Source organism: Manacus vitellinus, unplaced genomic scaffold, assembly GCF_001715985.3.
Source record: "Manacus vitellinus isolate BGI_N305 unplaced genomic scaffold, ASM171598v3 scaffold_37_pilon, whole genome shotgun sequence".
Taxonomy (NCBI): Eukaryota; Metazoa; Chordata; class Aves; order Passeriformes; family Pipridae; genus Manacus; species Manacus vitellinus.
The window spans coordinates 4,220,647-4,292,735 of record NW_021940517.1 but is presented as its reverse complement, the minus strand read 5'-3'; the positions used below and the strand labels follow the sequence as shown (position 1 = coordinate 4,292,735).

Sequence of the window (72,089 nt, the reverse complement as noted above, 5' to 3'; positions counted from 1 at the left end):
AAGAAATTACTTAAACAGGAACACAAATGGTAGATTAATGTTGGGATTCGTGTTGTAATATTCATCCTAAACTACAGTGGAAATGAGTGAGAGCCTCATTTCTTATAAGTTTCCAAAAAGCCTTTCCAAGTTCTACCTCTGAGGTGGTAAGCAATCACTGTTCCAAAGCTCAGATGTTCCACTCCTTGTTCCCTTTAGAATTCACAGTCTTTCTGGCCAGTGATAAGCTGCCTCTAGGGTTTCTAATTAATAAGTGCTGAGACCACAGGATGCAAAGTAATAGCCTGGTACGTGTGCATTTTTCTAATTCAAATGAATCAAAAAACTTTCAGACTGTTAACTTTGTCCTTCCAAGTTTAACATTGAATCAATCGTTGCCTGTCTAAATCATTCAAGTTTTATGCCAAAACAAATATCATCTGTCTTCCACAACTGGCACACTGATGGCTTAAAATCATAAAGCTGGCATGCACTCTTCATCCTGTGTCCTGAATACTTGGGCTGAAATTTTGTACCCCGGATTGATTTTTCATTGAATATATATGTCTCAGTGACCTGGCAGTACACAGATCTGATGCGAGTGACTTGAAAGGCACAGATACCTCAGATCTCTGCCTAGCTTTAGGTTCTGTCACTTTACATTCAAAAGATAAACTATAGTTTAATTCATGGAGTTGGATTAACTATATAGGAAGTTTCACATTGACTTCATGGGTTCAGTTTCTCCTACACAAACAAACCCAGTGATTAGTGATAGCTCTCTGATTTTGCTTGAACTCTTAGAAGCATCTGGCCTTTTACAGTTTCCTGACAGAAGGCAGGCATTTTTGCCTTGGTGTGCAGTAATATAAAGTGTTATTGTAATGACTTAATTACCCACAAAGCAAAGTGACGGGCTGACACAATAGCCATAAAACATTTGGAGTCCATTTGGGAAAAAATACGTCTGGGGAACAGATCAAACAGCAGCTTGTTTTCTCTTTCTTTCTTTTCTTGAAAATGCTCATGGTAAATAAGACTGAGAAGACCTTAAGGTATGAGAAATCTTAATCTGCTATTTCAATTACCAGGTATATAAAAAGACTATGGGAGGAGGTTATTATGTCACCAACTGAAACAGAAAAATATAGCAGAACATATTTTGCAATCTGTATGTAAAAGCACAAGGAAATGTGTAATGACATCATTGCTATTAGCTTACAGAATATGAGAACTAAAGTTCAGGCAGTATAAAATGCAATACACTGTATGGTGAAAATGAACACACTTGACCTGGAGGCTTGATAGAGCATACACATTAATGAAAGCAAATGACAAAAGAGTTCAGTCAGATGCCTTTAATCTTCTTTTGTTTTAGCAATTGCCTTTTTTAACATGACTGATTAAAAGCAGCAAAGAATGTATGATGTGGCTTATGCCTTTTAACTTGAAATATTAGAATAGCACTATCAACTTTGGAAGTTATTTTGCATTCACATTATAAATATTGCTTGCATTCCTAGCTGTACTAAATGCAAGGCAGTTTGGCAGTTCTCTTATTAATTTTAGCTGGGCCACTTTCTTCCCTCTTTATACACATAAGGAAACACCAACACACTGAATAGTGTCACAAAGAAAAAGACACATAGGACAAGGGATTTTCTTGGAACTTTTTCTTTTAAGTAAACAGTAGTGACCTACAGGAGTGTGTACTCCTGTACCTGCTCAGAGGTATCAGTCACCATACATTTTTGCATCTGTTGGAATTGTGGTGCTGTATCTGACTGAGCAGATGTACACCTGATGGGAGAATGTATTGTAATACTACAAAGCAGTGGATGAAGGTGAATGGATCAATGTACTGAGCTGTCAAAGCTCTACCTACCTTATACAGCAGCAATTTGTGAGGTTGGAAGTGAGGAAACACCCACTTAGAAGAATTTTCTCCAAGCAAACTCTGCTTTTTGTTGATGGGCAGACATGAAATGTGTTTAGAAATTACACAGATATTTGTTCTTTCCCCTAGGAAATGCTGACTGTCAAGTAAAAGAATCACAGTTAAAACTACACACTTCTAAGTAAAATACAGGGTTTTGACAGTAATTATGATTTTACTGTTAAAGCTGCTTAGCTAAGTGCTTGAGCATATGTTAAATTTCATGCACATGTGTAGTCCTGTTGAAAAGAATAAATCTAGTCAGTTTGTTATTTATTGGCTTATGTGCTTTCCTGAAATAGAACATAAGGTGGGAGAAAAAAAGGGGTAAAAATGGAGATATAGTATAATTAAACTAACAGAAACTCATCACGCAAAGTTACTGTAGTCTATCATGTCACTTAAACACTAATTTTATAGCTAAGAGCATGAAATACTGTTCATATTAGGGCATCTGCCCTCCGTGTATTGCTAGCATGCAACTCTGGGGTGGAGCATTGCAGTCATATGAAGAGTGGTTTAGGAAGTGGAGGGAACAAAAAGAAAGGTCCATTACAAAGCCGAGGGAAGGAGGATGGAGACAGCTGTGCTGCTCCAGAGCTCTGCTCTTGCTTTGAGTAATGAAACTGTGTGTACACCAGGGCACACAGTTCAGCTGGTGTTTCTCCTTTCTGTAATTAAATACTAAAAAATAAAAAGTACTGGAGAAATTTATGAGCAGATCTTCATGAACAGGAAGAAAGAAAAGATCAAACTCTATTTCCTGGGCTCTGTGTTTGTTGCCATGTCTTCCTCTCTGGAAGACAATTGGACTGGAAATGTGTGAGGTCCTGAGGCTTGTCTGTAGGGTATGAAGGATGAGAAAATTTGTGATGTTCAAGCACAATAGCTATTTTGGAAGAGTTACATCAAAAAAAGAACCTTTAACCTGTATGCAGACAGATTTTATAGACAGCATAGAGCTATAGGAATAACAAGATTCATCAAACTCCCATCTGGTTTTATAGGCAGCATAAATCTGTTATTGAGGATGGCAGCATGCTCCCATTTTGCACTTTGTTTAAAAGCAAACTCACAGTGAGGGGGTGAGGAATTTGCTCAATGCAACTTAGAGTAAAAAAATCGAAACAAACCAAACACAAAAACCAACTGGATTTTAAAGCAATTCCACTACTTAGACCTATGTGATTTAGGAAATTGGTTTGCCCTCTGAAGATTCTCAGAGATTAGGTTTCGCTTCCAAACCAAGTACTGACTGCAGGGCAGTTTGCACAGAAGACACATTCCTTCTCTAGGAAAATTCAGAAGATATAATATGCAGCCAGAGCTGGACAAAGCAGAAGCAGGTGCTCTGTGCTAGAGGAACAAAGTGGGGGGACATGATGATTTATGTTTAGAAAGGCTAAATGTTTTTTTCCAGACTTAAGAATGGCCTTTGGTATTATTATTATTATTACTTTTAGTAAAAGGTTTCTGAGAGGAAAAAAACTGTGGTTTCAAGAGGATTTTTCCCCAAGACATATTACAGTTGTGCAAGAAACCTTTTTTTTTCTCTCCAAAATGTAGTTCTCAGAACTGGAAATACTTGTTTTTTATTTCTTCACTTTACACACTTTATGACACCATTTGTGTTCCTGCTATTTCATGTTAGACACATGAGGGAAGCCACAGGCACGGTACTGCTGACTTGACCATTTTAACAATGTGTAGTGGCCCCAACCTATATGAGTATTTGGTCTGTATGGCTATTGCTGTGAAAAGCTGTGTTTAATTACTGTTTTCCCTCAAGCATAAAGACTTTTTTTTTTTACTTTTTATTTTAACAATAAGAAATTCCACAAGTAGGCTTCAATTAGTTTGTATTTATTTTATCTTTTATTCTATATACATGCACACATATACAAAAACTCTATCCCACCCACTCTGCCTCACTTTCAGGCTAGGCTAACATTTTTAAGAAAAATATGTTATAAAAGACTAAGCCCTTTATAAAGACATGCACTTACCCTCTGCATAACTGTCACTCAGTATAATCTAGTGTAGTGTGAGGGACTTTATCCTTTTTAAATGTTTTTATTCCTTTTAAATATTTTTATTAATTCTACTGTGTTGTTTCATTTATTGATCCACATAAAACACAGAAATATTATCAGAAAGAGCTACTAGCCCCTTCTTCCCATTGAAGTTGCTATTTTCTATCCCCTCACAAGCCATTGAAGAAAAGCAGGAAAAAAAGAAACAAATCTCTCTTCCCTCTTCTCCAAAGCCTCAGAAACTGAATCTCTTAATACAACAGAGAAAAAACCCCAAACTAGTAAGTTACTTTGATCTCTGGGGAAATTTAAGTTGGCGTATAATGACCATTTCATTTGCTTGAAAACTCTTCTTGTTCTAGAGGCATTTCCCATTATGACAGTGAAGACTGTGTCTGTCATACCTAGAACTGGAGGACCTCTGTAAGTCCACCTTTTTAAATCTAAGTGGAAAGATTGATCTATACTTCTGTCCTTTCCACTGAAATTTATAGAAAGTGGTACTACCATGTAATTACTAAAATACCAGGCTAAGTTCTTCAACTGGTAGAATGTATCTTTTGTTGCACAGTAATGTCACTAGCACTGTGCTGAGAAACTATGCTGATAACTCCTCAAAATAGGATACAGTTACCTATTTCACTATCTTCCACTGAATCCTTTTCTATATTTTATCACTGTTTAGTATTTGTGGCTTATTTGGATTATACTGCCAGACTGTGGCAAATGGGCCATGAGGAGATTGGCTTCTGTTGAGAGTTGAGTCTGTGAAGTAACATGATTTCAGCTGAATGTTTATCTGGCTGAGAAGGTAAGATACAGGGAGCCTTATTCCATTCAGCAAAAATATGAGTGGAAAGAATGGTTTTTATGATTTCCTTTCCATGTCTACATAAATGAAGTCTTCACTTTCTCACACGGTATTTCTCAAAATATGGAGTTATAGTACATACCGGGTTGACTCAAGTAGAACATCACCACCATCCAAAAGTGATATTGCTTTTCCAGTAGCCCAGAGAAATAATTCTTGAGTAAAGGACAGCAAAAGAAATCTCTCTATAACACTTATTTTATTAATGTTTGGGGTTTTTTCTGCTTCTAGTGGCTTACTTTTTCTCTCCTCTCTGCATTTTTCTATCTCCATCTCCTCAATCTTTCTTTTTCTGCCTAATTTTTTTTTTTTGGTTTCTACTGTAGATCATCACTTCAAGGAAACATCACATGCTCTTCGTGCTGAATTCAATCTGAACAGATGACCTCATGGCTTTTGTGCTGCAAATCTTACAATTATATAAAGGGAGAAGTTTCTGTAACACACCTTCCCTTTCGGTCACCATCATCACTACTGAGGAATGCCAGTCCTAGGCTTTCCGTCTGGCTGGGAAGGAAACTACTAGGTCACAACCAGTTGCATCCCAGGACTGCAGCAACCAGAAGAGCTTCTTCAGGAAACCAGCAGGGAAATTTCTGTTCCTAGTAAAGAATGACCTACACCCTGTACCTTTCTTACATGTACAGTCTTCTCATAACTTGGATCCTTCCTTCTCTCCTGCATATTCCTTTCCCTTTGCAAGCTTCTGAAAACCAATACAATTCTGCATGTTTCTTTGACTCCTGAAACAACAGCCCCAACCCATAATGTTTTGCTTTGTTATGTTTGGAGAAGACAGGATTTAGGTGTAAATCATGTGCAGGGCAATGTGGTAACTACAGATAGAAGAACTAAGAGCAAATGAAGGAAAGAAAATAGAGAAAAGTATAGCAATGGTCTTTTCACTACTGCATAGTCAGAGAAGGTACTTAAGGAGATGCTACTTTCTTAATGTACTTTCAACAGCTCTGTACAGCCTTTAAAAATATTCTATGCACAAAACTTGGACAAACAGCTGGAAATACAGAGGTAACAGTATCCAATATCACAGAAAGCACTACAGTTACTCTAGGCCCTGCACCTACAGCATGCTGGTTCCTGTTCATGTCCCAGAGGGGTCTCAATATTCACTATGAAGTGCATGCCAGCATCATGGATTCAATCTCATTTCAGTGTCTGACCCAGAAAGAAAGCAAAATGAGTTTTGTACACATCTAAACACTCAGTCTTTCAAAAGCCAGGAAACCTTTTGCTAAGTGACCAAACTACCCCTGAATCTGGGCACAGAATGGAGAAAATCTGCCCTCTAAAGACCATGTTTGGGGGCTAACTCTCGAAATGCACTCAGACAGATGTGTAGAATAAATATTTATATCATCCCAAGTGGAATACAGAGATACAATGGTGTCTTAATTGAAACTGTGTAGTGTTTTTTAAGAAAGAAATCTGTACTTTTTCTGTAATGCACATCAGGTTCATTCCTCAGCTGCAATAAACCAACACAGCCTTGACACAGTCACTAGAGAAAAGTCAAATAAAGTTGTACTGAATGTTTTAAATGAGAAGATTCATCTTCTCCTAGCTGTTCGCAAATTCAGTAACTAGAACAAAAAATGCCTGCATGCATTCACAGTATTTTTTTAAAGCAAAATAGCACTTGAACGTGCATATGTCCCATTTGACATGTAAGTTAGTGTAAACAGTCTTAGCTGAGCTCATCCAGAGAACTAACTGTGCTTTTTCGCAACATTCTTCAGGTCATGTAGTAGATGGCAGTCACATATCTTGTACTGGCTGTATCAAGGAGTGCTTTTTCATTTGCTAGATTCAGAGAGCACAGGTGGGGTTTTTTTTTCCTAATGAACGATTTTGTTTTCTTCTTGGAAAGGGTATCCAGGGTTTAAATATAATCAACCCTCCTCAATTGATTTCAAATATTGAGATTCAACATAACATGAATTGAACCACTGAACTGTACCTCACCCACTACAGATTTTCTTTGTAGTCCTATATTTTGTCATCCCCTAAGGCTATGGGACACAGAACTGATGCGATCCTGCATCCTGGCATAGTAGTGTGCACTGAAGTGAAACATGTTTTGTGGGTCATGTAAAGCGGAAGTTCTTATTTCCTTTGGAGACAGTGACATCTGGAAATTCTGCCCCTTATGTTACTGTGAGAAGGATCTCATCTGGGAAGAGCTAAAAAGCTACCATATAGTCATTTTCCCAGCAGGGAATTCCTCTCAGCATCAAACAATTAACTTTTCAGACTCTGACGTGTTTAATGGGAAGTAAAATAAATGCTGCGTTCAGCCATTGAGGTCCAAAAGCATTCTTTTACTTCATGGCAGGCAAACCCCTCTCATTTCAAAAATTTAATTACATCTACCACAATGACAAAGAAGAAAAGACAATCAGGAAGAGAGAAGAAAAGGAATCAGAAGCAATCAAAAACATAGAGCAAGTAAGAAAAAAAGGCAAGGAAATAATACGTAGCCTATGAGGACTCTGTGTTGTTCTGGAAACCACTGAACCAACCTCATATGATTTCTTTTGCTAGGTTTGAGAGCTAGAGAGAAGATTTTCTTATGATAAATCAGGTGCGAGGCAACTTGGCAACTGCAAGGAGCAATTCAAGGAGGGAACAAAAGAACAGAGAAAGTCATTACAGTCATCACTCATGCAGAGAGAGAAAGTGAAGGGAGTTTTATTGTCGTCACATACAGCATCAATCACTGCATGTCAGTAAAGACTTCTTTGTGCCAAATCCAAAAAGCTAGTCAATGAAAAAATTTGCTTGTACTATGCACTTTCTGCTTTGTTGGCCAAAGAACTCCTTGTATACTGTTATATACTATGGAGAATGCTTCACATCTTTAATTCTTTCCCCAGTCAATTTTTTTCAGATATGCTTTTTTTTTTTTTTCTGTAAAGTTGTCAAGATTTTATCCAAGATACCTCACGCAAGCCAGTGAACATCTGACTAGATGAGTTTACTCTTTGCTCAACTTTTTCTCTACCACTTTTTTGGACTGAGGAAATAGTCCTAATGGAATATGTAAAAAAGTAGTTTCATATTTCTTGTCTAAAATATTCCAGAAGGTTTTTTGCAAACCATGATAGAGAAGGGAAATAGCTGATGGAGACATTTTTCAGAGTTGGCTAACCACAATATATAAACATACAGTTATGATAAATATAAATACCATTTTTTCTCAATTAAAATATGCATTACATAACCAGGGAACTGATGTATTCACACTATTTGCAGACTTATAGCTTTTCATGGTTCGTAATTTTTAAATGCCATGGACTTGAAAGAGCTATGGGAGTTCTTCAGTGACTGTCTGGCTGGTTAGAACTCAGAAACAAATGATAAGTTTTTTTGAAATATCTTAGAATATCAAATTTCCTTCAAGACACTTCTAAAAAAGCTTGGAGCAGGTACAGTGTTAAAATTTTATGGCCTTAACTATATTTTAATGAAAATTCTCCGAACTTTGTTATTACAGAGGTTAGGGCACAAAAGCTACTACTCAATGTAATACAAACTTCACACTCTGAAAACAAGGAAATGCGATTAATGTACCCACTCTCCTTCTCTTCTCTTGCACTGTACATCTAAAAAAAATCTAAGAAGAAAATATCTAAGAAGCATCTGGAAGAGTTACGAAGAGTTTATTCTACAGGATCTGTATGATGGATCCCTTGCCCATACTACCTAGTGACTTGTTGTGCCTTGTTTACTTGTCAGGAAGCATGCCAGTATAATCCTAGCTAGGACATCAGCATTAATTTTCTTGGAAAGCATTCTGAAAATGAATCTGGAATTCGTATATAGATCTTCAAACACTTTGAAAAAGTCTTTGGCATCCAAAACCATTGATTTTATGTGTATTGGGTTATAGCTACACTATGACATCTTTGTATGCTCCAAGCTTTCAGGTCTGCATGCACATACCAACTGTATGAATTTTAACAAGGGAAAATGACAGATTCTGCACCTCGGATGGGGCAACCCTGGATGTACATAAAGACTGGGGAATGAGATGCTGGAAAGCAGTGCCACAGAAAGGGCCCTGGGGGGTCCTGGTTGTTGGCAACTTGAACATGAATCAGCAGTGCCCTGGCAGCCAGGAGGGCCAACCTTGTCCTGGGGGGCATCAGGCAAAGCATCGCCAGGCGGTCGAGGGAGGGGGTTGTCCTGCTCTGCTCTGCACTGGTGTGGCCTCATCTTGAATACTGTGTGCAGTTTTGGGTACCACAATGTAAGAAAGATATCAAGCTCTTAGAGAGCATCCAAAGGAGGGCAATAGAGATGGTGAAGGGCCTTGAGGGGAAGCCATATGAGGAGTAGCTGAGGTCACTTGTTCTGTTCAGCCTGGAGAAGAGAAGACAGAGTTGCAGTTTACAACTTCCTCATGAGGGCAAGAGGAGGGGCAGGCACTGATCTCTTCTCTGTGTGACAGAACACGAGGGAATGACTTAAGTTATATCAGGGGAGGTCTACGTTGGATATTAGAGAAAGGTTCTTCACCCAGAGGGTGGTTGAGCACTGGAACAGGTTCCCGAGGGAATTGGCCTTACAGAGTTCAAGAAGCATTTGGACAATGCTCTCAGGCACATGGTGTGACTCTTGGGGTTGTCCTGTGCAGGGCCAGGAGGTGGACTTCAGTGATCCTTGTGGATCCCTTCCAACTCAAAATATTCTATGATTCTACATAATTCATGGCTCAACACAACATCGAGATAAAATCCATGCAAATTCTAGGCCCTTCCTTGTGACCTCCTGTATTCTCTTTTTCTCATTTTCTTGGAAGAGAAATCCAGCTTGCAGGCAGAATATAAACATAGCACATTTCTGTCGTTGCCCACACTGCACGACCCGTGGCTTATGAAACAGAGGTACATGTGTTCTGTACCATCATACATGCCCGTGTGAAACTTCCCAGAAGACACCCATTAGGCAGGTGTCAGGAAACCTGTAGGTCCTCCAGAGGTGCCAAATGTAAAGTTTAGCTTACCATCAGCCTGTCTCTTTGAGCCTCCCAGCCACTGAGATAGTGCATGCATGGAGCTTATTTGCTCCTCAACAGAAACTAAGCCTCAATGTTCCTGTGTTGTTTCTTTCGGCTCATTTTCTCGTCTGGCTTTGGGCTGCTAACTTAAACCGTGAGAAAGTTTTGATACCCCTTTCCACTATCTGTTTGCCTAAAAGGCCATGGCTGTTATGTGCCTGAGACATACCCACAAGGTTTTGGTTCATTTTGAGAAAGGTTGGGCCAAGGTTTGAGCCTTAGTTGTTCATAGAAAATGAAGGATTGAGTGGCTTTGTGTACTGCTCTACAGGTACGGGAGAGGAGAACTTTGAATCAATTGCTTAAATAACCGTGAACCTGGGACGCTAACTATACATTGCAGCCTCAGCAGACCAACGATTTTCCAAAAAGTCAGGGTTATATGTGAGTTGCAGAGTACTTGGAATAGTCATCTTTGAAACAGCAAACCATTGTTAATCCCAACTATAATGCAGTCTTTATTCTGGCACTGTTCCTGTTTCATTCTGTGACATTTTTTGAGTAAAGAATGATTAAAAACTGAGTAGGGACATCAGAATTTGTTCCATATACTATAATTCTGAAGCACTGCACACTGCTATGTCAACTCCAGAAATGCAAGTTTTCCTGGCACGACTTCCCAATTTGATGTATAGTTTAGTGACCTCTTCACACTCCCTGCCAAATGCAGCTGTAATGAGGAGTTACTTATGGCCATCCATTTAAGTTGAGAGGTTGTTTTCATGCCTGTCTCTAGTATGCAATTTAGTAGTTGCCATTTGAGATTTCCAAAGTTTCATGGGTAAAAAAAACCAACAAAAAAAAATCTTATATGTTTGTGGTGCAAGAACAGTCAGACCTTTCCCCTGCAGATTTTACTCTTAGCTGAACATTTTTATGCAAACTGAATACACAGAACTGACATGAAAATATGTCAGGCATACAAAATTTTCATGAAAAATATAAGGGATAAGCTACATTTTGTGAGCAGTTTTTTATGACTTTGTGAGAAGTACATGCCACTTTTCTGGGAGATCTAAGTTTTCTTGCAAGACTCCTTTCTACTTCTAGAGGTTAATACAATATGGATCACTTTTTATCTTCATGTTGCTTGCTTGAAACACGAACTGTCTATTTACTGAGGATTTTCTTTCATGCCTTAAGCTTTAGAAAACTGTATTGATGCCAGTTCAGTTTGTGTCTGTCCATAAAGTAAGTTCAAACTAATTTTTTAATAGGATTCAAGGAATTTTATTATTTTTTTCAACGACATTTAACTTCAACCTTTTGGACTAGGCAGAGATTTAGAGACATATTTCATATTAGAATATATGAATAATCACTCAACAGATCATGATCTGGCTAGAAAAAGTTCCTTGATCCTCCCTTCCTAGGAACATTCCTACATAGTGAGGGTCAACTTCTATTTCCTACTGACATAAATCTCTTCTCTTTGCTTAATATTTGGTAGTGTAGATAATCTGATACTTGTGGATTATCCCAAGGCATCCAGTAACAACTGCTATATATGTGACAGAAATGTCACAGACAGTGCAGATAACAACATTTCTGTAGTATGGGTATCTGACTCTTTTTTTATTAGCTTATAAGTTTTTCCCATGATAATACTCTCAACTAAAATTTTCTAGGTTTCAGGCTGTCTCAGAGAAAAATTTTTAGGAATTTTCAGAAAAAGATATTTGGTAAGGCTGTTCTAAGGTTTGAATGAACACATCTTACATCTGATATACTCCACTCATACAAAAAAAAAAGTCATTTAGAAGCAGATTTGTGACCTCATTTTTGAAATAAAATTTCAAAATTCAATTAAAAGAGAAGTAGCCTGACTTGTAAATGTCAAGAAAGTAGTTTGGGAGTTACTTTGAAAAGCAGACCAAGCAAGTCAGGAGTGGGGGAAAGTTGTGTTGGTCAGGAGACAGCAAAAGGACAATAGATTTGGGAAGTAGACAACAAAGATAAAGGCTGGAAGGGCATCGTGTGATTGGTGTCACATACAGGGAACAGATAATGGCACTCCCTTAAGAGAAACACTGGAGTATAGTAACAAAAGAATAAGAAATTGATGGCCAAGAGAAATACTGACTTCATAGAGAATTCTTATAGTTTTAGTATCCTCACTGCAGAATTGAATGTATAAATCCTGAGTTCATAGCTCCCAAGAGGAATGTGTGAAACCTGCAGGAAAGGACAGGACCATCCTTGTCCAAAGCCTGTATCATTACTCAGGCACTGCATTTCCCACTCTTTAGTATCTACAATTTTTGGCAGAAGTCCATACTGATTATCCAACCTGTGGGCAAATGTGGTTTGACGTGAAGGAGTTCCTGGGTATTTTCACTGGGTCTTGTATCACTTTTTGAAACTCTAAATAATGAGTTGACACAAGAGCTGGAATAATTTGTACTTTTTACCTTACCAGCCTGAATGTCTCAAGGGTTTATCTTGCTCTTACAGAGCTTAGAAGGTCAGTGGGAAATTAACTCCCCTTCAGAATCTGAGTCCAGCATTGACTTAAATGTCCAGATCTATACTTGAATTTAGCACATTTACCTTCCTTCTTCTGTATGATGGGCTCAATGCCCTCATTCACTCACTCTAGGACTTTCGGTACTCGTTCTTCTTTGTCTTCACTGTTAATTTTCAGTATCTGCATTTTTCACATTTGTTTTTTTGCTACACCTTGAATTGTGAGGGCAGGTAAAAACTTGCCAGTCACAGAACAACTAACTCACAGAGACTAAACAGGAAAGAGTCAAGGGATCTTCAAAAGTTTAAATAGATGGCAACACATAAGGGAAAAAAATGTGTTCAGGCTTATCAGAACAATGCATGAACTCTGACAACTCATTCATTTACTTTCACTGTAACCTCTAAAGTCATGTTTTGTTCATTTTGGTCTTTGGTAAGCTTTTGAACTTTGGATCTTTTTCATTTTAGACTTACTTTTAAGAGGGGAGGGGTCATCCTCTGGAAATGCCTGTGTCTCTCTGTCAGCCACAGAAAGACTAGCTAAGAGTTGTATAACTATATTCTGAGTTAAGAGAAAAAAAAATATACTTTTATAGTTAGGGCAGCTCTCAACCCATTACAATTGGAATTTTCCAAAATCTCAATTTTCTACTTGACATTTTTAGTTTCTTAGCAAGCACAATCCCATTTGTTTTAAAATTCTCCTTCTGGACCTTCTATTTTTCCTCATGGAAATAAGAGAAAAAAGAAAAACAACTTTATTATTATTATTATTACTACTGCTATTTACCTAGGTACAGATGCTCTTTGACATCTTTCTAAGTTGTCATGAAGCTGTAGAATAGATCTCAACAGGGAATATCCATGAGATTACACTGTTCCATGATCCTGTGCCATGACCTGCTTACCGCTTTTACAATGCGCAAATGTACACAAAATCTGCTTTCTATCATGAAGACAGATGACTAAATGCAGTTGTGAAATAGGTTGCCTATAAAGCAATCCAGTAAAGATCAAAGAAGATCTCAGTCTGGCCTTGTGTTATGAAAGTTCTAAACCACATTTCCTTTTGGCTGTGTGTTCAACCTAACACACTTCAATGATGCAGAAGTCTGATGACGTTTTAATTATAGCTGGGACTGAATTTCTAAGAAAATCAGCATTCTAAGCAGGCCAACTCTCAGAAAAGAGCTTCCATTGTCTTTTTTCCAACAATAATTTGAGAAAATTTTCTTTTGCGTTCTTCTGCAGATCTGATTTTTGGAGGCCATATGTGTTAGGCAGTTGGAAGCCAGTGATTTTCCTGGCAGAACTAATCACTGCAGATTTATAGGATAAAGTCAGACTGTGTCCTATCAGGAGCAGAAGTCACTACTGTATGTTTAAAAGATGATAGATACCTCCTTAACTGAGATAGAAGCAACGGTCCATGAGCAACTTGTGTACCTGTGGCTACACCACTCACGTGATTAGCCAGATGTCTCTCAAGCTTGTTTGAATACAGTGTGGTAAGTTTAATTGTACAGTTTCTCCATGCTATGCTCCAACTATTGCACTAATTTACTTACAGTGAAATGAATCTGAGAAAATCATAACAAGAGAGCACTGAATTAATAAAGGACACAAACCAGGAGTTCGCTAACCATCCGTGATGGTGTGAAAAATAACCAACTCTAAGATATCTAATAAACTTTCATGGAATTTGAAAACACAAACTTTATTATTTTGAAAATGGCTCTTCATTACAAGTAAGAATGTGGTCTCAAGGGGACTCATGCATATAACTTAATGAAAGTTGTAGCTACAGTTCTTAGCCAAAGACGTTGATGCAGGGAATACGCCTTACTGCATACTTTACTTCTTCTCTGAAGAGAAATTAATCACAGTTGTTCAGGAATGTTTTTTGGAGATCTAATCTGAACAGGACTACAGACTATCTATTAACATCCTCTTAACACATAGTAATATTATGCAAGCCATACAGAAAACTGAAATTTCAAACTACATCTAAAAGTCTTTAAGACCTTTAAGTCCTTTCAAACAGTCATGATATTTTTCACCTAGTATCCAAAATTCAGTGGCAGGAATATCAGTTTCTCTCTCATGTTCTATAAAGAAATTGAAAAACAAGCCCACAAAGAAGCCTACTTCTAATGAATTTTCAGATTACGTGTCCATAGACTTATACTATAGTAACAAGTCGCTCTGAAGGTGTGCTGAGTTGCTAAAAAAAATGGAGGCTCAGTTACTAGCTGCTTTTGAATGTGGGAGCCACTGGTATTTTAGTATGATTTTGGATGTCTGAAAGGATAAATAAAGATATATAGCCAGCTTCATGTAAAAAGGACTTCAACACTTCTGGGACACAGAAAGTGGTATTTGGGTACCTTCCTCTGCCATCCTCAAGTATATCAAATTGCCACAGTAATTCTGGGGCCCAAAGAAAGGAGAAAGCACTTGTATAATTTAACAAAATAATTGATCAAAATTACATTATTTACTTGGGAAGAAAAAGATGGTTGACTTTTTCCATCTCAGTACTGAAAGCATTTAATAAGAAATTTAGGAGGAAAGCTAGTGCAAAAATGTTATCTTATTTTCTATATGGGCATTTCTCATTCAAGACCATAGCCTTACCTATACATCAGGTTCCACTTCAATCAGAGATAAGAATATACATATGTACACAGAGTGATTGATATCTTCTCCTGATAAGTAACAGATGTAACAGTACCTAATTAAAATTATTCAGATTTTCAGGACATCTTCCACTTTAAAACACAAAAACACCTCAGACGTGACTAATCTATGAAATAAACAGTTCAGTGAGGAAGAACTTTTATAGACATGATATACATCTTGCCAACTACTAGGAAGATTTTTAGCAAAAAATTTCTTTCAGATTCTAACAAAAAATTTCATCAGTGTTGTATGTTTTAGAATTTTGTTTTTAACTCAAGGACAGAAATTTAATTTTCCTGGAGAACGGGATCAAGAAAATAATGAAAGGCTTTTCTGAACAAAATTTTATTTCTTTTGCTAACATGTATACGAGGAGTTTGTCAGTTATTGTCCCCAGAATATTTTCAACATAGAACCACCATAGATAAAAAGCAGTTGTAAACAGAGCATAGTAGCCGTTTTAATTGTAGTAATAGTTGTAAGTGAAAGATCTTCACTATGGGTGGCTGAAGAGTTAGCAATGTAGAGAGGTCCTGTAAGGGGTTCTTCTCAATGCAGCTATGTTCAATAGTTCTATATACCTGAAACAAAATACCAAAACTGCTGAGGTCTTCAGATTACACAAAAATTGGAGGTGGTCTCCCTTAAGAACACATACTTTAATTCAGTGAAATAAGAGAATATAGATGCAGTAATTCTAATCAAGATTTGCAGAGGGTCATGATGCAATAATTAATTGAACAATTCATCCAGCACTGTGATAAGATTATGAAAAGCACATAAATCTTGGACACATGTACATAGGAGAATACTGACTAGAACAGGGAAAATATTGTTATCACTTCTTTGACTGCAAAGCTACATGCATTTCTGGTGTTCATATTTCAAGAATTATACACTGATTTTGAATACAAGGAAAAATAACAGAAAAAAAGGGAGGGGGAAAAAAAAGGGTGAAAAAAGCAAAAATGAATAGAGGGTATTAACTGGCATAGAAGGCTCCAAACCCAGAAACAAGTAATTTGAGTGAATCTATCTCATCTGGGACAGTCTCACAGGAAATGGGTAAAATTAATATATATTTCATAAAGGAGAAGAGAGAACAAATCAGATCTCAGTAAAGCGCAATGAACTTAAATACTGAAACAAAGAGTAAATGAAGATAGGAAGAAAAACTGGATAAAAGCAAGACGTATTTACCAAAGGAAGCCCATGGTACCTTTTGTAGAAGGAAAATGCAAAATGTAGAAGACCTTTTAGAGAAGGAAAATGCAAAATATCTAATTCTGTAATTGTTAGCAAAACATTAAGCCCCAGTGGCAAATGGAGAATTATCCATTAAATTTCAGGAAATGAAGACTGCTACATGAGCTGGACTTTTGAATGAAGAGTCATCCCGGTTGGCAGATAAGTAGCTAAAAAACTGCCTTGGCCAGGACTTTTTCTGAAGGTTGATATTGAGCTGGTTTCTGGATGGTTTTTGGATGGATTTTTATAAATATGCAAGTGGTTAGATCTGTGAGTGGGGGCAGAAAAATGAGGAATAACAGTAAGCACAATTCAAATTAAATGAATAATTGGCTTGTTTGCTATTTTATTTTTAAGAAAAATGTATTAAATTCAAATTAAAGGCAAATTAAAGGTTTTCTGCTGTATTTGAACAAAGGGTGCTGATGACAGGATTAACGCATAGAATATATTTAACCAAAACAAAGAGAAGTAAAGCTACATATTTTTACCCAAGCTGGGGCTGAACTTCAGTGGCTTCAATCTAGCATAACACAGGCAGTTTACAGGGATAATGCAACGAAGGACTCACCTTTGAGCAGTCACATACTTACGCTTTCACAAAAGCAGTAACAGAACACCATGCAAACCTCACCAACATGTTGGATTCCACCACCAGCGACATGCACACAGGCTCATCCCCACGTGCAAATTTAAAATGTAGTGCAAATTTGCACGTGCAAATTTAAAATGTAGTATGTGGTTAGTTGAGAGAAAAATTAGAAGCTTTATGCTCAGCAGAGCTTTTCTTGAACTAAAACCAGCTTTGTTCTTTGTGGTTTCATAGAAGTGAACATTATCACAACATAAAATACTAAAATACTAAATAACTAAATAAATGCAAGACAATAATGAATACTAATGTCTCTCTTCATTTGGCTGAGTATCAGTCCATTCCCTTGTGCCTGTGTCCAACACATCATACAAGCATTCATGGAAAGGAAAGTGATGTAATTTTAAGAAAGTAGTGTTGCAGGAGAAATGCAGTTAATTCCTGTCAGGTAAGTAAACAAGTAAAAATACTAAAATCAGTAAACCATGCATAGGTTGAATTTTATCACTCTTGTTTAGCTTGTCATTTTTTGTTACCAGAGAAAAAACATAAAAAGAGGAATAAATGTCTTGAAGGGGAGTAAACTGCAGTTTTCTTATAGTCTAGTCACTGATGTGAAGCCAATTACTTCTTGAATAGAGGAAAACATAGAGCTAATTACAAATTAATGAATAAATTAAAGGCAAGAAGTAGCAAGTCACTGTGTGGAGATAAATGGCTTTGTTTCTGGTGCATGCTGTAATAAATATTTTTCCAGCATTTCATTATATGACTTTACCAAATTGAGTAGTCTACGGTTATCATCAGGGCAAATTTCTCTCTTTTCACTTTGCATGAGAACTAGTGGAACAGAGAATATAGCAGCAAAACTGATTTTCCTCACCTTTGAACTATGTCAGAGGAGAGGCTGAAATTACTTAGTTCTATGTGAATGATGTCTTGCAGAGCCATTTCAGAGCAAAATGGATGCTTATAAGCACAAGTACCATAAAAGGCCCCACTTTTAATACATATGGCCAAATATTTGTTTGGAAGTGATGGTGTGCTAACTGTGGAGCTGAAATGGTGCCATCTGAGTCCTCTGAGCATTCATAGATAAGCAAGATGATTTGGATTTTAAATGTTCATCCATAATGCAAGTAATAGTTATATGAGCACACCCGAATAATTAATGTGCTAGGAGAAGCTGTGGTCTGAGTGTGGATGTTCTTATGAGGGGAAAAAGAGACAAAACATATATTAAATTTAAAAAAAATAATATAGGAATTATTTGTTCAGCTTTATTCTTCATAATTATTATCAGGCCACAGCTCAGTGACACTCCTTCTCCCAGTGAGAGACACACAGCCAGCTGTAGTAGTTTCATGAATTGCCTTTTTTCATCTCTTCACTTCATCCTGTGGGACTCATGACTCCATCTGTGGGAGTTTTGAACATATGGAGAGATATCAAACCCCCAGACTGTTCTCTCTGGCCTTTCAAGTTTTTGCAATCAATTTCAATTCTTTTGAGTTTGTTTTTTTCTTGGCCTGTTGGAACCTTCATCATTCAGTTTCTCTGCCCAGTTGTGCCTCCTGATCTCTTCAAACTCCATGAATCCCACATTTCAGAGACACATTACCTGGTGAGTCCATACTTTGTTGTCAGCTAGAGACCCTGCTGTACCTACAGAAAAATGGGGGTCAAGGCGAAGGGTTCAGATGCCCAGGGCCCTTGCTGGGAGGGGGAAGAAAGCATAGCAAAGGCATCACTGTCAGGCATGGGACTGCATGTCAGCCAAGGAAAGGGACTCCTGTCCTGTGTTTGCACCTAAAGTCTCATCAGAATGGGCCCCCTCAGCAGTAAACACATGCAACAGTGGAAATAACCCACATTTCACATGTCAGTTGTTCAGGTAAGGCAGGGACCCATCATGATACTGGTGAAACAAAAATGAGGGTCTCATTGCAATAAAAAAATTCTTTTTTAGGCTGAAATCATTCAAACATTTGGTATAACTTGTTAAGCTCTCAGTAAGCATTTACTACTTTATTTCACCTGACTAAATAAAACTAAATTAGGCCCAAGCCTTAAAAAGTAGTTTGGCTCTACCTTCTTCTGAAATGAATGGCATCTTGTACCCTGAACAACTTTTAGAATCCAGCTGGATTACTCAAGTTACAATTTTAGTTGTATTCATTTGCACCTCTGCTAAAAACACCATCTATTTCAGTATATTTTTCCTTGTAAATAAGGATTGAATCCCATTCATCTAAAAGCTTTGAGATTTGAGTTGCCTTTGAACATACATAAATACAACCGACCAAATCCCATTTGACAGACAAAAAGCACAGTACTGCAAATAAATAAAAATTACAGTATTACAGCCTCAACAATAAGGATAGCCTTTGTTATTTAAAAGTCAGTGCTGTATTCTTTTATAAGTGAAAATATCAATACTTCTGTAATAGAATGTGAAACGATGTAAAAATGTCATTATAAAAGCAGGTCTTTGGGTAATAAATCTGTTCTGAATCTGGTAAAAGGGTTTTTTTGGAATCCAGAGCAACAATGTGGGATTTACTGAACATTTTCAGTGCTCATTTGCATTGCACTTGGTAGGGGAATGTTCCTTTTTGGAGGCTGAAACTACTTGGCAGTCCTAATATATTCAGCAGCTCACATGTGGGGAAAAAATACAAAAATTCTATAAAATGGTTAAGGACAAAGTCAACTCTTTGTAGATGGATATTTGCTTTGTCATATGTACTGTAAGAACAGGGAACAAAAGTTTCCAGATTAAAGTTTCCAGCCATGAGTTGGAAGCCTTGAGTTCCAACTTAGGGCTCTTTCCATGAGTTACTGTGTGACACCAGTTAAATCATGTAGGAACCAATTTACCAAAACACTTAAACATGCCCTTACCTTTAAATTCAATGTTGTCCTGCTGAAACCACTGCACAAGCTTTTGTACACAGCACTTTGTTGAGTAAAGATGAAGTTTGTAAATGGGTGGTAGCAAGACTTCCCTCTTTGACAAGTTTGTTGCAAAAGTACAGCAATTGTGCTTGTGCAGCCTGTGGCCATTTGTTCTGATAGAACATGTTGGCATTTTGGATATATTTTATACCTGGGATCTGGATATATTTTATACACGGAAATTACTTTAGGAAGGTTTAAAAAAACCCCAACAAACCAAAGTACTTCTCCCTCTGAATCAAAGAGCAGAAAACTAAGTACCTGATTATGATGCACATTTTTAACTAGCACCAGAACTTAAACTAAAGCATACATAAAGCTTTGTCAAAAATAACTTTCTTCTTTATCATAGATGAATTCACTCTCTCTTGTGTATTCTATACCAGGACTTAAAATCTGCATTTAGCTGGAGTACTTACAACATGATGTCTGAGGAAACACCCAGCTCTCTCCCTGTCCCTACTAGCTCATTCAGAAAAACTGAATGACTGGGTCACGTGCTCATCTCAAGTCATCGGTTTCAGTTTTGGATCCTCGCTATAGTGAATTATGAGAATCAAACTTCACCACAGGAAGAAGAAAATGAAAAAGTCTTCAGGACTATGGGACGGCATTTCAGAAAGAATGTTTATCAGCATCAGGTGAACATCCAGGACTGAAGGATAAAACCTGATGGACTCCTCATCATGTTCATGCAATTAGATCCATTTCAATTAGTAGGGATACTTTTGTGGGAAAAAAGAAAAAAAAATTGATAAGAATTTCACTCAGGTAAAGTCACTGTCTTTTGGATCGTGCCAAAAGCATGAAGCTTCAATTTTATCAGAAAAGCAGTAAAACAAAATTTTTAGCATGTATAGCATATTCGACTTTATTGGAATTTCTTCTAATGCAGGAGAGTTCAAGCCTTGCCTGAAGTCAAGCTAAGTCAGAATGTCAGTGATAACTCCTAGGTAAAACCATGGAATATTTCGTGGAGATCCATCAAATCGCAGTTCTTTCTGAGATAGTGCCATACCAGAGTCATGACATTCCCCATACTGATTTTCAGTAATGCATGTCACCTCGCATGATGCTCACCTGATCCAACACGGAGGGCCCCTAGGGCTGGTGCAGAAGGAAAATAGTAGAATGAAAAAGGCAAAGGGAGGTGCATGAAGAAATGAGAACTTAAGGAACTCTGCTCATGCCTGATGTGCCAGTCTGAAGCAAAATACAATGGAAGGTAAAACACTACAGAAAAACATTACTATGAGATCTACTGTTACCTCAATTGTGTTCCTAGGTGTTAGTATATCTGACTTTATAAAAATCTCTCTAATTATCATTGTTCGCTTTCACCTTGTACTGAAAAATCAGGTAGACTGAGAAATGTGAACGTAATTCCAATGTTTGCATGTGCACATTGGCTAGCTGAGGAAAGCAAAGTGCATATTTGTTTCCTTGAGACTTTCCATCAGGAATCTTGGAAAGAAGATTATTACCTCTTCTGAGGTGGCCAGAGGAAAGTGAGCAGTGAGCATTTTCACAGTCCTGGAAAGAACACAACCAAATCTGTCCTCTCAAAAGGTCATTGTCCTATACATAAGCAACTAAGCTTGAAACAATATGCTATCAATCCTTCATTCCTGTAACACCCACAGAGATGGAAACAAGAGTTTTGCTATGAGGTAGCTGGTTAAAAGCAGTCACAATAAAATGTCTCTTTATTGTCATTTTACTGACTTAAAAATGTAAAAATGCTTCACATATGCATGTACAAATAATGCACCACATTATCTCAAAGATACTTTCCTGGTCTCTTAAACACTTTGCTGCACTCTCTTCTCCAACTATAATCCCAGAGCAGCTTCCTGATGAGAGTTGTGGCAGTGCTGTTCAAAGTCTTGTGGAAAACAAACCATACAGCTACATATATAGCTATAAAGACTCTTACTATAGCAGGGAGAATGAGCGAACTTAGTAGAATTTGAGGTTTTGTGAACATCATTAGCTATTTTTTAAAATTCTTGAGGTTTTGCAAAACTGAAAACCAAATGTCTTGGGAAGACAAAATGCCCTCTCCCTCCTAGCTTGGCTCATTCCCCTGGACCTTGTGAGAAAGGGGAAGGCTCCTTGGCTCTTGCTCCCCTGCAGGGCCAAGGCCAGCCAAGTTGGAAGGAGATTCCATGGCAAAAGGAAAGGGAGCAGTGCTTGCGTTGGCATTTTCTGCTCCAGTGACAGATTGAAACTTTTGAAGTCTTCTGAGTTTTGAAACTTCAACAACTTTTCCTACTGGAATTTCAAATTGTGATGAGCAAAGTTAGTGACTTCCTATGCTCTTTCTTCTTTCCTTTTTTTTTTTTTGTGTCAACATTAGTGAAATTTGTGCACCTATACATTTGGCAGGGCTCCATTTCTTGGATTCTGAGGGCAAATGAGCCAAATTTTAAATTGGCTGAAGGATCCTTCCATGGATATTCTGCAATCCCAGTTCAGGACTCAGCAGATGGGATCCTGGTCTTCTCGTTCGACTTCTGAAATGTTTCCACATGTCAGGGCAGGTTCTGTGGACCCATGACAGGGATCCATTCTCCTGTTCCACGCAGAGCATAGTGCTGACAGCTGTGCTGGCTACTCCTCAGTATGGTGACCATTTAATTCAAGAGTTGTTACTGAAGTCCTTGCCTTTGGAGATACTTCCAGTCCTCCCAATGTAAGTGGGATCAGCCTAACAGTGAGGTTTCTTGTGTGCCACTTGCATTACACCAAAGCAAGATTCCCTCCAAGAGGAGCATGCTTCAGTAAGCCCAGAACACCTTCCTTGGAATCAAAGGCTTCTTGTGGAGAATAGCAGGACCAAGGTGCTGGGCTCACTTGAGGAGCTGCTGATTGACCTCCACTGAGCACTTTACCAATGGAGTGGGGGGGCTGACTGGGGCAAGTCTCGCCTTTCACAGAATCATAGAATCAGCCAGGTTGGAAAAGACCTCTGAGATCATCAAGTCCAACCCTTGATCCACTACCACCGTGGTTGCTAGACCATGGCACTAAGTGCCACATCCAGTCTCATCTTAAAAATCTCCAGGGACAGAGAATCCACCACTTCCCTGGACAGCCCATTCCAATACCTGATTACCCTTTCTGCAAGGAATTTCTTCTTAATATCTAACCTAGATGACCCCTGGCACAGCTTAAGACCATGTCCTCTTGTCTTACTGATAGCAGCCTGGGAGAAGAGACCAACCCCCACTTGGTGACAGCCTTCTTTCAGGGAGTTGCAGAGAGTGATGAGGTCTCCCCTGAGCCTCCTCTTCTCCAGGCTGAACAACCCCAGCTCCCTCAGCCTCTCCTCATAGGACTTGTGCTCAAGTCCCTTCACCAACCTTGTTGCTCTTCTCTGGACCTGCTCCAGCCCTCATATACCTTCTGAGGTGAGGGCCCAGAACTGGACCAGATCGAGGTGTGCCTCACCAGCACTGGTACAGGGGCAGAATTGCACTTCCTGGACCTAGTTGGCAACTGTTCTGATCCAGGCAGGATGCCATTGGCCTTCTTGGCCACCTGGGCACACTGCTGGCTCATGTTCAGCTTCCTGTCAATTCAAACTCCCAGGTCCTTTCTGCCTGGCTGCTCTCCAGCCACTCTGTGCCCAGCCTGTAGTGCTGCATGGGGTTGTGTTTATTCCAGCAGCCGTGCAATTTACAAATAAAAAGGATAAAAGTGATAGGGAATTGAGCCCTCGGGAAGGCTGGGTTTTGTTGCGGTGGCGGCAGGAGCACTGAGCTCTCAGCCGTCAGGGTGCCGCTAAGTCCCAGGGGGAGCCAGGACAGGCCAGAGGGGCCGAGGACGCGCTTCCCGCCCGCGGGAACCGGGATCGGACGCTCCGACGGCGGGTCCCGGCCGCGCTCACGTCCCCGCTGCCGGGGCGCTGGGGCGCGCTTCCCGGGGGCTTGCTCCGCGCCGGGCGGCGCGCTCGGGTTCCCGCCACAGCCGACTAGGGCACGTCCGCCCTCGCGCCGTCGCTCCCCGGCGGGAGGCACGGCCAGCTTTGACCAGCCTCCGCACCGCCCTGCAACCGCCTGCGGAGGGCGGGCCGGGCCCGCGATGTGCCCAGCAGGTATAGCGAGGTGGGGAGGTAGGGCGGTGGGTGGGTTATGGTCACCGACGCGGAGGGGCGAGCCTGGGGCGCGCCCGGCGCGGCTGATTTGACGCGGTGCAAGGCCCGCAGCCCAGTTAGGCAGCGGCGCGGGCGCGGGCGGGGGGACTTGGAGGGCGGGCAGCGGTAGCATTCAGCATCGACATCGCGTCACTCCCAGCGGCTCACCCCGGCAAGAGCCCCAGCGCCACCGTCGGCTCCCCGATGCCAGGTGAGGCGCAGGCGGGGGTGCGTGCCGCCTGCGAAGTCCTGGGGGCGGATGCCGCCGGGAGGGGCCAGGGAGCGGCGGGGATGCTCGCCGCCGCCCGGTCGGAGCTCGCCGTGGGCTGGCCGCCGCGCTGCCGCCCGCGGCGTGTTCAGGGAGCGGGATGAAGGAGCGGCGCGGGCAAGGGGCCGGGGGGCGGTGTGCGGCACCCTCGCTGCCCGCAGCAGCCCTGCCCGCCTCCGTGCCCCCCGTCCGGGCAGGGACCGACGGGGAACCGCTGAGTGCGAGAGGGGAGGCAGGCGTCCTGGCGCCTGACGGTAGCTGGGTGTAGCGGTGGTACCCTGGGGATGACAGGTAATAAGGATTCCCCGTGGGACAAAGAGAATGCAGACAGTAAGAGGTGGCGGTATCCCTCAGTCCTTACAAAAATTTGTGGAGTTGGCAGTGCTGAAGTGATTTGGCTGTATCTGGAGGACTGGATGCCTGTGCATTCCGGGGAATGCTTCTGCTCCATTCATTGCGAGTGCAGACACATATGGAAATGCAATTATGTGGCTTATAACTGCATAGTGCCAGACGGCAAAACCAGCATCACATTAAAAGTCACTTTATCCAGCTATGGATGGGTATGGAGAATTGCATGAATGAATAAGTTATATATAGGCATATATACACACACACACAAGAAAGAAAAGTTTTTATGCTGGTACTGAAAAGTACCCCTATTACTCAGAACCAATGTCTAGTGAGATCCCATTATCCTACAAGGATTTTTACCTGAATGTTGTGCTCCAAAGTAAAGGTATAGCTAGCAATATGCTGTATTTCCTGTAGTATCATCTGGTCTCTACCAGCTACTGAAATTTTGTGGAGAAAATAATAATGTATATTTCTGTACTTCTTTCCTTTTTTAATTAAAGGCATTTAGATAAAATGGAGCTTTATCATCTATAATTCCTCTTCACTTGATGTTGTTTTATTTCTAGCATCAAAAATAGTCCCAAAATTAGTATTAAAAGAATCAGACAAGATAAAAATTATGACTTTATATGTATAGTTGCTGTTTATGGCATTTCATGAGGTAAATTAAAATATTTGAAGTTGATAAATGTTATTTCTCTAATGCGTACTACATTTTGGTTTATTCATAGGAGTAATGCTGCAGAGGAGAGGGCTGTTGTGGCTTGCTGTCTTGATAACCCTGTGGGTTTCCTCAAATGCTCAGGGTAAGTTCTGACACTTCTTAACTAGATATAGAGTAACTTTCAAAGCTAAAAGTTGGTGTAAAATGTTGGCTTACCTGAGCTAGAATGGGCAAAGTAATCATAAAAGATTTTTTTAGAAGTACCTGGATTAGTTTTGGTAGGCGTATCCTACCAGTGAAGGTTCCGCAATAAATATCCAAAAATTGCTGTCTTTAAAAATTATTGATCAAAATATATATAATCTCAGAAATAATTGCTATTATACTTTTCTGTGCAGTGGAACTGTATGGTGAAAGCAACATAAACAGAATCACTGAGTAGGATGGACATTTTAAAAAGACAAAGGTAGAGAAATAGACGTCTACAGACCAAATATAAGTAGAATGCAAATTGGCAGAGTGCCAGACCCTCATTTATGTCTGACTTCTTGGTTGGAATCTTTAAAAAACAAATTCCTTGCTTCCTGTTGTCACATAGCCACATGGATTCCCATAATTTGATTTTTATTAGCTGATAGGCAAAACATAGAAATTGCCTCAGCTTCCTTATCCATTCATATATATTAAAAATATTTAATGAATAAGTTGCTGCACACATCCATGTGTAGGCATATACATGGTATGCAGCATATATATACATATATCTACAAGTGTGTACTATATAGTGCTATAAAATATAAAGCCATGTTTGATTATATAATCAAAAGTATTTTTATCTGTACTTATAGAAGGAGAGAATTGTCATGTAGATGAAAATGACAGATAGAAAATATGATTCACTTGCATGCTAGTAGAAAAAGTTCTGTTTGTGGAAGTAGGAAAGTACTGTGTTTACTCTGCTGGTCCTTTCATCTGTCATATGATTGCAGTTACTGAGTATAATGTGCAGAGTTGTTTCTTGTAAAACTTTTTGTAGCCACATTGTCACATGCTGTTAACTTTTTTCAGATGGTGACAAGGAAGAGGAGACTACCTTTGATTTACTTCAAGTCAGTAACATAAACCGAAAGACAGTCGGAGCAAAAGTGTTTCGGGGTCCCGACCCCACTGTCCCAGCATATCGTTTCATTCGGTTTGACCATATACCTCCATGTAAACCAGAGAAATTAAAAAAGATTGTCAGACTAATACGACAGAATGAGGGCTTTATCCTCTCAGCCACCCTGAGGCAGGACAGGCAATCCAGAGGCACTATCCTTGCTTTAGAGGGTCCTGGCATCAGTGAGAGGCAATTTGAGATAATTTCCAATGGCCGGGCCAACACCCTGGACCTTATCTATTGGGTGGATGGCTTCCAGAATGTGATTTCCCTGGAAGACGTGGACCTTGCTGACTCACAGTGGAAGAACCTCACCATGCAAATAACAGGGGAGAACTACAACCTCTATGTTGGCTGTGACCTTATTGACAGCTTCATCCTGGAGGAGCCTTTCTATGAACAGCTGAAAGCAGAGAACAGCAGACTGTACGTGGCAAAAGGATCCATTCGGGAGAATCATTTCAGGGTAGGTGACCTGCAGAAGCTTAGGTCTCTAGTGAGGTAAGAAGGTAACTGCAAGTAGTTTGAGAAGATGCAATAGGCGCAGTTTTTTTCCAGCACCTCTTGGATTTGGTGGGGTCGCAGGTGTTCTCAAGCAGACTTTCTTCAGAGTGTGTTTTCATTAGTTCCTGAGTCTGTATTCTGCGAATTTGGGGTTCCTGAAAGCAAAGGACTGATAAAGCAAAGTCAAAGTCCAGGAAAAGTGTACAAAACCAATTTTTGGGCTTTCCTATGCAACCTTCCATTTTCTTTTCCAGATGTAAGACTCCTAGACATATTGCATTTTCGTGATGATTTATAGAATTCTTTGGAAATTTTTTGAAGAATTGTTTTTCCATTGAAATCTATCTATTCTAATCATAAAAGCACATCAATATTTTTATGTCTTATTTGAAAGAAGAAGAAAAAAATGAATTTTTAATGGAGCTGAAGTATGTGGTGTTGGTCCATTCCCTAACAGAACATCCTGGTTTGCCATTTTGAACATTTAATTTCAATTTAAATTGAAAAAAAAATTTAAAAGAAGACAAAATAAATAGAATAAAATGTTTTGATCAGCCCTGTGAATGAGGATGTTTTTCCTTTTGTGGAAAGCATTTAAAATGAAGCAATTATAAACTTTCTGGTTTTCCTGTCAAATGAAAGTTACCTTCTGCCTCATATAGTGATGTGATCTGGTGCAAGTGCTTTAAGGATGACATCTTTTTGCTGACAGCTGAAATCAAACTTGAACTCATGGCTTCAAAAATGTCAAAAAGGCTTTCTTTCTCATCATGTTGTGCCCTCTAGTTTTCAGCCAGAGCATGACATGCTGAAGTGGTTCCATGGGGTGACCAGTTCTGGCAAGGACATCAGAAGTTGTTGCCACAGCTTCTGTGACTAAATTTCTCCATCAGTTGTGCTTATAGAGTTGATTCTGAAGCTGTACTGTTAAGTTGGTTGCTGAAACAATCTGTTTTTTAGTTGTTTTTTTTTTTTTGAGTTTTTTTTAAGTGAAATGGATACAGTCTGGTTTTATAGTGTTGTCTCCAGGCAGTGTCAGCACAATTGAGGAAGCAGTGAACTATGGTGCCTGGGAATAACTGGCTAAGGATGGAAGTGCAGTGGTGAAGGAAAGTTGGCTCTGACCTTATGATTAATGTCTTGTAGAACTACAGTCTAAAATTCACTGTGAAAATGGAGATTTGAGCTCATAGCAGATGATTACTTTTATAAGAACTTATTTCAGAACATACCTAGTTTTGTTGCTTTTAGTTCTGAAATTGTATATAACAGAACCATAAACACTTTTTTCTGTGTGTGTGAGGTTTAATGCCTTGTAGACTGTTAATATATTTACTTATAGCTGAATCCAGTTAGTAGCATGGGAGTGAGACAGATCAGTTATCAGTTACTCCCAAATTGATCCTACTGTTTTTAATTGATTTTTAAATTATTATTACAGGGTCTTTTGCAAAATATTCAGTTAATCTTTGATACTTCAATAGAGGATGTTCTGCATAAAAGAGGATGCCAGAGAAGCCAGTCAAGTAAGGCTTTTTTTTATCTTATTATACTGTTCAGTTGACTGAAAATTTGAAATGTCAGTGATGATGTATTATCCTAAAACAGATCCCCTTGAAATGAAAAAGAGAATGAATTGCTTTGTGGCGGTAATAGAAGCATATTTTTAGCTATCTTGAGATACCATTTCTACTCTCTAGACTACTGTTTTAGTTCATGTTGCTTAGGTTTACAACTTTGAGCCTCTTGTTTTTGAGAGAAAAGCTGTCGAACAAGAAATTAACAGAAATAGAAGGAAAAAAAGTGTATGTGTAAAAATATCTACATTCTTCAATGAGTTTTCAGTGATTCTTTGAGCACGAAACAAGTAATGTTGCTTCTGAATTCTGCTTCTGACTGTCAGTGGGCACATGAACTAGTCTGCCAGTTTTAGAGACACTGAATTCCTTGGCAGTAGCTTCATCGACTGGAAAAGGCTTTGGGTTTGAATCCCAAAGTATTGTTAATTAAAACAACCTCAGGAAAATAAGAAATAAAAGGAAGAGATATGGAAAGCATGTATATGACAAGCTGATATGTTCTTTTTAGTCCAATTCATGCTGACCTCACCAGGAGGGGAGGAGTGTATTGGAGTGTACACTCCTCTGTGTGTAGGAGTGTTTGGATTCCTCATGAAAGAATTGTGATTAATTGTCAAGTATGTGCTAAGTTTTGTACTGGAGCTCATGGAAGGTTCTGTCTGTTTTACTTCCCATTATCTGTAACTGACAAGAATCAGAGCTAACTCAATCTATCAGAGGAATGTGGTGGGTGCACAAGCCACTCAGGACTTCAGGGTTTTGTTTGAAGCTCTTGCCATCTGAAATGCCATGATTTTTGTCACTTTGCTAAAACATGTGACATAAAGCCAATCAGTTAAGCAGACTGAGCTCAATTTTTTTCATTGTTTGTGCAAAACCCAGAAATTAATCCATAGCAGGTCTTGACTCCTTTAAAGGGGGACAGAGTATTGAGATTTTGTAATAAAAACACTCTAGAAGGTATATAAATGTGTGTATGTGTATATATATATATATATATGTATGTATCTATAGGAGTGTGTATGCCTAGAAAAATTAACTGAGCTCTCTAGTCAGTTTTTAAATGTTGATAAAGAATCTTGATTATTTCGTGTGTTTCAGAGGTGTGTCCTGGTGCAGGGTCTTAGTCACAAGTGTGATGGTGTGTTAGAAATGAGTCAAGTGGGCTAGAATGGAAGTGGCCTTAAATGGCACAGGCAAGAAGACGTGGCCTCATATTGGTGGCTGTCATCTTTCTCAGCCAAGCTGCTTTCTGTACTCAGAAATTACTTGGAACTACTGATTACTAGTTTTCAACTTTGTTAGTGGAAGTAAATGCTTAAGAAGCAGAACTGCTGTGGGAAAATTTAGGTCTAATTGTAGTCTGAATAAAAGGATGGTTTCACGAAGGATACAGTTAGATAAGATATCCTTTGACATTTATCAGAGGAAACAAAAATCCTAGAAGTCAAGGTAGAACTTTGAGGACACATCCAGCAGTCAGAGGCAGAACAGTCTCATAAGTGGATGGGATCCCTAAGTGTAGGTGGATTGCAACAGGAAAGCCAGTGAAAGTCAATGTCTACAAATCTTTTATATTATTATTGGTTGATTACCGCAAAGGGAAACAGTGTGACCAATGTTTTGAAATATCACTAAGCAGAAATGAGATATCACTATACTTCTACTATGAAGAGGAAACCTATGGGAGCCTAAAAGAATAATTTGAGTTCTGATACATACCTTAGGAGGAATTCTTATACTATTTAGCTGTTGCAGCTATAACCAACAGATAATATTTTCTTAATGTACTTTTTATCACATTTGTCAACTACCGAATTTTCAGGCCCTATAAATGATACAGATTTGGATTTTTTGTTTTATCCTTCCTTGAAAGTATTTAGCAAATAGTTCAATTCACAGTATTTTTGCTTTGCAACACGAAGAGAACATTACAAGATGGAAATTTCTTGTGCAGCAACAAAAAGAAAGCACACTGGCTTGAGGCCATCAAAATTACTTGAGAGGATTGTTATGTGCATGTCTGATTTTCTGACATTTCCTATCCAGCTTAATTACGGAATCAAGAATGGGTAAGTTTGGAAGGCACTACAGTGGGTCTTCTGGTCCAATGTCCTTGCTCCATCAGTCATTCTAAAGCACATGGAGTATCTCCAGTGAGGGAGACACCACAACCTCTCTGGGCAATCTATTCCAGTTCACAGTCACCCACACAGTAAAGTTCTTCCTCATATCCCAGTGGAACTTCCTGTGCATCCGTTTCTGCCTGCTGCCTCTTGTCCTATTGCTTGGCACTGCCGAGAAGAGCCTGGCTCCATCCTCTTGACACTCACCTTTTAGATATTGACACTCACCTTTTAGATACTTACAGACATTGATGAGATCCCTCTCAGCCATGTCTTCACAAGATGGACAGGCTCAGATCCCTCAGCCTGTCCTTGTAAGGGAGATGCTTGAGTCCCTTAATTATCTTTGTAGCCCTCTGCTGGAACTGCTCCAGGAGCTCCGTGTCTCTCTTGTACTGAGGAGCCCAGAACTGGACACAGCACTCCAGATGTGGCCTCACCATGGCTGGGTAGGTGGGCAGAACAGTTCTTGTCTGTCCATCTCTCCAACCTGTTGATGTCCCTCTGAAGGGCTGCACAACTCTCTGGGGTATCAACCGCTTGTCCCAGCTTTGTGTCATCAGCACACTTGGTGAGGAGGCATCTGCCTCTTCATCCAAGTCATTGATGAATGAGTTACATGATACTGTGCCCAGTTTTGAACCTTGGGGGACACTGCTTGTGACAATTACCACAGGTGAAAAACCATGGGTGCTGTGTTACTGACCACAAGGTACATATTTCCCCATTTTGATGGCCCACTCGTTGAGCTGAGGTATGGGCACAAAGATGTGTGAATGTCCTGTAACAGCAAGGCAGATGTTACCAATGAAGTGCTCTCAGCTTCGAGGACACAAAAAAGGGACAGGACTGTGTTTTTCCAATGTATCTTTCATCCTAATATGAGAATGTGAGGTATGGTGAAATGGTAGCTTGGGATTGCTGTTGGGTTGAGGGTAGGAAAGTATGTCTGTAGTGTGGTGGCAGCAAATCCTTTAGGCAGGATTTGTGTGCAGCACTGGATAGGAGAGATGACAAAAACACGCCTAAAAACATCAATAAAATCCCTTCTTGAGCTATATCAACAGAATGTCATTTGCATATGTGAAAGGACTCACATTTTGCTCTTCTGGTTTCTCATTTTAAAGATAATCATGTGGTCCTTAGGAAATTAGCAGGAAGCCAGCAGCAGAGAACTGATTTCCCAGTGTTCCTCAGGCATCTTATTTCAGTCACTGCCAAGTACCAGTAGGAAGTGTGGATTTAGTTCTTCTAACATAGTTTTGGTTTATGTTTCCTGCTGAGATTGCAGCTTTATTAATGTCCTCAGAATGTTCCGGTCAAGGCACACTCCATGTTGGCTTGAAAAATATGAAACTAATGACCTGAGAAGTGCTATGGGAGGATCTGAGAAATCTAGTGTTTCAATGTGGTAGGAAAATTACATTCTTTCCAGGGAATCAAAAAGCAGCTGAAGTAAACTGTTATGACACAGAATTCTGGTCTGCTATGTGGTTTTCTCCCATCCTGTAAATGAAGCTGGACAATTATTTCAACTTTGGAAAACTGTGAATAATTTTTTGTAGACCTTGGCTAGTGGTAGATGCTTCATAGCTAGTTTAAAAGCACATCAAGCCAATAATTTTAACTATGGTTGAGAAGTAATCATTTAATGTCATGTTATGGGTTAGTCCTTTGTTCTTTTATTTCTAGCCTTCTAAATGGATGAAGAGTACTTTGCTCCCATTTTCATTTCCTTTTGTATTTAAATATACACTTTACATTGCATGGTAAAGCGCCAAATCAAGCCCTTAAAATTTTGAAGCCTTGCCACCTTCTGTGACTTGTCAACACAGAATGGTATTGGGGTGTTTTGAATCATGTGCTTTATGACACACATTCCTATGCTGATTCTTTCTTTTTAAATTGCTATATCTTTGCTTGCCTTTTCTAGTTGGTAACCTTGAGCCATTCCAACATCACTAAATCTGGTAAATAAGTCTTTACTGAGAGACAGAGCAGTGTGGATTTCAGTATAGCTGATACCAAATTTGAGTGTACAACAGAGCACAGACTGTTTTATTTAGTTATCTATGTGATTTTTTTATTAATTAAAAATTATGCTTTCTGTTATACTATTTTTCAGAAATTTGCTGTAGAAAAGGATGTCTTCTAAAATAGTATTAGAATATGTCCAGTTCTCCCTATATAATGCATGCAAGGTCCTGTTTTAATTACAGTTTGCCTGTTGGAGGACTGTTTGGAGTGACAGATCAAATATTCTGTCTGATTATTATAAGAGCACCAAGGCAGTGCAATATAGAGCAGCCCAAAGTCTGGTATAAATTGGATAGTGGCCCAGATGTCATCCGGGTCACTATGGAGTTTATGGACAGAACAAGGACAATACCTTTCTGCAAGAAAACTTTCTCCTGCGTTTTTTGCATCAAGAAAATGTGATAGGTCATGAAAAAGTCTGAAACCTTTCCTGTCTCTTGAGTAGATAAAATGGTTTTGCTTTTTTGATACTGTGTTCTTTCGTTAGCCTTCTTCTTAAATGAATGTGTTGCAGTGCCAACAGTTTTAAAGTGAAGGCCATGTGAGACACAGCTTGGCTCTTAATTTTGAAAAGAGAAAGCCTGTAATTGGAACCAGCTGACATCTAACCCCTCTCTTTTATTCATGGTTATAATAAGCATGAAGCTGTGCCAAAATAGATGTGTTTAAATCCTACCCATGGGTGCCAATCTGTGATTTCAGCAGGAATCTATAATCTGTGGAAGAACTTTGTATATGCTACTCTTCCCTTTCCTTCTCTTGCTACCAGCTGAAGTGAACACCATCAATGAGAGCACTGAAATCCTTCACTTGAGCCCTGAGATCACAAAGGAGTATGTGGGTGAGAAACCAGGAAAGGCTGAGTTCTGTGACCGCTCTTGTGAGGAGCTGGGATCAATGTTCACGGAGCTCACTGGCCTGCGCATTGTGGTGAACAACTTAGCTGATAATCTCCAAAAAGTGGTAGGTACCTGTAAGTCTGAAAAACTGAAAGAAGCCTGCTGTGAAGCGCTCTTTCCTCTTGCTTTTATGCCAGAGACAGTTAATAGAGATCTCTGTATTACGTGTTGGTATACCTACATGATGTAGAGGAGTCCTGTTTTCATTGTGACTAGTTATGCAGTTCTTGAGTATAGCACTTTAATGAAGGCTTGGTTTTCGTGGACTGGATTTAAAAGAGCACACACACATGCACTCATACACAGGGGAAATCAATCCTCTTAAAGGTTACTGCAGGTTTGGAAATTGAAAGCTAGCAATCCCAGCCTTGCCTTTGTAGTGTTAAGGCATTGTTACCATGCTTATACCATTTATGATTACATCAGTAAGTGGCTACACAGGGTACCTAAACTGTAAGTAAATGCATGGGATTTTCATAGTTGAAGTAGATGGCAACATTTTACATAAGTCCACCCCTCTTCTTATTCTGAATCAGTTAATTATTTCTGAAGGAATTTTATTACTGTGCCATATGTCTCAGGACTAAAATCTTCTCATCTAAAAATGAGATATACTAGAGGAAAGCAAAACTTCTAAGAACAGATTTCCCTTAATATTGTGTGACTGTGTTTGTACCATTACTAGAGGAATTGCTATGCAGTATTATGATACTTGAGATCACCTTCTTCATGTACAGAAATATGTGAAAATATACATTTTTAATGGAAGAATTAAATCCAGTGGTGTCTCAATTTGTTTAGTTAAAACAATTTACTTACAAAATACTCAATTTGTTTTCATTTACTTCATCTTCTAGTCTGAAGAGAACCAAATTATGTGGGAATTGATTGGGCCTAACAAAACACTGAAGAACCAGTCAGTTTGCTGGCAAGATGGTCGTGTCTTTGCAGATAATGAAAGCTGGATTGTAGATAGCTGCACCAAGTGCACCTGCCAGGTAAGGTTTTGGAAACAGTCATCTTCTCTGTAGAAATGGATAGCAGATTTAATCCAGCTCAGCTGTGCAGGTCAGGTCATATTTACTCAGATCTTGTCCTGGACTTACTGATATTTATAAGAAGTAGTCTCCATGTCCACGACAGTTAAAACAAATCAAAGAATTTCCACACATGAAACTTTCCCAGATGCCACTTTCATTTGCCTCTTTATGTAAGCATAAGTCAGTAAGTTGATTTCTTTACCTGTAGGATTCTAAAATTGTGTGCCATCAAATCACCTGCCCAGCAGTCTCCTGTGCTGATCCATCTTTTGTTGAAGGTGAATGCTGCCCAGTCTGCTCTCACTGTGAGTATTTAGCCAAAGACAAAAATAGTCTTTGACAATATTTAAAATCATTACTAGTGTTTTGGAAAAGTCAAAACGAGTAAGAGGCCAAGGCAGGTAAGATCAAATATAAAACATTTATATAAACAAAGATCAGATGAAGTAACTTGGCTTCCTGAAGTTACCTTCTGGAAGAGTTACTCTCTCTTCAGTGATTATATTGGTTGCTTAGAATTAAGCTGATAGCCTGCTTAGCTACTTTGGACACAAAACAGTAAAAGCATCCTTCTCCCCATTTGTGTTTTCCAAGGCTGGACATTCTGGTTTTTGTTGGTTTGTAGTAGCACTGTCTCCTACTGTTTCTTTTCCATACTACCTAATGAAAACAGACTAACATGTTAGGATGTCTTCTTAACTCCTTATGGAGGATGTTTAAGTTTCAGACCAGAAGTTTTATGCAGTTTGATGCAATATTTATTGAGTGCAAATTATTTTTTCTCTCTACTGTCATTCTGTTACTCTGTTTTATTTCTTCTCTGTCATATATTCTCTTTTTGGTGTATTGCTTTACGTATAAATCTAGACTACCTGGACAGTGTGCTCCACATTTGTGACAGCATCACAGACCATGAATTAGACTTTGGACTGACAGTAGTTTTAAGAACTTCACTAATTAATTGACTTCAGTGTGGGTTTATTATGTTTCACTTTGTGCCAGACAGGTCTGTTACAGAAGAAAATGGTTGCTTAGAAGTTCTAAATAAAAATGCATCGTAATATACTTGGAAGGTTTTTTCCCCATTCAGAGCATAAGGTATATTCTTACAATGAGCTCTTAATAATGTTCACTGTTATCTAGTGTTCAAAGGTGGGACCACATCTGATCATACTGACCTATCTTCTGAAGTCAAAGGCAGCTGGGATTCGAGTTTTTGGCTCAGTCCATTCTAGAGATCAAATATTCTTCCTCTGGAGATCAGTGCCTTGTGCAAACAAACTGCACGCAAGTTCATAAAGATTCAGGATTCTTATCTGACCTAACCTCTCATATTAAATCATAGTTCCCTAACTTCAGTGGCAGCTTGGGAAAACAAAAGTGGAAAAGGAGAGATCTAAATGATAAAGTCCATATTCTACAGAAAAAGAGAAGTGAAAATCTTCTGAATAGAGCAACTTTTGAAACTAGGCACTTTTTCTTACCTTTTGCTCTGCAGCTGATGACAGTGAGGAAGGCTGGTCACCGTGGTCAGATTGGACAAAGTGCTCGGTTACCTGTGGCTCTGGGACTCAGATGCGAGGAAGGTCATGTGATGTCACCCGGAGTGCATGTACAGGTCCGCACATCCAGACAAGGATGTGCAGCTTTAAGAAATGTGACCATCGAAGTAAGTAATAAAATTTCTCCCTTCTTAAAAGCTTTTTTGGACAAGCAAAACCAAGCTTAGACAGGACAGTATGTACTTAAACACTCATATATGCATAGTTAAAGTAGCTATGCTTAGATTCTGTGTCACCTTCCCCCTTTCATATAATCATCCTTTTTCCTGACAATTTAATGGGTATGTTCATTTTGGGTTCAGCTCTGTTAAACAAAAAGATAGTGAGTGATCCTTTCTTCAGCATTATGAACTGGAGTCTCTTGTTCAATTTCAGTTTAGAAACAAAAATCATGATATACGGGGCCACATTTAGATCTACCATTCATTCATGGTTATTGGCCCATTCCATTAGCTTAGTTGTGTTTAGGAATGCAATAATCATGGAAGACTTTTGCAAAATATCAAACTGCTTTTATATTTAAGGCACTTAGAGGGATCATACTCCAGAAGTGTAGTTAATGCTGTTGCAGGTACCTGCAATATTGAGGCTAATATAGTACCCATGACAGTATCTAACAGCTGAAGCTGCTAGATGTCCAAATGTGCATTTTAAACAAGTATTTGTTTCATTGAAATGAGTTATTTTTTAAGTTAAATATCTAACATCAATTTTAGTCATATGTTGGTCACTGAAATTCCTAAGAAAGCTTTACTTGAATGCCTGAGCTGGCATGCTGGGCTTTGTAAATGACAGTGATGGAAAAGGGATTGGACATACATCAAATGTAGTGAGAGGCTCATTAGAAGGTTAACTTCACAAGTGAGTTTTTATTAGAGCTGCAAGTGGGCTATTTCCTTGAGTTTTGCACTTTTCTCTGACAGTACGTCAAGATGGTGGCTGGAGTCACTGGTCCCCCTGGTCTTCCTGTTCAGTTACCTGTGGAGTAGGAAATATCACCCGCATCCGCCTCTGCAATTCTCCTATTCCCCAGATGGGTGGGAAAAACTGTGTAGGAAATGGGCGTGAAACAGAGAAGTGTGAGAAGGTTCCATGTCCAGGTATGTCTGTGGTCTTGAATCAAAAATGATACAATAATATTCCAACTGAATTTCTTCTTTATTCAGATCTAAATTACAGTGATTTTCTGTAACAGAAAATTTAATTCTGGCTTATGAGTTAAATAGTACAAAAGGGTGCTTTGAAAATGAAGACAACAGTGCAGTCAGAGATTTTGTAAATGTTCCAAGCTATAATTTGGCTTTAAATAGTAAGAGTTTGAGAAATTTTCATTTTAGCAATTTATCTCTGCATATCCAAAAAACCCCCACTTTCTATCTAAAAGGAAGCTGTCACTGTACTTGTTAAGAACAGACACAGAGTCCCCCAATAGTCAGGCTTCTTTGGAAGTATGCATACATATTTTACACAGTCACCACATTCAGTTGTTATTATAATTCTTTCTTACTCATCTACACTTTTAAACCTTTTTAGAGATCATTCATTCCACTCACTTTTGCTTCCCTTTCATGTAATTTTTCCTCACTTTTTTCTCTTTGTATATCTACCTTCAGTCCTTCCTTTCTTCAGCCTTTCCTTTCTACTAACAGGATATGAACTTGAAACTGATGTCAGGCTTCAAACCCAATAGTACTTGAATAGCTAAAAACACTTCATCTATTTTTTGATCTATCTATGCATGTGAAGTTAGTGAAAGTTTGTTTAGTTAAGGACGCATACCACTGTCTTTATGTTTGGGGTTTTTTTCAGTACCAAGCACAAACAATTTGATTCAAAGATGTTTGTATTTCAAGAAAATTCAGAATTGATGACAACAGGATCAGTAGAATTTTACCAATATAAAACATGCAGAAGCATCATTGAAATTAATTATTTATACTGAATCAAGAAGTACTATTGAAGATATACTGACGACTGTATTACAAAACAAGAATAATAGTTGCAACCTTACTGAGCATAAACCCTATTGTTGCCTTAAAAAAAAAAGCCATAGATCTCATATTTGACTTGGAAGAAGTTTTATCCTGTGGTCACACCTTGCTTTCTGTACAAAGTGAAAACTTAGCAGGGAGCTTTGAAGGCATCATACTGGTTCTGATCAACTTAAATAGAAATACACCATGCCAGTTGGCATGGCATGCTGTCTTTATTTTTTGGCCAAAAAATGCCTATAAAGCAGTTGGGTATTTTTCATTTGTTTGTTTGTTTCTGAAATACTGCTATCTCAGTGCAAAGCTCTGCCAGCATCTTTCTATGTACATGGTGAGAAACTGTCTCCAGTTTCTCCAGGGATCTGAAGAAAGAGTTGTTGTCATTGGCACCAAATGTTGTCCCCGCTGTACTGCCTGTGATGCTCTTCTCTTCTGCATCTCTTAGTGAATGGCCAGTGGGGTCCTTGGTCTCCGTGGTCTGCCTGCACTGTTACCTGTGGAGGAGGAATTCGGGAGAGGTCTCGCCTCTGTAACAGTCCAGAGCCACAGTATGGAGGAAAGCCATGTGTGGGAGATACCAAGCAACATGATATGTGCAATAAGAAGGATTGCCCAATTGGTTGGTATTTAGTCATTCGTTATTCAGTCTGAATAGTTATTGATGCTGTTATTTCTATAACAGGCAATTATGAATTGACACTACAGAAATCCACTAATTATACCTTTGTTTCAGTAAAGGATATTTAACTATTTTGGGTGCTGTTTAGTGGAATTTTATATATATTCTTGATACTGACTTTTCCTGAACAAGTGTTCATTTCTGAAATAGGAATTCAATATGCTCTAATGTATTCAGCTGGATGTAGCAATCTGTAGTCTTTTCATATTAAATCAATAGTATATTAAATGCACTTAATAACCCTAATTCTAAGGGTTTTTGTAAGAGTCTGTTGCATCAGGTGTCATTTAAGCTAGTGAACAGAGAATATCTGTTTCTTAAATGAAGTTTTAAATGCCTTCTATGCTCCTTACTTAATTTACACTTTTGTGTGTCTTTGCCAGATGGGTGTTTGTCAAATCCTTGTTTTCCTGGAGCAGAATGCAGCAGTTACCCAGATGGGTCTTGGTCATGTGGGCCATGCCCAGCAGGATACCTTGGCAATGGTACTGTCTGTGAGGATCTTGATGAGGTATGGACTTGTTTCCATTAACATTAGGAAATCACCGTGAAATTTTCATTATCTAGGAATTACGCAGACATCTAATTGTTTTCCTCTTTGTTTCTTTACCTGCAGTGTATAGCTGTGTCAGATGTCTGCTTTAAAGTGAATCAGGTCCATCGCTGTGTTAACACAAATCCAGGTTTCCACTGCTTGCCATGTCCTCCACGCTATAAAGGAAGTCAACCTTATGGAGTAGGGCTGGAAGTTGCCAAGACGGAGAAGCAAGTAAGTGATGTTGAAGAGAATTTAATGGCTTTGAAACTGAGTAATTCTCAACTGAATATATCTGTTAATGACAGCATATGATAAACTTGAATACCAGACAAAAAGAACCTGAGATAGATAACTGCTGTTCCAGAGTATTTTTGATTTGAGTAACAAAACACTGAATTTGGGGTTGGACTTTTTAAGGATTTTGTTTTCTCTAGACATCTGCACAGTTTCACCAAATGAGTTTAAAATTCCAGGAGCAAACATTTCCCTGCTTTGCACTTCTTTCACTGGGGTGTGTATACCTATTCTGGAGATTGGAAACTGAAGAATTGGGATTGTCTTCATAACTGTACCACTGTTAATGTCGATGTCATCAGACCTATATGTCTGACATTCTCGATCCCTCAATTCCATTGGGCCAAAGCCTGTCAGTGGTGAAAGACAGTAAGAAGAGGAAGTGACACTGAAGACTGCAGTTAGATAGACGAAACAAAAACATTAAAATGGATATGATGGGATGCCTTCTCTTTGTTGCTGTTGAATCAGTCTGTGGTTCGCTCAAAGTATGAAGTCTACATGTGAAACATCTGCGTAAGATTCACAGATACTGTCAAGAAAATAAAGTGATAGGAAAGAGGTAACAAAAACTTAGTGGAGGTGAACATGAGAATTCCTTAGGGTCTCTTTGATTTAAGAAAAATAAGAGTCCTTGCATACTGTCAGGCAGAACACTGAAGGAAAGAGGTGAGAACTGTCTACTTTCTGTCGCAGTTCATTTCTGGGGATTAACAACATCTGGAAGAAGGCAGATAGAGTTCTGAAAGTGTTAATCACTTTAATTGCTTTTTTAATAATGTCCACATTTTCCTGTGGTTTTTTTTTAAATTATTTTCATTGTACACATTTGCTGGAGTTGTGAACTGACAGAGCAGTATGATTTACTAATCACAATTAAAACAAAATTGCTGTCATCAGACCTCTAAATAACTGGCTTGATTTTGATTAAGGTGAGGCACACACAGCTGGCTGTGAATATCAAACTTCAGTGAATATGCTCTATCTTTTATAGGTCTGTGAACCTGAGAATCCATGCAAGGACAAGACACACAGCTGCCATAAGTCTGCCGAGTGCATCTATCTGGGCCATTTCAGTGATCCAATGTACAAATGTGAATGTAGGACAGGTTATGCTGGCGATGGACGCATCTGTGGTGAGGATTCGGATTTGGATGGCTGGCCTAATAATAACTTGGTCTGTGCTGCTAATGCAACATACCACTGTGTGAAGGTAAGTGAAAAAGGTTGATAAAATGCCATGTGATAACAATATTTTCTTTTTCCTAAACAATTGTGAGTAATGCTTTTAATTCATGAAGCCGGTGGTTGCTTTCGTTGACTTTTGACTGTTACAGCATGCTCATTTTCTAGGAGATGCTGTGAAATGTGTATTCACTTAATCCAGTGAGATCTAGTAAGGGATTCTCAGAATTAAATCCAGAGTCCTCTGCTTTGGATTTCTTCCTACTCAGAATACACGGAAGACTGGGATCCTTGTGAATAGAGTTAGCACACCCAGCAGGAGCCGCCTAAAGCATGGGCGTGGAGCACACAGCTAGTGAACACCAAACAGGAATCTCTGGGCCCCAGGTTGTTGTGAAATCCCACCTGCAAGGCTTTTAACAAGACACAGCCACGTAAGGGCTACACTTCAAAATACTTTCTTGAACTACCCCTTCCTTTTAAAAGAGTTAAGCAGACCACACTCTGTGAAAACTGGATTCAGAGCGTGAGGTAATTTTTGACAATAGGACCCTAAGAGAGGAATGAATATGAATAGTTGGACAGAAGAGTTCTCCTTATTGCAAAAGCTCAGGGGGAGAGGATGGGAGATTCAGCCTCTTTCACCCTTCAGAGATGTGAAGTCCTAACTCTCACCCTCCCCTAGAGAATGACCTGCCTGCCACCACTGGCTCTACACCTAGATCTTGTTGTGCAGCTGTGCAACTGTAGTGAAAAATGAAATATTACTACGCCAAGGAGAAAATAAGCAGCAGGGAGCCTAAAAATGGTGGCATGTAGGTTTAGCAATGCGTGCCCATTGTGGTACGTTCCCTGGTTCCTCTTTCTCCATGTTAAAGTGATCTATCTCTAAACCCTCACGGAGTTCTAGCACAATAACTTTTGCTTTGAAAATGAGGAAAGGAATGCAAAATGAATGTGTTCTAGCCCACTACAGTGGTTAAAACAAATACAGATCAAGAGACTAGGAAATTTTGAAATTGGGATGTTTGAGAGAATATGTTACTCGTGTAATCCACTTGAAGGTGTGAATCTGGACTTTATCAACCGAAGAGTTTCAGATATGGATGGAAATTTGAGCCCAAAATGTTGATCTTCCGCACTGTAACTGGTGTCTGTTTATTGTGGATTCAGCCAATTTGGCTATTGCAGTTCATATATCCTTTTTTGGTTCCTGTCATCAGAATCTGCAACATGTTGACCCATGATGTAACACAAAGGATTAGCTTTTATTAAATCCAGCATGCTGAACCCATTCAGAAAAAAACCTGTTTCCAAATATTGATTCATGTTTTCTATATTATGTGTGTTGATCTCATAGACACAAGTACTTCATTTAAGGGGACACCTCCAACCTCCCCAAAAATACCACATATTTTCAGGTTCTTATATATCCTTAAATATAAGGATATATAAATATCCTAGTTGAGTACTTTGATTTTAAAAAAGCTATTTTCCTTTAGCTGATGATGATTGAAAATTAACTTACCATCTTGATTAATTTGTTTCATAATTTCAGATTTTTTTTTTCACTGGTAAGCAGTGTTGAGCTGAACAGTTAAGACTGTTCACAGATATTTGGTAAAAATTTTTGGGTTTTGGTAATTATCACAGATTTTCCAGTTCTCTTTTTCTTAAATTATCTATTCTTCTAGAACCACTGAGACTGAAAACAGGACTAGCAATCTTCCTATAATATTCATTTTTTAGAGTATGTGTTACAAAGAAGATATTTCTGCAATTTATTGGCAGATTCAATTTTGGGCTGAGGTATATCTGGAATGTGAGTAAAAATGAGAATAATGGTGTGTTTTTCTAAGTGTATTTATTCATAGCAAGCGGTAGAATTGCAATCCATTTTAACTGATTTCATTATTTTAAAAAGAAATGCGTTTTAAAAGTTGAGCAAGCTATTTTACTTAGTTTTTTCAGTATATCATAAGACTTGCTCATTTAAAATAGTCATTCTTTACAAAGCTGATAAAAATAAAGAGATTTTGGTTTCAAAGCCATGGGAGAGCAAAGTTACTGTTTTGCAGAACAGTATAAAGACACTTTTTTCAAAACCCTTTCTTATAGTGTTCCCCTTCATTGCTGTGTACTACTCCATTCCAGTAACTTTCCATATGAACAGCTATTTCTGAAGACCTTCTCCTGGCTTTTATCTTTATTTTTCTGGCAACCAAACCTGCACATTTTTTATGTAATCTTCAAGCATATTTCAGGAATTATCTATAAATAGTTGATGTAAGAGTGCATGTCTCTGCATGCAGTGTGTATGTTCTCTGTTAGTTTCTTTGAAAATTTACTGGAAACATCATTTTAATAGGAGCTGAGAAATAGAATGATTTGCAGATGTATATCAATTACTTTACAATATGAAAACAGCAAATGAACTACTATCTCTGGCAGCAAACAAACAGGCACTTTAAAAAGTGTTTGTGACTGATTACTTTTGTTTTATAGTCTCTGGTGTACCATATCTACTCTTCTGCCCAGGCAAGTTATTCTGACATAATGTAAACATAATTTATTGATTATTTATTTTGGCTAGGATAACTGCCCCCTTCTGCCTAACTCTGGCCAAGAAGACTTTGATAAAGATGGTAAAGGAGATGCCTGTGATGAGGATGACGACAATGATGGCGTTGAAGATGACAAAGTAAGATGTGTGTCTGTCTGTAATACATTTGACCTAAACATCTGGTTTTAAGGAAAACCATTACAATAGATGTGAACTTTACTGTTCAGAGCTTCAGCTGAGTTATTCTGCACTGAAAGATATGTAGTGCAGAGTAAATCTGTGTTCTGTCAAAGGAGAGGAGCATTGCGCAGGGCAAAGCAGCCTGGGGAACCTAGGGATGAATTATGTTCTCTGTATCAGATTTGAGTTCAGTTATGTACATGAAAACAGTTTAATGGAAAGTGGCATTGAATTTTTTATGTTGTAATGGGAGAATGACAGATCTATTGTATTTGAAAAGCTGATGAGTGTTATATATGAGATGTGTTAGAAACATGTTATGATGAATAAAAATAAACACAGCCAGCATCAAGGGGAAATGACAGGAGGAAAATACCTAGCCTGGTTCATACTTTCCTTCAGATTTTCCCAGAAGACTAAAATTCAGTTTCCTACAGAGCCTAAAAGATAACCAGTTAATCTAAAACTGTTGTTCTTGTATATCCAGTAAAAAGAAAGAGGCGCTTCCAGAGTGGGCTTCACTCCGACTTTTCTGAGTGAAAATGACTCATCCTCTGAGTGAGGATGAGTGAATTGGTTTTAGAATTTTACTGTTCCTCTTTGTTCCCTTCAGAGGGGGCCTAGATGCTCTAGAGTTTCAGATGGTTAAAGCTGGCTTAGAGTTATCCTCATGGGTTCTCTATTTGGAATATTAAAAAAAAAAAATCCAAAGAATAATTCGATAAAGTGATATGATTTAGTATGTATTTTTTTTAAAATTGTAGCCAGAACTTCTTTTGTGAGCAGTATAAAATTTTGATTTGCCTCTATATCTTTTCATTGATTATATAAAATGTATTCCTGGGGAATTTTAAATATTGTGCTAAAAAAATTATTTCCTAGTAATTTTTTTTTTTGTGTTAGCAGAGAAAAAATAATTTAAGACTTATTCTTTATGACCTCTCTCAAATTTGATGATGCTGATGTAGCCCTCATTCCCACTGCTTTGATTTGATTTTGTTCTTTGCTTTTCACACTGAGTAGTTTCTTGTGCCTGTGCAAAAGAGCATCTGTAATTTGGGGTTTTGTGAAACATGAGCATTCTTCTTCTGGCAGAGTTTGAAATTATAGACTAAACTGATAGGAAATTTTCACAAGTCCATTTAAAAGGAATGGTCTCAGGAAAAAAATATTTTTGGTAAATGAGAGTATTTAATTTTAATTTTTATAAAGCTTTTAAAATTTTATTATCATGTGCAGAAGAACACAACCAACAAAAAAGTCAATCCTTGTTTAAATGGAAAAATCAAAATATGTGATACGAAATTGAAAATACTGACACTACTTTGTTCCAAAAAAAGTCAGAATAACAGTTCTAGTTGTCTTTTTTGTGTTCCAAAAATTATAAAATGCAGCTAAATTTGGCCTCATTTTGCAACATATTCTGATTTTTATTTTTTTTTTAAAGACATGTACCAATGATGCACCTTTATTTAAGTATCTGAGTACAGATCCAGTTTAAAATCCCTGTTGCTCTCCTTGTGAGATATGGAGCACAATTCACATGCTTTGTACAAAACCACAAAACCAGGCAGTGAGCCAGGCTGTCCACATGCCATTCTGTTACCACCAAGATCTTCAGTGTAGGTACAGCTTGTCCACTGAAAAAATAATGAGATAATATTCTGATTCTTGACCTCTGTCGAAGATGAACAGGAGAGTTACCACTTCATCGTATTCTCTCATGAGTTGTGATTTATATTGTGGAATCTTCTTTCTTTTTACTAGGACAATTGCCCTCTTCTGTTCAACCCTCGTCAGTTTGATTATGACAAGGATGAAGTTGGTGACCGTTGTGATAACTGCCCCTATGTGCACAACCCCGCTCAGATTGACACAGATAATAATGGGGAGGGTGACTCATGTGCTGTGGATATTGACGGAGATGGTATGCTTTCAGTTTTGAGAACTGAGTACTGTTCCAAAAGTGCACTTTGCTTTATGTCCAGTAAGATTGGCTACCTGCTTTTATACATGGAATAAAACTGTGTCTAGCAGCTCAAAAACACGGGGGAAAAAAGAGAAGACTGAGGTTCATCTGTCCTGTGTAGTATATTTGCCTATATAGTGCCTAAATGACTATAAAGGATATTGTTGAAGAATAAATCACAGCAAGTCTTTTATCAGTGTAGTCTTAAAAAAAAACATATCTTTCATTTATCTGTGTTCCAAAGTAATCAGGGTCTAATATAACACTTCTGTTGACTTTTCATTTTCCTTTGAGGGAGGGATAAGAACATCAGGACATTCATGTGGTTAAGACAATATCCATTGGAAAGTAATCAGCTTTTCTATGAATGTATGCAAGGCTCACAGGAATCCAAATACACATGTTTTAAAATATTATTAAAGGTATTTATTTCATCTACCAGTACATGCCTATATGACCCTGATTTGATGAGAATTAAAAAGGGGGAAACCCACTTAAATATCTCTCAAAAATCATATCCCTGCAGCGTTTAAAGTGTATGAGAATCCAGAAATACTAAAAGTTGAAGAAATCTAGTTTTGAGTTTCCTTCAGTAATGTTTTAAACTTTTGGATGCCTATCTGACTTCAGCTTCTGAACATTTTCTTCTGATCATCAGGGTCATAATCGTACTGATGGTAGTTCTGCATTTGAATTAAAATGTAATCATATTGTTATTGGCTGAAAGGTTACACAAATATCCAGGGACCATATAAAATACGAAGGGGTCCTTGTATCTTTTTCAGACAGATATACCAATATGTGTTCATTTCTTTTAATCTTACTGTAATTCTGAAGGAGATTGTTAGTTTTTTAATAAAGTTTCCTGAGGAAACGCAGTTTCTTTTGAAACTTTGGCATGCTATGCAATAAATGATGAACATGTTCTCGTAAAATTATTTAATGCTGAGACAGCTGAACATTAATACAGTTGTTACTATACAAAACTTCAGATATTCAAACCTGCTATAGCTATGCATTCTATGCCATTTCTTAGAGTGTGGGCAAAAAATCCAATACAAATTATTTAAAATTTTTATCTGTCGTTCTTTAAAAAAGGAGTAAATTCTTAAGACATAATGAGCCCTTACTCTAGCAAAATTCATTAGAAAAATACATATAGAAGACTTTATCATAGCAATAAAAATGGAATTAATACCATAATTTTTCTTTATAATACGTCCTAACTGTTTGGTGTTGTAGTAATGATGTAGCAATCAGAAAGCCTATGAACCCCTTAAGAGCCTTACTTCTTTACTGGTGAGTCCTATAGTTTATGACTGTCTGTGTTGGATGTTACATAATTCTGATTTCTTCAATTTTTTGTTGTTTTTTTTTCCTCATAGACATTTTTAATGAACGAGATAATTGTCCTTACGTCTATAACACAGACCAGAGTGATACAGATGGTGACGGAGTTGGTGATCAGTGTGATAATTGTCCATTGATGCATAATCCAGACCAGGTAAATGATGAAAACAGTTTCCTTAATGGTAACGTTAGAAAAAGGGCAGAGAAAAGAGCACAGGAATTGCTATCAGTCCTTGTTTACTGGACAGCTGAAGAGATGGATCTATATTGCTCACTTTAACATTTCAGGCTGTGAGATCTCTTAGTATCAGATGAAAGGGAAGTAGAGTGATGATGCCTTCATTCCATCTGCAACACTTTGGTGAACTGTTTTCTTCCCCTACAGCAAGTGAGTACAGTTTCAGGGCTGCATTTGTCATGCCTGAGTGTTTTGGTCCATGTGCAGATAAGTAACATCACATACACAGAAGCAGTCAGAAAATGTGCTGCCCATACTGACACAACCCTGTCATCTCTAGAATGACAACAGTGAAAACTGTCAAAGCCCTGCCCTGGAAATATCTTGGGGACCAGATCTTGTCTTGTCTAGAAGAATTAAGTAGCCACACTAGTTTGAAATTATGTTCGTGCTTTAGGCATGGTCGTCATTGTGGTATCACTTGTCTACAGAAGTCCTTGAAGAGAAGTGCTGAGCAGTTAAGTATCAGGCTGTACTTCTGTGTTTAATAAAAATAATAAAATTACTCTTTACAATTTTTTTGGGGTAGACTGATGCAGACAATGACCTTGTTGGTGACCAGTGTGACAATAATGAGGACATAGATGAAGATGGTCACCAGAACAACCAGGATAACTGCCCTTACATCCCCAATGCTAACCAGGCTGACCATGATCAAGATGGTAAAGGTGATGCCTGTGATCCTGATGATGACAATGATGGTGTCCCAGATGACAGGGACAACTGTCGCCTCAGATACAACCCTGAACAGGAGGACTCCGATGGTAAGAACAAGATCATATGAATTTCATTTAGTTCTTAGTATCCAATTTTGGTCTTGGAATATTAATATCTGGTGAAGATAAAAACTTCAGATCAAACTGAGCTGCTTTTGCTATTTTAGACACCACAGACTTCAATGGAACTGAACTGGCCAGCTTGGTCCAGGGTTAGGGCATTAGGAATCATCTTTGACAGGAGATAAAATATGCATAAATTATAGAAGAACACCTTTAACAAAGTCATGTTAATTTTTAACTATTTTTGTAAAAAAGACTCCTGAGCAGCTTTTCTCAAATTTCCCACATAGGTTGCTTTAAGTTACTTGATGGATGGATGTGTCAGTGTTAAAAAAATGGATACATAATTGTTCTTTTTTCCAGTTCGGTGGTAAAGTGTTGCTGGTTACTCTCAAACAGTCCTTCTCTATGCTTGGCATTATTTAAATGATGAAACAGTGACAGTTTCACTCTCATGAATTTAATTTAGAAAACAGTTATTATCCTTTGAAAACTACAAAATATGTTTACAAGTAATGACCCTTGCAATAAATACAGGTGAACAGTTTCTCTTCGAAGTTATACAACTTGCTGGAGTCATTTCATGGTTACGCTGTTGAAAGTGAAAGCAGAATTTAGTATCTGCACACCATGGTTTTAGATACATTTAGAAAGATAAAATACTGAGCCCTGACTGATTTCCTGGTAAGACAGCTGCTGGCAGTAGGTAGTTTCTCATTGGTAGTCAGTAGTAGTTCTTAAATTATTTAACCTTTCAGTCCTGTAATATATATCTGGAATATCTTCGTACTTGCCAGACTCTGGAATAGCCCCTTTATTTCATAAATCCAGAATAAGGGTGACCCCAAGCTGAGATAGTTTGTTATAGTCATCTGTCACCTGGATCTTGTAAGGAAGACTACATTTATGTATGGATTAACGATTCACAAAAAGCATATATTTAATTGGTTTAGCCAGCTCATCACTGTCATTAGTGGCAGGTCCAACAAGTCTTGGAAAAGGAAAAGTAAAGCCAAAAATTGCTCCCACGCTCTTGAAGATGTGAGTTGTAGCATATGAAGATGAGACTGTGGAGAGAGCTGTTCAATGTAACTGGGTAAACAAACACTTTATAACTTTCCTTGACGGGGAATCAATGTTGTCAGCAGCAGCTCACTACCAAATGAACATCAGCTGGACTTTCAGTGAATAATTAGATTCTTCTGTGAATTAGCTCTGTGATTTGGCAAAGGAAACAAGATAGGAAATTCATTCCCTTTTCTTCAATAAGTGCTAAGACAAACAGGTGGAGGAGCACACAGCTGGTCAGGATTTGGAGTTCTCCATGGCAGATATCCAGGGTGGAAAATGGGACCATTTTATCACGTATCTGAACTGCAGAAAGTCTTTGAGATATTAGATGCTTCAGCTGTCTCTAACTGCTCTTTTCTTTTTGGCTCTTGCCTAAAACTCATTCTGCTTTCTCTCTGAAAGCTCCATACTTGGGTAATGCTGTGTTAGTTAGTCACGGTAATGGAGCTTTCTGTTTTTCTGTGAAGCATCTAGTAGTAGGCCATTATGGAATGAGCTCCATCATTGCTATTTCCCATTGTGTTAATTCCCATGTTCTTAGAGCAATAATAAATGCTCAGCTACATGCGGATAGAAACAGAATTAGCTGACAGTACCACTTTTACGTTACTACCCAGTGGAATATCCAGTGGTTTCTGTTGTAAAAGTTGGAGCCATTTGTGGATTTGTTTCCATCCTTGTCTAGCCAAGTTTTTCTGCTTTATTTTCTAGTCTTTGTACTTTTGTATGCCTTGCAATAACAGTGGTATTGGCAATGAGATATTTTTTTATAGATGCCTCCTTTCACTGCCTGCTGTTTGAGGCAAGTCACATCTCCTGGTTTCCATCAATAGTATGGGTAAATTAAGAAAGGAAATAATTTGTAGGTTTTTTAAAATATTGAGTGTAGTAAAAGCGTTGAGCAGGAGCACAACTGTAGATTAGCTGTATGGATGTATTTTTTGGTTCTCTAAAAAACTTGTTGCAATTCATGTTACAAAACTTAATTTTTTCATTCCTCCAAGGTTAGTCTTATTGGATATAGTGCTGCGTTCTTTTCTCATACATTTTTCTGAAGCATTGTATTTTTTATAAGTCAAATTGTTTTACCTGTGAGTGAAAGAGCAACCAAGCATCTATGCATATTTTACTGCAACATTCTCCCCACTTTCTTTTGAAATAAAGGTGACACTTTTGCAATCTGAAGCACCTTAGATGGTTTGTTGCAGAAAGAATCTTGAGACAGTGATAAGAGTCTGAAAAAAATTTAATATGATCAACAATATATAAAGATGTAGTAATGTGTGGTAAGATAAAGATTTTAATGCTATTGTTTGAATTAATTTGCACAGCATATATTAAATGTGGGTTTGTATCCACATCCAGGACAAATAAAACTGAAAATGCAATGCAAACATTAGTGAACTACATTGACATAGCAAATATCCAACTTTTCCCACCCTAATTCCAAAGTGGTGTACAGACTAGGCTGGATAAATTGCTAAAAGTTGCATTTGCTTATTCACATTGCTTACAGGTGATGGCAGAGGTGATATTTGCAAAGATGACTTTGACAATGACAATGTTCCAGATATTTATGATGTATGCCCTGAAAACAATGCCATCAGTGAAACTGATTTCAGAAAGTTCCAGATGGTCCCCCTGGACCCCAAGGGAACAGCTCAGATTGATCCCAACTGGGTTATTCGCCACCAAGGGAAGGAACTGGTGCAGACTGCCAACTCTGATCCTGGAATAGCTGTAGGTGAGTATCAGATGTCAGTCATCATCTTTGGAAAAGTAACGAGTGATCTTGTGATAAGGAAAGGGAAAAAAAGGTAGATAAATACATTTCTTGCAAACTTTGGACTAAGCACAAAGACAGTGTATATGCCCAAAGTAAAAACAGCTCAATGCTGTTTGCGTTTATTGTCCACTCATCTCATCACTGACTGTAACATTCATAATATACACAGCTGAAAAAATTATTTCTCTCCAGAAGTCTCCCTGTGATAGGTGGGCAAGTGTAATTACCTCTTCTTCTATAGGTAAGGAAACTGAGAAAGGCTGTTTACCACTCCTGCCAAAATTCAGGATGTAGCTGGGACTCTTGGGTGTGGACAACTGGATACAGGATTGTAACTCAGTGGTTTGTCTCTTTTGTACTCTCCCAGGCTACGATGAGTTCAGCTCTGTTGACTTCAGCGGGACATTCTATGTTAACACAGACCGCGATGATGACTATGCTGGCTTTGTGTTTGGTTACCAGTCCAGCAGTCGGTTTTATGTTCTGATGTGGAAGCAAGTCACTCAGACCTACTGGGAGGACAAACCCACCAGGGCTTATGGCTATTCTGGTGTGTCACTCAAAGTAGTGAATTCAACAACTGGTACTGGTGAACACTTACGAAATGCTCTCTGGCACACAGGAAACACCCCTGGACAGGTGAGAGATTTAAAACCTCAGGCCAACAGTGCATGACTAATATTTGAAAAATAAGGGAGATATCTTCAATTCCCATATTAGTAGTGTCAATAATAACAAAGAATACTGCATGTATAAAAGGAAGATGAGGTGATCAAAAGGAAAGGAGTAAGAGGTCTCAGTTATCCACAAATCCTTTCTTACTTCTGTATTGGCACTTGCTTCTTTGGTGTTCCAGCTTGTTTGACTTATACATGGTTTAGAGTACAGTAACCAGTGACAGAAAAAGAGAAAAAAAAGTTAAAGAGAGAAAAACTGCTGCTGTTCCAAATGGTGTCAAACCGTGGAAGGAACTTGTGCCATTTGGAAATGAAATTAGTGGGGATTCACATATGGATAGGAATTGATCGTGGACCATGACTGAGTGTGAGTCACAGGCAGTAACATCTGTGCAAGCTGCAGTCCCTCTCCCTCATTGAAGACACTTGTACAGATAGAAAAAATAGAATCAAGTCTGTCAGCGTGGGTGTGTATTTGCAAACCTGAAGGACTTCATAAGGGAAGTCAGGTTCAATGCTGTAGTGGTCTTCAGTGGTCTTCAGTGGTCTTAGCTATGAAACTGCAGATGAGTAAATGACCACCAGTTTAAGGCAGAACTTTCCATTACTCTGACTCTAAAAAGAAGTCTTCTGATCATACTGTCAAATATTAAACTCTATTTTCAGTTTCATGCTCTGCAGAAAATAAGCTTTGGCTGCTGGAGCATGGTGTGTTTCTACTAAGGCATTTCTATTCCTACTGTAGGTGCGTACTTTGTGGCATGATCCCAAGAACATTGGCTGGAAAGATTATACGGCTTACAGGTGGCATTTGATTCATAGGCCTAAAACAGGACTAATAAAGTAAGAAATATTTCTGCATCTCTATATTTTCTAGTAGCAAAACTTTTGTCTCTGTTGATATAAAAACTATGTTATCAGTTTCTTTGTTAGTTCTGATAATTGTGATACTTGTGACAGTTTGGGGGACATTTTGTTGTCTTCAGAATAAGTTATTTTACTTTTCATATATATTTAATGTAGTCTGGATTGTTCAATATTTACATCAGCTAAATACTCTTAAGTTAAAAAGCTTTCTCAATAGCTTTTCTGTACAGATACCAAAAATTCCCCAGCAAAACTCAAAGCAAGATTAGAACATGAGATTACTCTCCAGCCTCTGGAATTTCAGTGAATGAAATTAATTAGAAACATTAGCATCGCCACAGGGAAGAAGGCCAGCAGCCTGTCTACTTCAGCATCCTGTCTCCTGTAGTGTCTTATACAAGACACTGCAGAAGTGGCCATGAGCACATCTGTAATGCACACAACAAGGAGCTATGGCATGTGACTTTCCTTAGAGCCCAGCTGTTTATCTGATGTTGCAAAGATTAAGCATTAACTGTCCATGTCAATTTTATCTTCTACTAACTACTGGAACTGTAAAGAACATTTTTCATGGGACAGAGTCAGACCTTACTTCTAAAGGTTTCTTTGTGCTTATGAGCAGGGGATTTTCATTTGTCTGTGAAAGACAAAGTGTAGACAAATTTGGATAGACTGCTACCTGTTTACTGGAAAGAGCTTCTTTATGCATCAAATTATTGCAGTCCAAAGCATTGACTGATACAGGTCAAAAGGAAACTTGATTCATGTGACTGTTACCCGTAACTTCCTTTGCAGAATCTACGTAGTGTCAGACAAAGCATGATTCCATTGGTATCTCATTAGATTAATCTAACATGACAAATTCTGTGGTCCAGGGCATTAAATTCCTTCATTTAACTTCAGGGTGTTGTTATAGAAAATAAATTAATTATTTTCCTAATGGTCATGAAACAATTTTATTTATACAGAAATATCAATTTCATATGAACATGATTAGAGCTATGTAATTTTTTTGGTGGGATGAATATTAAACTCTTCCCATTAAACTGTTCGGGTTTTTGATATTTTGAGAAGTATATTAAACCCATCATTCCTTTTTGCTGTTCTTTTTACCGTCCTTTAAATACTGATTTCAGGGAGCAGTTTCATACTTGTCTTTGTGCACCTTTCAGGAAATAAAACACTTCAAGACAGAGCAAGTGCTGGAAATATATTTTTGCCTAAGCAGAAATATATTCCTAACCCCTGAGTTATAAGAAGCTGCTCAAGTGTTTTCATCCTTATGCGAAGGCATTTTGCTGTGTATACCTAATGTACTGTTGACTGAAGCAGGATCATAATCCCTCCCTCCAGAGACTGCTCTAATTAACAAACTACAGAGTAACTTCATTTGGCCCAAGAGGCTGAGAGCCTAAGAACCTTGACAGTTTCAAGGTGTCCCATGAAAAGTGGAGAATCCAAGTTCAAAGAAATGCAGTCTCTCTGATAGAGAAGGAAATGAAGAGATGTCTTTAGAGGTCTTTTGTCTCTAGGGAGGATGCCTGAAATGCTAAAAAGAAAAAGAGAGAGAGAGGAAAAAAAATCAAATTCTCCTTCTTTTCCAATTTATTATTAGTCTAACTATTTGTATCCAAATCCATCCAGCTTTCATTAAGCTCTTAAAATGTCTGAAATTGAGATTCAACATGTCGCCAATTAATGTTTTGTTTGACTCTAAAGGAATGGTTCTTCCAATTTCTGATGTTGGCCCTTGCACTAAAGATAAATAAATCAGGCATTCACACAACTGTAAAGACAGCTTTGCTCAGTGATGTGACAAGGCCGTGTGCTAACCTCTGAGTTCACAGGGGCTTATCAGTGATTTCTAGTACATGACATAGTTCATTCCAGGGGACACGAATGTTCTAAATAAAGAACTGGGAAATATTTTGCAGATGGTGTGCATAAAATTACTTCTGGAACAGCCCACTCTTTCTGATAAATGTGTTATGGCTGCCAGCCAGGTGGGTGTGTGAGAGAGATAAGAAGTGATTTCTACAATTAAGTTGGGTTTTCTGGTGCTTTGTTAAAATTAATTCTGTTTCAGTTCTTACACTAGACACTGCATTATCCTCCTTGTCTAATTTAAAATATGTTCTTTACAGAGTTTTAGTGTATGAAGGGAAACAAGTCATGGTGGATTCTGGACCGATATATGACACAACCTTTGCTGGTGGACGATTAGGTCTTTTTGTCTTCTCTCAAGAGATGGTCTATTTCTCTGACCTCAAGTATGAATGCAGAGGTTAGTTACAGAAAATGTCTGGAAAATGCTGAAGCCTCTAATAACTTGATGAGCAAACACAAAATGTGGAAACGAAAAGTATCCTCCAGTTACTGAAAGCAGTCTGTAATCATAGCATGGCGTAAACCTTGATTTGTTGAAATGGCATGAATACCCCTTGCCCTTATAGTAAACTCAATTTGAATAGTAAAACCCAGATGTTTAATACTATCCACATGGAAAAAATGAGGTAAAAATCTCTGAGAGAGAACGGTGCTTAGAATTCTCTCTGCATATGCACTGTCCTCTGTATTCTATTTCAGTGTGTTCTGCAGGCAGAGCGCTACTTCTGGATTACCCCTTTTTCAAGAGGCATAAAGGAGAGAGCAGATATCTTTAATGAGCACGTCTATCTCTAGTGCCTTGTCTGAAATGTTTTGGAATTCAGAAAATGCTTTCCCAGGTTTTCTTATATATTATTTTTATATACATTTAGATGCACAGCTGCACATACGTGTTTGTGTCTCTCTTTCTATATATATAGGCATATATGTATTTTTATATAAATGTCCTCCCATTTGTAGGAAAATTCAGAACAGAAAGTATTGTGCTGCATCTCTATAGCGTACCATGGTGGAGCTCTGTTCTTGTGTGAATGACTTCCTAACAAAAAAAAAGCCCAACCACAATTAATATTTTTTTTCCCATTTCTTTCAGATGCTTGAGCAATGGTTGCTGCATTACCAGCAAAGTACTGTAGATGCTATGCAACCTAGACACCTCAGTACATCCTTGTACTCCCAGTTTCTACTTGTGTACCTTCTGCCCTCTGTCCTCATGCTCCACTCACCAGGTACCTCCCTGCTGCCAGGAGTGCTTCAGCCATCCCTCCACCCAAGTGCCTTCTCACAGCCAGGACTAATGAAACCTAAACGTGAACGTCCAACCCACCACTGAAGCAAAAGCAGATTGATACATTAGAACACTTTTGTCGAGTGAAAACTTAGCAAAACCTGTTTGTTTGTTTATGTGTCTTTTTTAAAGAATGACGTTTACATATAAAAATGTAATTACTTAATGTATTTATATATATGGAGAAAAAGAGGGGGGGTGATAATTATCAGTCATTGTGTTTAAGTGAGGAAAAATGTGTTTGAATTTTTTGGGTGTATGGTTGACACTTCCTTGCTCTACTCTGGACTGGACTTAAGTAACACAAAGCCTCTGGGTGTAATTTTAGCAAAGTAATGGCGGGCCACACCAACAGTGAAAATTGCTTTGGATGTTACAGTAAAGATCAATTTTAAACATTTCTTGATTTAAAAAGGGGTTTAACTGATGAGGATGCTCTTAATAACATCCGTTAAAATTACAGGTGGTAGAATTGTCAAATTTGTAACTCAGAGCATTCTCTAGTAGAGGCTTAATTCAGGCCAAATGGAATTGAACTAGAAACTCTCATGTGAAAGGGAAGAGTGATTCATTTAAACATCCAAACCTATCACTATTGTTTGACTTTCAAAAAATTACTTTCAGTTGCTCTGTTTTCATTATATTCTGCATTGCCTTGTAATAAAGAACATACCATGACTATGTGGAGCAAAATGAACCAGAACCACTTTTCCACCTCTGCTGCAAAAAGCACTTTGACATCCTGAAACCTGATGTGGGTTTTTGAAAAGGTGGCAACGCCACTATTACTTAATTTGGTAACATGAATTTAAGGTTCCATTTATAAATATTTTGTTAGTATTTATTATGATTATCACATGGAGCTACCTTCTCTGATAATTTATTTTAAAGCATGTCATATAATGCATCAGTAATACATTCACAAATAATGATATTTTAAAGCTATTTTTGAAAGCATATCACAATATGTAGATATTGTCAAAGCATGGCCTACATTTAAGTATAGTTTCATGGTTTATAGTCATGTATACTTTAAAGTTAAATGAATAATAAGGAATTTACAAATGGAACCTTAATAGATATCCAGTTACCCTGATTTTAATATTTTTGTATTGTTACCTATGTCTGCTGTATATAGAACTTCTTAAATAATGCTGAAGGGATACCAGTGTTTATTCTAAACAGATACAACATTTACTCAGATATACAATAGTATAGACATGTTTAACATTTTTGTTTTGTTTTGTTTAAGTTGTACAAGCTTTGTTCACCAAAAAAACGCACGCTGGTGTAATTTTATTCATAGATGAGTTAAGTAATGGAAGAATACAGTACCTCTGCCTTCTTCTACGGCACAGTGAGCTAAATGTTGAATCAACTTTTTCTCCCTTGAAATAGATTTTGTTGCTGCATTCATTAGAAAGGAATCAACAGTTGCTGGCTTTATTGCACATTTTGTAGTATTCATGTTATCAATTTTTTTTTAATTTTATATTTGGTTTTGGTTGAGTTGGGCTTTTTTCCCCCAAATCTTCTTCATGAGGTTTTTAAATATTTCAGTTTCTTTTGGTGTTTCAAGTGGCATCCCCAAGTTCCAAGCAGAAGGTAGGGTGACTTCATTAAATGTAATGAGTAATAGCTGTGTAGGGTTTTTTGTTTTGTCAGAGAAAGACATCAGTGTGGGGATGAAGATGTTAATATTTGGACTGTATCATAATTTTCCTATTCTATGTAAATTATTTATGATTTTTTTTATTTCTTTTTTTTCCTTGCGAGTGTGTCAGAGAGTGAGAGTGATGAAATTTCCTTTTGTTTTGCCAAAGATTGTAAATAATTATTTATTTGTTTACATGGACGGAACTTTATCAATTAACGTCCTGATTCATTTAGTCAGATCCTCATTTTTTATATATATATATATATATATTAAGAAATTAATAATAGGAAATAAACTGTAAAAAGGTTTTATAAACCAAAATCTCTTTACCTTTTTTATAGTTAAAATGTTTCTTTAAAGAAAATATACCATTCTCCAAAGCCCTCACTTAAGCCTCTTGCCTTGCTATAAGCCAGTTCATTTGAAGCAAACCAGTAAATCTGTTGCTTTGTTACAAATCACCAGTGTCTTCTAAGTTGTATGCAGCAGGTTTTTCAGTATCTCTGACAAGACATCATTCCCCATGAAGTCTTTATCTGGCAAACTATCACAAATTTTATTTATAGCATTGTTACTGAGAAATATTGATCCTGCTTCTCTGTATTTGTCTTGGCCAATGTGTTTGAACAAATATATCTCCTTCTGTAATTGCTGCTTCTGAGGGTCCCATCTGAGTCATTGGGATTCATTGATGTGAGTGGGGATTGCCTTCCTGCTGGAGATTTTCAGGAATGAGTGAGTCATTATAAACCAAACAGAATAAAATATAAGAAAAAAATCTTAGCACGAGAGATCTTTCCTACATGTATAAACTGCTGGCAGGGAGGGGAATTTGAATGCAATTAGGAAAATTAAGGATGCCCAGCATGTCAAAATGCAAATTTTGAGGTATGGCACAAGTTCTAACTTTTCTTGGCCTTACAAATATCCCAACTATTTGGTTTCCTTGGCTTTTTGTTCCTGTATGAGTACTTGGAACATTATACAAGAAAACCATGTAGTCTTCAGTACAATTTTTTATGAATCCTTTAAACCAAAACAAATGTTCATTCGTGTAAAGAGGTGCAAGATCATCAATGATTGATGTTATTCACAGAGTGATCAAGAACTTGTTATCCACCTTCTCAACAGCTTTTTTAAAACTCTGGTATGAATCTGCAAGAGAGTTATCAGCATGGACACTTAATTATGATTCTAAGGGAAAATATCTCTTGATGGCAACCAAACAAAACACTACAAAACTAAACACAGGGACATAAAATGACTGGAAATGTGTGGAAATATAACAGCAACACTTCAGTACTAGTACAGGGTCTCAGAAAAACAGGGAGGGACGGACCTAAGAAAATATGCTGTGAATGAGTAGGTTCACTATAGCAGTGGCATCCTCTGACTTATGTCAGTTCTTCTAACTACTTTTTTTAAGTTTTTTGAAGATACTTAGGAGTATTTGCATAATCTGGGAAAAATACGTATTTAAACATTTTGCAACGTCTGCACTTCTAGTTACCAGAGAGATACGGATATGGAAGAAGAAGGTCTGAAATTTCTGAGGAGAGGCTGTTTTTTCTCACAGGGGGAAACTGAATAGGGCAGGTGTGGATTCTGCCACTCAGTCATGAGTGACACTAGGCAAAATTTTTTTCATTTTTTTCATTTCCCTGAGCATCAGGCTCCCATCTACTAAATGTCAGTGGTAAATTTCTTCCCCTGTAAAATGCTCTTGATATGTTTTACGTATCTTACTGTTTCTGGACCAGCCATAAACCCAGGAAATACTGAAATCCTGAAATCCCCCGGAAGTTAAGTTCTGATGAGACTTCTTGACAATTTTTAAAATATGGGTGTTTTGGATAAACTTTGAATAAATCACTGACTTCTGAAAAGTTAAGCTGAACTCACAGCATTTAAGGATTTGTACATTATAAGAGTAATGCATCTGCCATAATTTCTTCCAGAAAGGAAGGAAAAAATTCTACCCAAGTATTATATCTGATATCTGTGTCTGCTGCTTGCTAGCTACACAATGGGGGCAGGAGCTGAACAGACTGTCACAGTCAGTGGGCCAAACCTTCATCTTGGTCAACTCACTGGGAGTTTTACTATGGAGTTGAGTGATAGCTGGATGAGATTCAGGGTTTGGCTTGTCCTGCGGACTTCCATAGAGGAAGAGCTATAATGTTTGTATGAGAACATCTGCTCTCTAAAGCCATTTGAAGAAAATATAAAACTATGTAATAACTTGGCACCACACTGTTTCCATTGTGGAGAAGACCACCCCTGTAGATCAGGAAGGGAGACTTCGAAGAAAAAGAAACCTGGAGCTGATGAAAACAAAGGTTCTTCTAATCCATTATCCTTCTTCTTGAAATCTGCCAGTACCAAATTCACAAGAGGAAGGTGTCAAATATTTATCATTAAAAATGATACATTAGCACTCCTAGAAGGGAAACATCATTCTTAGCCCCAGCAGTTAATGGGTGGGTTCTGCCTTTGTGCCTGCGTGACCTTTTTTACACTCATATAACTGCAAATATTTTTATTCATATAAATATCTCAGATATTTAATCCCACTTCTCCAGCTATTGAGAACTCTGGAGATTGATTATATACTACACACGGCACAAATTTCCTTTTACTGATTTCAGATCTGTTACTGTTTAATTTCATTGACAGGCTTTATTTCTCACAGACTTTGGAAAGGAATGAATAGTATATATTTCATTATAGAACTGTATGTTAGAAAAATAATATTCTACTTTGCTTTTACTGCTCGTGTGCATATGTCTACAACGGGTTCATGCAGCACATTAAAGGTAGAAGAATTTACTCTGCTTGATAAAAAGATCAGCTGCTATGTTGTTGAAATTCTGTTCTGATACAGGCCATGTTTATGGCCTTTTCCAAGTCTCAGTCTAGCTCTTGTGCAGATGAGTTGGACAGAGCTTTCACAACCTTTTCTCCTGTCAATTGTTGTTGATCATTATCTGTTCTTCTTGATATTTTTAGAGCTAAATGTGAATATGTTTGGTGTTGCTCCTTTAGAAGCGAGTCATCACAGTCTACAACTTCCTTGTGAGGGGAAGAGGAGAGGCAGGCACTGATCTCTTCTCTGTGGTGACCAGTGAAAGAACGCAAGGGACACAACCCACAATTGTGTCAGGGGATATTTAGGTTGGATATTAGAAAGAGGTTCTCCATTCAGAGGGTGGTTGAGGGCTGAAACAGGTTCCCCAGGGAAGTGGTCACAGCACTGTGACTCTGTCAAGCCTAACAGAGTTCAAGAAGTGTTTGGATGATTCTGTCAGTGACATGATGTGTCTCTTAGGGATGGTCCTGTGCAGGGCTAAGGGTTGGACTCAATCCTTGTGGGTCCCTTCCAACTCGGCATATTCTTTGATTCTGTGAATTTCTTTTCAGACACCTGCTTACATTCCTGGACTCTTTTCAGCACTGCTAAATGCACCAGTCTATGGAAGCTGGAGGCCTGCATTGCAAATCACGCTTCAAATCTTAGGAACAGCTGTAATAAGGTATCTTGTAATTTACAGATTGTTTTTAGTCATTGAGATTACCTAGTCTTTTGGTAACTTCTAGCAGATATAGTTTTGGCACCCCCCTTGTAAGCTGATTTTCTCTCTTTAAATAATGATGACAGAAAAAAGAAGGGAGAGGATGGCAAGCTGCAGGCACTTTCAGCAGCTGCAATGGATATTTTTTGACCAATGCTTTTTTATACATGTGAAGGAAATGAAACTTAATGTTTTCAGTTTCGTGCAAGGCAGATTTCTCTCAGATACTCTTCTGATTGATCATTCAATCTAGTTTTCTTCCTGGAGTTGTTCTGCTGCCTTCTTATAAGTAGCAACAACCTCCAGTAGAAAGACATTGTTAAGACATTCCTTGGTGGTGAAACTGGAGTACTTAAGAGTTGGAACATGAAGCCCCCAAGCAAATTAGTCTGTCCTGATTTATGAAGATTCGGCTGCAGTGTCTAGAATTTTGCAGTCAGAAGTGAAGGACCACCCAACTGGCTGTGGATGTAATCCAGTGGGTTTTACTACATGCAGTAGCTCAGCCTGAAGAAATGGCAACAGTGTCTCAAGCTGAAACCAGTGACACTTGGAAGATCACTTGCTTTCTCAAGTGAGATTAAGTTCCAAAGATATTGGCAATTACTGTTCTAGAGAACAGCAGTTCTCCATTTAAAGAGAAAAGTTCCAATGTTTGTAAAGGAACAGGAAGAAACCCAGAACATTGTTAAGATTTGCACAATTTTCAGTTAAATGGAGCATACACAAGCAGTAAAATGGCAAGAAACCACATTCTTTTTTTGTTCTTTTTCTTCTTTGAAAGTCTTCTTTTTAAGTCATTAAAAGAAGGACAGAAATAAAGAGTCACTTCTCTTCCAGATTTTTCATTAATATGTCAATATAAAGCTCCCACTTATTTGAGAAGGAAGCATACTCAGTTGTACATGGAGGGGGCTGAAATGGTTGGTATTTATATAGTTCCAAATCAATCTATAGGATCTAATTTCTTGGTTTGGTTGAAGATTTTATAGTTTTCTTGGTTTAATCAACAATATTAAAATGGTCAACAGTGATAAATTACTTTATTGGATCAGCTTACTTGATACCTCCACCAAAGACTGGTATCTGAGCTTGAAATAGACCTAAAATCAGTATTATTCATTAAATGGAAAGAAATTAAGCCATTCATGATTATAGATAGGAATATTGCCCAACCTTGCATAGAAAATGTATTGTCATCACTGGACAATCAAGAAACCTATTGTTCTTCATGTCTAGCATCAGCCATCCCTGTGGTGTGAGAAGATAATATGCTCCCACTCTTAAACATGAGGGAAAGGGAAGCTGTGGCTTCTGAACACTTGGTCAATGTCTTTATCACAAGACCATCCATTTTGAAACAGGCACAAGTCATTATGGCAGCAATATGAAAAAAAATCAGCTCTTGTTATTTCCTGTTTGGAATTTCCTCTAAAAATGATTTAATCTCCCTTTAAGAATAATTAAGACAGGCAGTCTTATTTGAATGCTTCTGTATTCCCTTGTTTACCTCTGAAAGTTCTAATTATTCATCCAACCATGGGGTATTGTGCTGGAGAGGTAGATCAAAAGAATGCTCTTCTGCTAACTTGAATGAGACCTATACACTGGAAGGCACAGAATTTCAAACATATCTTCTTTTGAGTACAGAAAAATGTTTCAAAACTAATGCCTACTTTAACAAATGATCCTGATATTTAATATATTATCTGAGTTTAATAAGACAAATAATATTTATGGAATATTTTCAAAGGGGGAAAATATTTAATATATTACATTTGAATACATGTGGATAATATCCACTTTTTTGTAGTGATTGAAGGGTCTTTCATGTAAAATCTTTTCAGTTATTAGGGTTTTTTTCTGTTTCCATCTATGGTAACTTTTTGTGAATAAAAATGATAAGATGATTTTTGTTATTAGCAATCATTCTAATTACATGGAAGACCTGAAGTCTGGTTAAGTTTTTATGGAAATTACATGTTCTGGGAAGGAAGGTTCTATTCAGAACCATTTCACTTTTCTGCAGAGAGGAAGAACTGTTTTCTTCCAGTTCTCTTCCAGAAGGCATCGACTGCCTTCTGGTGAGAGAGATAGTACAACTGAGTTATTGAAACAGAACCTCACACCTGTGACATGAATCCACTCAATGTATTGTGACAGCCAAAGAAATAGCCATAGTAAGAAATCCTGCCTGCAGCTACCTTGTGTGCAGTCACCTACAGAGAAGAGGGGGAATATATGCTAAGCCCCTGAGCACTGGGGTTTGGAGACTGGCTCCATGGCTGCTGTGCTGCCTATACTAAAAATATTTTCCCCTATCCTTATGCCTCTGTGTACAATGTAGTTCCAGATTTAACACCTGAATACTGCACTTAGGATTCATTTTTTTTCTTAATGATGTATATATACTAAAATTAAACAGTCTTACTTACTTATTTCTGGAATATTCTGGAAAAAGCCAGTGTGGCTTTTTTCTTCTATGAACTGGGGTTTAATAATGCTCCTGTATGTCCTAGAGCATGAAATAATGATTAGAAAGCGTTCTTAAAAAACTCCAGTGCAAAACATTGTAGTGTTGTAACACTGGAAGGATAGTTGTGCATTTTCATTCCTGTGCAGAACGAGTTCATAATGTGATGGCTACTATTTCTCAAAAAGTGTGCATTGTTTAGCTCCATAATTACATACATACTTTCCTCCCTGTGTTGTTTCTCCCAAGAGAGCATGAAATATTGCAATTTAACACTGCTTTTGGTAAATCGCAACCTATTTCATATCAACTGTTACTTCACATCAACTTCTTAGATCATACTCACATCCCAAAACAGAGGAGAGCCACTATAGATTTTTCAGTACTTTCAGAAATAAAAGATTACTTGAAAAACTACTACAGTAATTTCTATATTTTCAAAATAAATGAATGCTGTGTTTTCACATTGTTGAAAAGTTTTAACACTGAAAAGTGGCTTAGAAAACCTTTGGGCTGTGATGTCAAAACAATTCAAGATCCTGAACTTGTATTTCTCAAGAAGAAGGATTAATTTTTGCAAGGAACTGTAAATATTTCACTGTGAATAATAAGTAAGAAATGGAAGGATCTGAGACATCCTTACCTTTTCTAGTGCTCATTAAACACTGCATAGATATGTCCATGTGGGATAAGCTAATGTTGTCAATTTGCCTTATTAGGACTACTAGTTTTTCATACACTGCTTCATAATTTAGAAGTACATAAATAATCTTTTAGCAAAAAGCCTGACACTTCGTATGTTGAAAGTGTTTTGCATTTGAAATGTCAAATAAAACTGAAGTTGTGGAAAGAGTTATTAATTCAAAAGGAAACGCTCTCAGAGCATTTTAATTTCCTGATATAACCAGGGATAACCTACAGGAAAAGTAGAATATCCTCCCTATTTTACCTGCCACAGCACTCAGAAGAGCATAGCAATACCAAGGTTGTGGGAGTCAGTCTCCCACCATCACAGTCCAACAGGTACTGAGAATGAAACCAGAGAAAAACAAAGACAAAAAGGCTGATGGGAGGAATCTGTACAACTATTTACCAGGTCCGACAACATCAAATAGCAGTTCCTGATGGGGGCTCTTAGGGATTTCTAAATTTTCTTCAGGTTAAATATTAATTTCCTGAAGTGTATTAAGCCAAAGGGATTGTTTTTAAAAACTTGTCTTGTACATAACTTTGAATGCCAAATGTATCTGTCACCTGATTCATCTAAAGTTTGTTTTCATTCTCTTCCATCGATGATACTTCAATTCAGGGGGCACATTGCAAAAATTAATCCTCCTTCTTTTCATACTAAATGAAACACATTTTGTATACTATAAAGAGAACCATTCAACTGTCAAAGAGAGCTCTTTTCTTATTCGGAAAGTGTTACGGAGGCTCATGTGTGCCAGAGATACTGCCAGGGGAGGAAGGGAAAAATCTGACCCTTGTGATGAGACAGAGATATTGTGTGGTGAGGAGGAGAGGGGAGTGCATCTGAATTTGTGTGGTTCAACTGTGAGACACAAAACTTTTGGACACTCTATTAATAAAGTTTATTAATAGAGGCTTTCTGCTAGTTAATGGGTCAAGGATATTAATTTTGCTCACCCTGGGTCAGTCAAAATGCACCTGTGCCTGTATCAATTTGTAAGTACACTTTCGTATAGACAAACCTCTATATAGACAAAGTAAATGCTCATGTGCACAGGGCTTTGAATGCAAATCACAATGAAAAATGAAGTTCTGTCACAATTCCTGTTAACAAAAGCATAGCTGCTAACTCAAAATAGTCTTGGACAAAAATATCAGTACTATACTTAAAGGCTCAGTGGCAGATGGAGACATATTGTGATGATTTGTGCTGCAAAGGGGCCTCCACTTTTTTACAGTATCTATGCCAATATCACTTTACTGAAGCTATTGAAAAGCCAGCAGAAATCTGTCAGAGGGAGACATGTAACATTCCAGATGTGGCTTAGAGAAATGAGTGCAGGGAAAGCAGCAACAATAAAATCACACAAAATTTTGTAGGGACTGACAAACCATACGAAAAAGGTAGGCAGGGGAAGAAAAACACTCTGCTCAAGTCATAGTCAGTACTTGCAGAAATGTAGGGTTTAGTCTGCACAGACCATCAGCCACTATCTGAACCACCTAAGATGCCTGGCAGGATACCCTGGGGAACTGCAGTACGGTGTGCATCAGAAGCCAGCTGCTAGGCTTTCTTCATAGCTGTGTATTTTTTATTAAATAATTGTAAAACCAGAGAGCCAAATTCTTGCTTCACTTGTGCAAAGGGAGACTGAAGAGTTTGATGTATGCATAAAATACAGATCTTCCTCAGACTGAGTTTACAGAGGTGACATTTTTCACTTACATTCCTTTTGCTGGGGAGATTTTTCTCTTTTTCTGTTTTCTTAATATTTTCGGGAGATTGAAGGCCACTGACTCATGTTCATAACTAAGAAATACCAAAGGTTTTTCAAGATCAAAACAGAAAGTTTTTGAGATTGTTAATGGTGAGCCAAGGGCAACTGTTAAATTATATTTCCCAAAGGAATACTGGCCATAAAGGATTGGCCATTCCATTTGGTCTATGCATCAAAATACCCCATTTGCAGATATAACTGTAATAAAAGGTCTATTTCCACGTGTGAGACAGAGGATATTATGCTAAATAAATGGGAGAAAAAAAAAAGCAAGAATACTATCCACCAAACCCAACCAGAAATGGTATTTAACCATCTGAGTAGATATCTACACCTAGCTTAACAGGTGTCAACAGGCTTAACAGGATATCTACACCTATGCTTCGTTCTCAGTTAGTAAAGAAAAACAGGCATTCTTAGAACAAAATTTTTATTTTAATTTAGATCTATAAAATAAGACAAGTAAAGCTAAAAAGTTCAAGTCCAAGACAAAAGCAGTATGCATTTATAAAACCTATTCTTCAGGATGCAGAAGGAAATCATCATTCCTGTTTCACTCATAAGTGAATATAACACTATAGATATTCTATATTTTTCAGGTATGGCCTTTAAGTGAGAACATTTCTCTTACACACTCTTAGTGGCATATAACAAAAATCATTCCATAAAGATTTTTCAAGGCGCACTTAATTTTATCCAGGCAAATGGGAGCAAGTGTTTGATTGAACATGCTGATTCAGAAGCATTCATTACCTGTGTTCACTGGACTGACTTCATCCAAAGTGACCTTTGCTTTATTCACATCGCTGCACTGGCGCATTTAAATAGTTACTCAATAATGACCTATTTCTGAGCTTAAGCAAAAAGACTCTGACCAGACAGAAGGACCCAAATGACTGTGATTTTGGATCATAGCAGCTGCATTCACTTGAGATTGCTACTTTTAGAGATGTTAACAATATTGGAATAGATACAAGTCCTCTCCTAAACATTAAGTAATGGTGCTGTGATATATAGGTCATTACTTGGATATGAGAAACCTCATCACTAAACCAAAAATCAGTTTTGAGCAACTGTTCCAGCTGGCTCTGCTTGGAGAAGGGGCTTTGGGCTAGATGTTTTCCAGCGGTCCATTCCCACCTCAGCCACTACATGATTTTATAGCAAATGATGGAAAAATAAATGAACTCTTATATAGACTGCTAGAAGCACAGGATTCAGGTGCTTCCTTGTTAGTGGCAAAGCTTCAACAGCAAATTAGACTGAATAAGAATATCTGTAAGTAGGTTGGGATTTCAGTTTTGGACTTAGATCTGACTTTGAAACAGGGATATGTGTGAGGCTGTACAGTTATCTTATATTTAACCCGTATTTGGTATCACATGCAGACTATCAAATTACATAGATCCTGAAGGAAGATAAGGTACTGACAGTGAAAAATTAACTAGTACTCAAAGTAGAGTTTTTACTAATCTTGGTTTCTCAAAGAAATGAAGCTGGTACAACCATCTGTCTATCATCTGCTAGTAAATGACTAACAGAAGTTTTACGTTCGTTGGCCAGTTTTAATTGACTTGACAGAGCTGAATTTGACAGACATTTCAAAGTTTTTTAAGTACATAAGATTTACTCCAATACGATTGATTAAGATTTCCATGTGGATTCTCTTTTTAATAGTAAGTCACAAAAACACTGAAATCTTTTCTTATAATTAGCAGATCTCTAATCTCTTTCGTGTATTAGAAGTATAAATCTCACGGAGCAAAATTCAGTTACAAAACATAAATGGACTGGAAGTGAGTCACTAGTTCCAGTGCCCATGGACTTGCTTGTGTCCCTGGAGACCCCTCATGAGTGGCCCATTTACATGAATTTGAAACGAAGAAAAACAAGTTGTCGTTATTTGTTCTGTATCAGTACTGAAAGCTCTAATCAAGCTTCATAGATAACTTGCTAGGTACTGCACAAGCACAGTTTAAGATGCATTTTGTTGTCCTGGAAAACCTGTTAAGTGGCCTGTGTGGTACACAGGTGCAAGCCTGTATGGAAGCCATAAGTGGAGGGAAGGACAGATGGAGAATGATGTAATAGACTGGTAAGGGGGTTTCTCCAGATTTCCGCAGAAGGTCATTGAGGAACTGAGAACAAAACACAGTTTTCAAAAATGCCAGTTTTTGTTTTTTCTCATTAGCATCTAATGTGAAGTCTTAGTCAGGATTTGAAAAGGCAAGAGAAATGAGTTTAGTTTGTCCTCTAGCAGGTAAGATCTTTTAGACTAATTGTCTTCCTCAATGTTGTTGGACACAGACATTGTTGTCTATGGTAAAATGGATAAAAGTAACAGGTATGCATCTAGGAAAGACTTAGGGGAAAAAAAAATCATGCCATTCAATGCCCTGCTACTTATATTTCAATAAAAATAGTTTGAAATAGTAAAACAGTATGGTAGTTCCCTGGCAGACTTTATAACGTCTTTCATGCCACTTTTGCTCTTCATAGCCTCTTAGAAGATCATGGTATTTTTATCTTCCTTCTTGACATACAGAAGAAAACATGTACACTACACTCCAACCAATGAATCAAACAACCATGAATATATGGAATTGCGTAATTGTTGACTGATTTTTGCATCCCCAGAACCTTCAAATATTTTGATCAATTCAACTTTGGTTCATGCCTTGACAAAGCATTTTAATCCAGAACTGAGGAAACTAATCCTGTTCAACTCTGTGTCTATTCCAGTATTTACATGCATTTAAACTTAGATAATTTAGTTGGATAAGAAACTTTTTTATCCCAGATTAGCACTTATTTTGCCTGAATGTCCTAGCTGAGTTTTTCCACTTCTCACTGGTACATGAATTGTTGAAGCACAGAATGACTCTTCATTTCATTCTACAAATGAAATAAGCACAAAGGAGCTGAACATATTTCCTAATTTCTCATTTTATATGCCTCTGTTAATATTCCCCTGACTGACCTTTTACTATAATTATAGTTGGCAGTGAAATAATGTCCTAGATTTTTGGCTTCTAATACATTGTCTGTGATTTTTCCTACTATAAGTAAAAGGTAAGTCAGAAATATGGTTTATGAAAGCTAACCTATTTTTTTTCTAAATCTCTTCCTCCCAAGCAAGCCAGTATCAATCTCTTCTCATAAGTTACACATTATAGGGCTCAAAATACTTTTCTTGTTTTTCACTGTTTTCAGGTGTTCTGTATTTCTAACATGCATGGGACTCAAATCTGATTACAAGCAGAGCAGAAGGATTGCATCATGTGTCTTGCAAAACCACGCTCCAGTTTATAAATATCCACTATGAAGTTTTTATTTTTTTTCAAAAGTTTAGTTTGTGATCATCTCTCATGTAAGGTGCTTTTCTCTACAATTCTGCCCAAATTTTGTGCAACCTACTTTCTGTTTAGACAGTTGGTTGCTTTTCCACTTGTCTGTATCAGGCTGTCTGTCCACTGTTACATGTGTACTAGAGGAATGGTCAACCCATTTGAGAGCAGGAGTAGCTTGTTCTTTCAAAATCTGGATGTCCTTTGCCACTGTGAACTTAGTGCTGTGCATTTCATTCTGGACCAGCATGGACATAGGTTAAAGAAACAAAAGCATATAGTGTTAATGAACTTAACAAAGCCACTGATCTCTGTAAGCAATGCTAGCAGTTATTCTAGTCTCCACGTGGATAATTAGGTAAGGACATGGCTACAGATGCTGACTAGGTCTCTTGCATTTCCTGAAGTCCATACTTCTGTGTTCAGAGGCCCTTTGGGACAAGATTGAATAAAACAATTAGATTTCTTTAGCAAAAGTTGATTGAAGAGACCTCTTTCATCTAGATTGCATATTCAGTTACCACTGTCCTAAAAACACACCCTTCAAGAGTGATAATTCCTTCAGGATAGAAATGATAAGGATGAGCAGAGCCTCCTGGACCAGGGGGAGTGAGTATGAATCCTGGGAACACAGAACTGTGGAGGAACTGTTACTCTAAACTCTGAGATTTCAGGTGAGGTTAGTTGGACTGAATAGGGAAGGGTGTGGGAAAATTAAAAAAGAAAGAAAAAAAGAAAGGAAAAAAGCATCTTTAAATACTTGTTGCAGTTTCTGAGGCCCTTCTTGGTAAAATACTGCATTCTTCAAGCAAGAAGTGATTCTGTCTTAAAAGATGGGCATTGTTTCAATCCAGCAATCCCAACGTAGAACAGCTTATCCCAAAGGAGGAATCTCATTTGATTTCTGACTACAAACTAAATCTGATTAAAGAACTTCCAGGGAACAGCTACCTAATTAGCACTGTTAAGCTAAGATTATTGCACCTACTAACTATAATACCAGTGATTATCCGGGGAGAACATGAATGCTGAGAAGAAACTGCTATTATACCTGAACTGCCCTTGACACTTTTGGCATCACAGGAGGTGGACATATGAGAAATAGGAATGTCCCCAGCAGATCCTGCTTGCCAAAGATTTCAAATTGCAACCCCACACTGTGTCCTCATACCCATAGTGGAGAACACATATGGACAAATACTGGAAGTGGAAATAAATGTTTCAATAGTCACACTTCATAACAGTAGTGAGAATCAGAACCTCATGTTTGCAACTCTTCATCACTTCTGTGTGGGAATATCTGAAAGCCTTAATTGTCCATGGACCTAATCACGAGGTGATGATCACTGCCAACAAAGCGCTGAGAGCTCTCAGCTTCCACTGCAGTCAGAGTAGGGAGATGAGGATACCCCGTACTTTGCAACAGCAACAGCATTGTCCTGCCTCTCCAAACACATGCTGTTTTCTGAAGTTTCTAACTGAGAAAAATTGTTGTTACTAAGCAGACAACAGCAACTCAGCTGGAGTCCCAGCTGCACGCACGCCAATGGCCTCAAATCCCTTGCACCACTTCGAAGAGAACTGTTTCTGACTCTGGAGAAGAAACAAGCCATTTGATCAGTGACTCGCAGAAGACCATCCCTTCCCCATCCTCCTGTGCCTTTCAAATCTCCTTGAATTGTGTCTCCTACCCCCAGTATGCAAGGGAAGCCAATTCCAGTGATGTCAATAGGCCTCCTCCAAGCAGACTACATGTCATCAAAGAGCTACTCCTCAGAGAAAACCTGGAGCAGTGCCAAGAGTGAGCACAGGCTGCCAGCCTCAGAGAAACATTTCTCTTCTTGAGTGGGGTCAAAGGTCATTGGCAGCTCAGTGATTCATCAAATCAATCAAGCACACTGAAGACCGATTCCAGAAAAAGAGTCCAAAGTAAACACTATGATTCAGAGAAGGATAAATGACACAAGAATCCAAAGGAGTCCTTGAAGAAATGGAGTGGTAATATTTCATTAGACTTCCTATTGCCACATTTAAACAGCTCCATTATGTACAAGCGTAAGGTGATGAGGCCTTGAAAAATAGGGAAGTCCTGCAGGAAAGATGGGGTGTGTTCTCACTTTAAAAGTGGACTGAAAAAGAGCTTCAGAAATCCTAGTCCTGAAGCTTGTAAAGTAAATGATGAGGCAGTTTTGCCCATAAGAATGCTTTAAGGTTGTTGTTCTTTCTGAATGCATATTGATATTAGTTGTTCTGGGTTCTTTCTGGTGTACAACAAATGTTTACTGAGGCCAGGGCTATAATAATGGGATTACTTTTAGTATTTTAAATCCCGTAGCCAATGACAGTGTGTACAGGATATTATTTTCATTTTTACTGGTAGCTCAGGTATTGTGCAACTTGATAAAAGGGACATGTTTTTTTAATGCTACTCTCCTCAAAATTTGTTAGGCTAGATTTCTTCATAAAAGTGAGACTCTTCAAAAGCTAAATCCCATCTTAAAAAATTCATGGTTATCTTGCAGTCCTAATGCTTGTGGTCCAAATTTTTGTCAGGAGCTGAAGGCTGGGTCCCGTGCTCAGGACCAGGGCTCAGAGATTTGGGAAGGGAAGGAAGGAAGGAGGCAGGCCACACAGGGTCCTGAGAAACTGATATTCAGATGCACACAAATGTTATTCTGAATTTCTCTAGTCTGAAAGTCTTGGCAGGGCTGCATCTTTTGTAAAATTTGAGATAATTTGTGGTTCATACCAGGTTTGGTGGTCTTTTAGTGAAGCAAAAAAGCAGTCCTGCCTGCCAGACCAGGTGGTTCAGAGCTGTAGACTGTGTGAAAGGTTTCTTTAAACCATACAGATCAGTTACAATTGCATTCATGCTGTCTTTGTCAGAAACCAGAACATAAAATGCTTAATTCCCCATAGGAATTAGAGCCAGAATGTGTTCCCTAGAGCTATTTCCCCGCCTCCTCCCTCCACTCCCTCTGCTTTTTCAATACCAAGTTTTACCTTCCAGCAGGACAGCAGTCATCCCACTGTATGAATTTCTACTGC

General features: G+C 38.2%; 1 protein-coding gene across 1 annotated transcript; it reads left to right on the top strand.

The window, feature by feature from the left end:
* The first annotated feature begins 25,346 nt into the window (after positions 1-25,346).
* THBS2 (thrombospondin 2) lies at positions 25,347-57,833 on the top strand. The gene is made up of 21 exons (XM_029961621.1): positions 25,347-25,417; positions 26,344-26,900; positions 28,380-28,464; positions 33,451-33,644; positions 34,438-34,578; positions 34,829-34,925; positions 36,119-36,289; positions 37,106-37,282; positions 38,619-38,792; positions 39,236-39,363; positions 39,469-39,621; positions 40,679-40,897; positions 43,463-43,570; positions 45,380-45,539; positions 46,967-47,085; positions 47,699-47,933; positions 50,536-50,763; positions 51,173-51,444; positions 52,228-52,325; positions 54,494-54,633; positions 55,330-57,833. Exons 1-21 carry the CDS (start codon positions 25,348-25,350, stop codon positions 55,335-55,337), a joined length of 3,534 nt encoding a protein of 1,177 aa, XP_029817481.1. The 5' UTR covers position 25,347; the 3' UTR covers positions 55,338-57,833.
* Positions 57,834-72,089: the final 14,256 nt, after the last annotated feature.

Excerpts from the sequence above, each read along its gene's own strand:
- THBS2 (XM_029961621.1), top strand. The coding sequence starts at position 25,348 with ATGCTGCAGAGGAGAGGGCTGTTGTGGCTTGCTGTCTTGATAACCCTG. Across the intron at positions 37,283-38,618 it reads TGAGAAGGTTCCATGTCCAG|TGAATGGCCAGTGGGGTCCT; the intron begins GTATGTCTGTGG and ends TGCATCTCTTAG. Across the intron at positions 51,445-52,227 it reads CAGGAAACACCCCTGGACAG|GTGCGTACTTTGTGGCATGA; the intron begins GTGAGAGATTTA and ends TTCCTACTGTAG.